General features: G+C 42.7%; 4 protein-coding genes across 7 annotated transcripts in view; 2 read left to right on the forward strand and 2 right to left on the reverse strand.

The window, feature by feature from the left end:
* Positions 1 to 3,122, reverse strand: part of LOC133568061 (segment polarity protein dishevelled homolog DVL-3-like) — a 73,184-nt gene extending 70,062 nt beyond the window's left edge. The window contains exon 1 of one of the 2 annotated variants that reach the window (XM_061919768.1): positions 2,567 to 3,122. In XM_061919768.1, the coding sequence (XP_061775752.1) occupies positions 2,567 to 2,727 (161 nt within the window). In that variant the 5' untranslated portion in view covers positions 2,728 to 3,122. The remainder of the gene's footprint in view (positions 1 to 2,566) is intronic. The other variant, XM_061919769.1, reaches the window with a different exon arrangement.
* Positions 3,123 to 13,516: 10,394 nt separating this feature from the next.
* On the reverse strand, positions 13,517 to 50,552 carry LOC133568062 (coatomer subunit beta'-like). 3 transcript variants are annotated; one of them, XM_061919770.1, is made up of 23 exons: positions 50,422 to 50,552; positions 45,770 to 45,907; positions 45,597 to 45,683; positions 43,426 to 43,552; positions 38,234 to 38,382; positions 32,812 to 32,958; positions 29,799 to 29,898; positions 29,062 to 29,204; positions 28,761 to 28,960; positions 28,572 to 28,682; positions 28,359 to 28,447; positions 28,179 to 28,285; positions 27,892 to 28,035; positions 27,682 to 27,812; positions 27,392 to 27,599; positions 27,193 to 27,303; positions 26,529 to 26,743; positions 26,306 to 26,444; positions 23,785 to 23,919; positions 23,647 to 23,715; positions 21,458 to 21,610; positions 15,449 to 15,595; positions 13,517 to 15,369 (listed from the first exon to the last, which is right to left on the reverse strand). In XM_061919770.1, exons 1-23 carry the CDS (start codon positions 50,422 to 50,424, stop codon positions 15,274 to 15,276), a joined length of 2,949 nt encoding a protein of 982 aa, XP_061775754.1. In that variant the 5' UTR covers positions 50,425 to 50,552; the 3' UTR covers positions 13,517 to 15,273. The 3 variants fall into 3 exon arrangements, with proteins under 3 accessions (XP_061775754.1, XP_061775756.1, XP_061775755.1); XM_061919772.1 differs by lacking the exon at positions 21,458 to 21,610; XM_061919771.1 differs by lacking the exon at positions 15,449 to 15,595.
* Positions 50,553 to 58,536: 7,984 nt separating this feature from the next.
* Positions 58,537 to 66,409, forward strand: LOC133568064 (retinol-binding protein 2-like). Its single transcript, XM_061919773.1, has 4 exons — positions 58,537 to 58,710; positions 58,776 to 58,954; positions 60,782 to 60,883; positions 66,190 to 66,409. The coding sequence occupies exons 1-4, from the start codon at positions 58,638 to 58,640 to the stop codon at positions 66,241 to 66,243; spliced, it is 408 nt and encodes a 135-aa protein (XP_061775757.1). The 5' UTR covers positions 58,537 to 58,637; the 3' UTR covers positions 66,244 to 66,409.
* A 4,198-nt stretch (positions 66,410 to 70,607) lies between these two features.
* LOC133568065 (coatomer subunit beta') overlaps positions 70,608 to 71,740 on the forward strand; it is a 24,815-nt gene continuing 23,682 nt past the window's right edge. The window contains exons 1-2 of the mRNA XM_061919774.1: positions 70,608 to 70,765; positions 71,437 to 71,574. Of these exons, the coding sequence (XP_061775758.1) occupies positions 70,763 to 70,765; positions 71,437 to 71,574 (141 nt within the window). The 5' untranslated portion in view covers positions 70,608 to 70,762. The remainder of the gene's footprint in view (positions 70,766 to 71,436; positions 71,575 to 71,740) is intronic.

The following is a 71,740-nucleotide window of genomic DNA, read 5'->3' on the forward strand; positions in this document are numbered from 1 at the left end:
CCCGGTGAATGCTAATGCTAGCAAGCTAGCCTGGTGAATGCTAATGATAATGCCTGGCGAATGCTAATGCTAGCCAGTTAGCCAGGTGAATGCTAATACTAGCCAGTTAGCCATGTGAATGCTAATACTAGCCAGTTAGCCAGGTGAATGCTAAGGCTAGCCAGCTAACCAGTTGAATGTTAATGCTAGCCAGCTAGGCAGGTGAATGCTAATACTAGCCAGCTAGCCAAATGAATGCTAATGCTAGCAAGCTAGCCAGGGGAATGCTAAGGCTAGCCAGCTAACCAGTTGAATGTTAATGCTAGCCAGCTAGCCAGGTGAATGCTAATACTAGCCAGCTAGCCAGGTGAATGCTAAGGCTAGCCAGCTAACCAGTTGAATGCAAATGCTAGCCAGTTAGCCAGGTGAATGCTAATACTAGCCAGTTAGCCAGGTGAATGCTAAGGCTAGCCAGCTAACTAGTTGAATGTTAATGCTAGCCAGCTAGGCAGGTGAATGCTAATACTAGCCAGCTAGCCAAATGAATGCTAATGCTAGCAAGCTAGCCAGGGGAATGCTAAGGCTAGCCAGCAAACCAGTTGAATGTTAATGCTAGCCAGCTAGCCAGGTGAATGCTAATACTAGTCAGCTAGCCAGGTGAATGCTAATACTAGCAAGCTAGCCAGGTGAATGCTAAGGCTAGCCAGCTAGCCAGGTGTGTGCTAATGCTAGCCAGCTGAATGCTAATGCTAATGCTAGCAAGCGGGCAGCCCGGTGTTTGCTCACGCTAATGCCCAGTGAATGCTAATACTAGCAAGCGGTCAGCCCGGTAAATGCTAATGCCCGGTGAATGCTAATGCTAGCAAGCTAGCCTGGTGAATGTTAATGATAATGCCTGGCGAATGCTAATGCTAGCCAGTTAGCCAGGTGAATGCTAATACTAGCCAGTTAGCCATGTGAATGCTAATACTAGCCAGTTAGCCAGGTGAATGCTAAGGCTAGCCAGCTAACCAGTTGAATGTTAATGCTAGCCAGCTAGGCAGGTGAATGCTAATACTAGCCAGCTAGCCAAATGAATGCTAATGCTAGCAAGCTAGCCAGGGGAATGCTAAGGCTAGCCAGCTAACCAGTTGAATGCTAATGCTAGCCAGCTAGCCAGGTGAATGCTAATACTAGCCAGCTAGCCAGGTGAATGCTAAGGCTAGCCAGCTAGCCGGGTGAATGCTAATGCTAGCCAGTTAGCCAGGTGAATGCTAATGCTAGCCAATTAGCCAGGTGAATGCTAATACTAGCCAGTTAGCCAGGTGAATGCTAAGGCTAGCCAGCTAACCAGTTGAATGTTAATGCTAGCCAGCTAGGCAGGTGAATGCTAATACTAGCCAGCTAGCCAAATGAATGCTAATGCTAGCAAGCTAGCCAGGGGAATGCTAAGGCTAGCCAGCAAACCAGTTGAATGTTAATGCTAGCCAGCTAGCCAGGTGAATGCTAACACTAGTCAGCTAGCCAGGTGAATGCTAATACTAGCAAGCTAGCCAGGTGAATGCTAAGGCTAGCTAGCTAGCCAGGTGTGTGCTAATGCTAGCCAGCTGAATGCTAATGCTAATGCTAGCAAGCGGGCAGCCCGGTGTTTGCTCACGCTAATGCCCAGTGAATGCTAATACTAGCAAGCGGTCAGCCCGGTAAATGCTAATGCCCGGTGAATGCTAATGCTAGCAAGCTAGCCTGGTGAATGTTAATGATAATGCCTGGCGAATGCTAATGCTAGCCAGTTAGCCAGGTGAATGCTAATACTAGCCAGTTAGCCATGTGAATGCTAATACTAGCCAGTTAGCCAGGTGAATGCTAAGGCTAGCCAGCTAACCAGTTGAATGTTAATGCTAGCCAGCTAGGCAGGTGAATGCTAATACTAGCCAGCTAGCCAAATGAATGCTAATGCTAGCAAGCTAGCCAGGGGAATGCTAAGGCTAGCCAGCTAACCAGTTGAATGCTAATGCTAGCCAGCTAGCCAGGTGAATGCTAATACTAGCCAGCTAGCCAGGTGAATGCTAAGGCTAGCCAGCTAGCCGGGTGAATGCTAATGCTAGCCAGTTAGCCAGGTGAATGCTAATGCTAGCCAATTAGCCAGGTGAATGCTAATACTAGCCAGTTAGCCAGGTGAATGCTAAGGCTAGCCAGCTAACCAGTTGAATGTTAATGCTAGCCAGCTAGGCAGGTGAATGCTAATACTAGCCAGCTAGCCAAATGAATGCTAATGCTAGCAAGCTAGCCAGGGGAATGCTAAGGCTAGCCAGCAAACCAGTTGAATGTTAATGCTAGCCAGCTAGCCAGGTGAATGCTAATACTAGTCAGCTAGCCAGGTGAATGCTAATACTAGCAAGCTAGCCAGGTGAATGCTAAGGCTAGCCAGCTAACCAGTTGAATGTTAATGCTAGCCAGCTAGCCAAGTGAATGCTAACAAGCTAACCAGGTGAAGTGATGACAAGCCCCCCCCCCATCCATCCCTCCCCCCGCACCAAGCAGCTTCCACGTTCAACAACAATGACAGACTGTTCTAGAAAAGAAACAAAAAAAACACGGCGCCAGTTACCCGAAGTCGTCGTCCATAGACTTGAAGAAGAACTTGTAGTTGGGCTTCTTGAGGACATGTTTGAAGTCGGCCAGAGTGACTTTGTCGGCCGGCACGGACACTTTCACCAGATAGGGAGTCTCCTGCTCGTCCAGGTGGTAAATGATCTTAGTCTCCCCCATGGCGGAGTCAGGCAGGGCGCATCAAGCCGAGGGGGCGCCGGCTGGCTCCCTCACGGCCCCAGCAGACTCCCTCACGGCCCCGGCAGACTCCTGCGGTGCTCCCGGCTCTGCTGGCCGTCTGAAAGCTGCCCTGCTCGGCTCTCCTGCACCAGCTAACCAGCTCAACCCTCCCCCCCACCCCCGAAAACCCGCTACTTCCCGCACGCAGATAGTCGGCGTCCTCGCCCAGAAACGGTCTTCACTCGCCGAGGTGAGTGAAAGAGGAAGAAAGAGGAGAAGAGCGACGTCAAAAAGAAACAAAGTGGATGATCTTCTCTCTCTCTCGCTAGCAAGATCGACACTTTGCTTGCACAGCAAACTGCGGCAAAGCACTTCAGGCCAGCTGGAAGTGACGCCGTCTAGCGGGGAGGAGGAGAACTGCAGCTGCCACCAAAATACCCGACGCAAAAATACAGCCAGTCCTATTACGTCACTTCCGCCACTCATTGTCTTCTGTCTATTATCCAGCCATCCATTTTATACCGCTTGTCCCTTTCAGGGGCACAGGGGGTGCTGGAGGCTATCTCAGCTGCATTCGGGCTATATTTATTTTAATTTGATTTATTCCATCCATCCATTTTCTACCGATTGTCCCTTTCGACGTGGCAGGGGGTGCTGGAGCCTATCTTAGCTGCATTCAGGCTATCCATCCATCCATTTTATACCGCTTGTCCCTTTCAGGTTTGCAGGGGGTGCTGGAGCCTATCTCAGCTGCATTCGGGCTATATATATATATTTTTTTGTATTCCATCCATCCATCCATCCATTTTCTACCGCTTGTCGCTTTCGGGGTCACAGGGGGTGCTGGAGCCTATCTCAGCTGCATTCAGGCTATCCATCCATCCATTTTCTACCGGTTGTCACTTTTAGGGTCGCGGGGGTGCTGGAGCCTATCTCAGCTGCATTCGGGCTATCCATCCATCCATCCATACATCCATTTTTCTACCGCTTCTCCCTTTCAGGGTCACGGTGGGTGCTGGAGCCTATCTTAGCTGCATGCAGGCTATCCGTCTATCCATCCATTTTCTACCAATTGTCACTTTCGGGATTGCAGGGGGTGCTGGAGCCTATCTCAGCTGCATTCAGGCTATCCATCCATCCATCAATCCATTTTCTACCGCTTGTCCCTTTCAGAGTCGCAGGGGTGTCTGGAGCCTATGAAAGCTGCATTTGGGCCATCCATCCATTTTCTACCGCTTGTCCAATTCAGGGTCGCGGGGGGTGCTGGAGCCTATCTCAGCTGCCTTCGGGCTATCCATCCATCCATTTTATACCGCTTGTCCCTTTCAGGGACGCGGGGGTTGCTGGAGTCTATGAAAGCTGCATTTGGGCCATCCATCCATTTTCTACCGCTTGTCCCTTTCAGGGTCACGGGGGTTGCTGGAGCCTATCTCAGCTGCATTCAGGCTATCCATCCATCCATTTTCTACCACTTGTCCCTTTCAGGGTTGCGGTGTGGGGCTGGAGCCTATCTCAGCTGCATTCAGGCTATCCATCCATCCATCCATCAATTTTTCTACCGCTTGTCCCTTTCAGGGTCACGGTGGGTGCTGGAGCCTATCTTAGCTGCATGCAGGCTATCCGTCTATCCATCCATTTTCTACCAATTGTCACTTTCGGGATTGCAGGGGGTGCTGGAGCCTATCTCAGCTGCATTCAGGCTATCCATCCATCCATCAATCCATTTTCTACCGCTTGTCCCTTTCAGAGTCGCAGGGGTGTCTGGAGCCTATGAAAGCTGCATTTGGGCCATCCATCCATTTTCTACCGCTTGTCCAATTCAGGGTCGCGGGGGGTGCTGGAGCCTATCTCAGCTGCCTTCGGGCTATCCATCCATCCATTTTATACCGCTTGTCCCTTTCAGGGATGCGGGGGTTGCTGGAGTCTATGAAAGCTGCATTTGGGCCATCCATCTATTTTCTACCGCTTGTCCCTTTCAGGGTCACGGGGGGTGCTGGAACCTATCTCAGCTGCATTCAGGCTATCCATCCATCCATCTATCCATCCATTTCCTACCGCTTGTCCCTTTCAGGTTCGCGGGGGTTGCTGGAGCCTATCTCAGCTGCATTTGGGCCATCCATCCATCCATTTCCTACTGCTTGTCCCTTTCGGGGTCGCAGGGGGTGCTGGAGCCTATCAAAGCTGCATTCGGGCTATCCATCCATCCATCCATCCATTTTCTACCGCCTGTCCCTTTCAGGTTCACGGGGGGTGCTGGAGCCTATCTCGGCTGCAGTCGGGCCATCCATCCATCCATCCACCCATTTTCTACCAATTTTCACTTTTGAGGTCGCGGGGGGGTGCTGGAGCCTATGAAAGCTGCATTTGGGCCATCCATCCATTTTCTACCGCTTGTCCCTTTCAAGTTTGCGGGAGGTGCTGGAGCCTATCTTAGCTGCATCCGGGCTATCCATCCATCCATCCATTTTTCTACCGCTTGTCCCTTTCAGGGTCGCGGGGGGTGCTGGAGCCTATCTCAGCTGCATTCGGGCTATTCATCCATCCATCCATTTCCTACCGCTTGTCCCTTTCGGGGTAGCAGGGGGTGCTGGAGCCTATCAAAGCTGCATTCGGGCCATCCATCCATTTTCTACCACTTGTCCCTTTCAGGGTCCCAGGGGGTGCTGGAGTCTATCTCAGCTGCATTCGGGCTATCCATCCATCCATTTTCTACCGCTTGTCCCTTTCAGGTTCGCAGGGGGTGCTGGAGTCTATGAAAGCTGCATTTGGGCCATCCATCCATTTTCTACCGCTTGTCCCTTTCAGGGTTGCAGGGGGTGCTGGAGCCTATCTCAGCTGCATTCGGGGCATCCATCCATCCATTTTATACCGCTTGTCCCTTTCAGGGACGCGGGTGTTGCTGGAGCCTATCTCAGCTGCATTCGGGCCATCCATCTATCCATCCATTTTCTACCAATTGTCACTTTCAGGGTTGCGGTGGGGTGCTGGAGGCTATCCCAGCTGCATTCGGGCTATATTTATTTTAATTTGATTTATTCCATCCATCCATTTTTCTACCGATTGTCCCTTTCAGGGTCACGGGGGTGCTGGAGCCTATCTCAGCTGCATTCAGGCTATCCATCCATCCATCCATCCATCCATTTCCTACCGCTTGTCCCGTTCAGCGTCGCGGGGGGTGCTGGAGCCTATCTCAGCTGCATGTGGGCTATGCAGCCATCCATTTTCTACCGCTTGTACCTTTTCATGGTCCCGACTCGCGGGGGGTGCTAGAGCCTATCTCAGCAGCATTCGGGCTATCCATCCATCCATTTTTTACCGCTTGTCCCTTTTGGGGTTGCTGGGGGTGCTGGAGCCTATCTCAGCTGCATTCAGGCTATATTTATTTTAATGTTATGTATTCATTTGTGTTCATCGGAAAGCCTTACATGTATTCTGCAGAATCGCTTTTCTTGTTGCTGCGATGAGGTGGTGCCTTCCGCCCGAATGCAGCTGAGATAGGCTCCAGCACCCCCGGGATCTTTACATTCACCAAAATGATATTTACTTTAATACCTACTGATCAACTTCAATTCAATTCTAGACATTGTTTTATTTTTTTAAATGTTTTATGCCATTGTTGTTAAAGAAAACCCTGCAATATTTTCCACCAAAAATAATCAAAGTGGAATATTTCATCTGCGATGAGGTGGCGACTTGTCCAGGGTGTACACCGCCTTCCGCCCGATTGTAGCTGGGATAGGCACCAGCGACCCCAAAGGGAATAAGCGGTTAAAAAAAAATGGATGGATGGATGAATATTTCATGTGAATTAGATCCTTAAATAGGTAAATAATTCATAAAATTGCTTTTGGTTTCTGTAGGTTTTATTTTTAGCAATGACTGTTTAAAGATATTAGATTTAGTAAAGATCTCAACGATAACAGCTTTAAATATAATTTAAATATAAATATATATAATTTTTACTTCCTACCCTTAAATATATAGATCAACTTCAATATATATCTGTCAATTATAAGTTGTTTTTTGGGGGGGTTTCCTTTTTTTTTAATGCCCTTTTTGTTTTATTTATATGGCAAACTGTCAGGTTCAAACACTATTAAACAAGACAAAAGGCAAAGAATCAAACAGAAACAGAATTCAATTCGGACTCAGATCTGAGGAGAGACATGGCCGCTGTACTCTCTGTACAGTCCTGCACCACGCTCTGCCCCAAAATCCTACTCCTCCTTCTTTATTTGACTTTATCCCACTCCCGGCCCACAGCTGCTTCCTGAGGGAAGGTGGTTGTAAACAGAGTTGCCTTCGCTTACCGAACAGTTCCAAGAGAGTCCGTCAAATAGTTCAAAAAGGGTCCCATAAAATAGTTCAAAGAGAGTTCCATAAATAGTTTACAAAGAGTTCATCCGCTTTGTAGTCCCAGTGGAGTTTTACGAGCCTTCTTCTTGGTTGGATTTCTAAGACTGCCTTTTGTCTTCTTGTCAAGAACACAATGTAATACAAAGTTTTTGTGATAATTTAGTAACAATTATTCTAACACAAACACACCAAAAATTCACAATTTCCTTCGATTGTCGGTCGAAACCTAATAAAGATTTTAGCAGAATGAGTTTTTTTTTGTGGTCGTCTTTATTTATTTGATGTTGATCGCGCTGTCCGGTCACTAAAGACTGCAGGAACGTAGCAGCATCCATCCATCCATCTTCTTTATCTGAGGTCGGGTCGCGGGGGCAACAGCCTAAGCAGGGCAACCCAGACTTCCCTCTCCCCAGCCACTTCGTCCAGCTCTTCCCGGGGGATCCCGAGGCGTTCCCAGGCCAGCCGGGAGACATAGTCTTCCCAACGTGTCCTGGGTCTTCCCCGGCTGGAGGTGCCCTAAACACCTCCCTAGGGAGGCGTTCGGGTAGCATCCTGACCAGATGCCCGAACCACCTCATCTGGCTCCTCTCGATGTCAAGGAGCAGAGCTTCTCACCCTATCTCTAAGGGAGAGACCCAAACTCATTTGGGCCGCTTGTACCCGTGATCTTGTCCTTTCGGTCATGACCCAAAGCTCATGACCATAGGTGAGGATGGGAACGTAGATCGACCGGTAAATTGAGAGCTTTGCCTTCCGGCTCAGCTCCTTCTTCACCACAACGGATCGGTACAACGTCAGCATTACTGAAGACGCCGCACCGATCCGCCTGTCGATCTCACGATCCACTCTTCCCTCACTCGTGAATAAGACTCCTAGGTACTTGAACTCCTCCACTTGGGGCAGGGTCTCCTCCCCAACCCGGAGATGGCATTCCACCCTTTTCCGGGCGAGAACCATGGACTCGGACTTGGAGGTGCTGATTCTCATTCCGGTCGCTTCACACTCGGCTGCGAACCGATCCAGTGAGAGCTGAAGATCCCGGTCAGATGAAGCCATCAGGACCACATCATCTGCAAAAAAGCAGAGACCTAATCCTGCGGTCACCAAACCGGAACCCCTCAACGCCTTGACTGCGCCTAGAAATTCTGTCCATAAAAGTTATGAACAGAATGGGTGACAAAGGACAGCCTTGGCGGAGTCCAACCCTCACTGGAAACGTGTCCGACTTACTGCCGGCAACGCGGTCCAAGGTCTGACACTGATCATACAGGGAGCGGACCGCCACAATAAGACAGTCCGATACCCCATACTCTCTGAGGACTTCCCGAGGGACACGGTCCAATGCCTTCTCCAAGTCCACAAAGCACATGTAGACTGGTTGGGCAAACTCCCATGCACCTTCAAGAACCCTGCCCAGAGTCTAGAGCTGGTCCACAGTTCCACGACCAGTAGCAGCAGATCGCGACAAATACTGCCGCAAAAAGACATTTTTTCAAAATAAAAGCACATTTTATTGAAAGTTAATGAGCTGGAGTATGCTTGAAGTAGTTATTATCATTTATTTTGTCAGGAGAACCAATGTCCTTTATACAGGACTTTGGGATAGTCAACACTCTTCTGCCCCCTGGCGGCTAAAATAGACAAGCGCGGACAAGGAAGGGGACTCGTATGGCCCCGGTTTACCTGACACGGAAAACGTGACGAATTGGTGGAGCGCGCTATTCACATTTGCAGCGGAGTATTGAGCATCTTAAAATGCGTTTTGTCGCTATTCAGACTTGGACCGCGGTGTGAGTTGCTGCGTGGAGAGAGTGGCGCTTTCCATCATTTTCAGCAGACTGCGTTGCGAAATCCTCTTCCACTATATGAATCCCAAATGTTATTCTACCTTCTAATTCTGGGGTAGGGAAAATATGGCTCGGGATCCTTTGATGACTGCATCTGGCTCTCAGGTAAATTTGAGCTGACTCTGCTTAACACGATACATAATGAATAATTAGGGTCCTTGGTCCATGGCAAAGGACTACACAGGAGTCCTTTGCCATGGTCCAAGGACCCTATTGAAACTGCTGTGTTTTATTATTATTCCGCACCTACGCGCTGTAATTTGACCCCCTTAACATGCTTCAAAACTCACCAAATTTGACACACACTTCGGTATAGCAAACTTTCCCAACATATTAAGCAACCAATCCCCCAAAATGAAAATTGCGCTCTAGCGCCCCCTAGGAAAAAAAATTACAGACAAAACTGCATGTAACTTCTGTTAGGAATGTCATAGAGACATGAAACAAAAACTCACATGTAGGTCTGACTTAGACCCAATTTTCATACACTCACTTCTTTCAGCAAAAATCTACAGGAAGTTGGCAAAAACCCCTTCAAAATAAAATTTTCGCAAAAATTGCAATTTTTGCCTCTTTGCGCTGTAATTTGACCCCTTTTAAATGCTTCAAAAGTCACCAAACTTGGCGCACACATAAGGACTGGCGAATATTGCGATCTAATGAAAAAAACAAACCCCAAAACTCAAAATTGCGCTCTAGCGCTATTTTTGAATAAAACACTGAAAAAACTGCTTTTAGGAAGAAAACACAAACAAAATTGCTTGTAACTTCCGGTAAGAATGTCGGAGAGACATGAAACAAAAACCTCTATGTAGGTCTCGCTTAGACCTACATTTCATAGATTGACAACCCCCAACAAAAATCAACAGGAAGTTTGCAATCCCCCCTTCAAAACAAAAGTTTTGTAAAAACCGGTCACCTTTCTTCAAACATTATCTCCTCTGAATGCGTTTGTTGTTTTGGCTTCAAAGTCGCACAGGAGCGAGATTGAAACCTTCTGATTAAAAGTATAGGACAGAGTTTTGATAAGTTCTCAGGTTTTGATTTTACGCGCCTTCAAAGAACCCCTGTGCAAAGTCTCCTAAAAAATGTCATCTTTGCCTCTTTGAGCTGTTATTTGACCCCCTTAAAATGCTTCAAAACTCACCAAACTTGACACACACATCAGGTCTGGCAAAAATTGCGATCTGATGAAAAAACCTAACCTCAAAACTCAAAATTGCGCTCTACGGCCCCCCTAGGAATACAACACGGACAAACTGCTCCTAGGAAGAAAACACAGACGAAACTGCTTGTAACTTCCGGTAGGAATGTCAGAGAGACATGAAACAAAAAAACACTATGTAGGTCTCACTTAGACCTAGATTTTAATAATTAACATACTTTAGCAAAAATCAACAGGAAGTTTGATATTTTCACTTCAATACAACAACTGCATTACTTTCACAATGCATTAGATTCTCAAAATAGTGGCTCCAAGGCGTCTTCTAACGCTTATCCGGCCGTGGGTCTCGGGGGCAGCAGCCAAAGGCGGACCCGACCAACGCTGCTTGCAGCTTTAATTCCATTTGTAATCAGTGTTAAAAATGACGTTCAAAATATAAAACATTGTCGTGCATTTTTAATCCATCCATCCGTTTTCTACCGCACCTGTTCAAGAAGTTGCGTTGATGGTAAGAAGTTATTTATTTATTATTGTTTAGTGTGGGGCTTGCCCTCCTGGGGGTTCTTCAGACCACCAAGCACCGACATGAGACCCTGTTTCAGGGTTACAGTATTGTTTCATTTTTCAATAAGTCTCTCAGTTGCTTTCCAAGCAATTGTCTTTTTCTCTTTCGATCTGGCTCTTGCTCTGGCTCCAGCCCCAACCCCGTCTCTCCTCCTGGCTGCTGCTTATAACAGAGCGACAGGTGATTAGGTAACAAAGCTCTGGTGGGCCGTCTACGCACCTGTCGCTGATTTCGAGGCCGGTCTTGGCAACACCCCGCTTCGCTGCAGGCCCGCAGGCCACGCCCCCTCCACAGTTAGCTTCAGAATAACAATGTTATTACAAAGAATAAGAGACCTATTATACTCTAAAAATGTTAGTCTTACTTATAAATGCACGCGTTTAGTTGTGTTCAGTGTTAAAAAAAATATTTTACTGCTCTTACGGAAATACATTTTAAAATATTTGGCTTCTTGGCTCTCTCAGCCAAAAAGGTTCCCGGCCTCTGCTTGAATTACTATATCAGGCAGCCACTTTTGGCCCGCAGAACATCGCCCAAATAGTCTTGATCAGGGGTGTCCAAAGTGCGGCCCGCAGTCTGCAAAAATTGCAAAATTGATAGTATTGCAAAAATAAAAAAAAACATTTTAAAAAAGTGGGATGAGGTGAAATTTAATAAGGAAAAAGTGACAATGTTGACACAAAGCTGTCATGCAGGCAGTTTTTTTGTTCCTTTTGTCTTTATTTTATTTTTTTTCCATTGCTCAAAAAAAAAGGACAATAAAATTATTAATGATTACTTGAAAATTATCACTTTAAAATGTTTTATGTGGAAAAAATATTGCATATGTTGTGTGGTTGCCATGCAAAAACCTCAAAGTTTTGACAGAAGAGCATAAAACAAACAAAATAATAGTTCAAACTTAAAATCGACAGTGTTCTTGAAATTTAAGTGTTAAAAGTAAAAAAATAATAATAAAAAGTATCACTTTATGAGTGGGAAACCTTTCGGATCTCAAATATATTTAGTCGGATTTTATTGAACTTTTCACTGTGATTACTCAAAAATATTAAGTAATTAAAATCAATGATGTCCTGCATTTTTTTATCTTTGAAGGCTTTAATTGCTAAATAAAGGAACTCTCCGGAAGGAATCAATAAAGTACTATCTATCTAAATAAGGCATATTTCAGTTTTACTATAAAAAACAAAGTTGTCTTTGACAGAAAAGGCATTTTTTTAAACTTTATATCAACCTCAAGTTGATATAGAGATTTACTGTAAGCATTAAATAAATAAAAAATAAATAATAATTCGACTTATTTTTAACATTTTAGTGACTGAGACCCTTTATGCTCCCCAGGATGTATTTTGTTATGGTTTGAAAATGAAAAATACCAAAATTGGCCCCCGCATGCTTACATTTTTCCATGTGCGGCCCTTTGTGGAAAAAGTTTGGACACCCCTGGTCTTGATGGAACCATTCAAAGTAGGGTTAATCATACGTGCAGTACTCCCGCCACCCCGCAGGGGGCAACAATGACACATATGCGTCACAATGACGCAGTAAAAAGGTGAGTAGAAGAAGACTACTCATTCTACCCTGGATTAAAAAAAAAAGTAAATAAACATCAAAAATGTGACTTTGAAGAAGGACTGGACAACAAAGTAAAAATGTTCTACCTCTAGCAAGTGTTAGTCATTGTTTCCTGTCGGACATTTTAAGTGACGGACACATTGATGCAGACAAGCAGCAACAATGGTAGAAATCCCAGCGTGTAAGTTTCATCACCAAACTTGGTCAAACATTTGTAAGCAGATATCATTTTTGCGTAAATATATTTACTTTGTTTTGTATCAAAATTGTTGACCTAATTATGTCTTTTGTGTTCGTGGCTGTGTTTTTTTGTCTAACGATCAAACCCCGTCTATTACATGTAGTACTAAATGTGACCAGTAGAGGGCGACAAGGCTAATAGTAATAAGTCATTTAGTGTGTCAATGTTAAATTTCTGTTTTGTGTGAAAATATCAACATTAAACCTATTTTACTTATGCAAAACACATAATGGACTGTATACTTTTGTTTATTTTATGTTTATATTTTCAGTTTTACAAACCTAAATGAAGGAGGAAGTGTGAAGACATAAAACAAAGGAAGTAAAATTATTAAAAAGAAGGAATATTATCCATTTTCTACTGCTTGTCCCTTTTGGAGTGGCGGGGGGGGGGGATTAAGCCTATCTCAGCTGCATTCGGGCAGAAGGCAGTGTACACCCTGGACAAGTCACCACCTCATCACAGGGCCAACACGTATAAACAACATTCACACACTAGGGACCACTTCCATCCATCCATTTTTCTACCGCTTATTCCCTTTTGGGGTCGCTGGCGCCTATCTCAGCTACAATCATCCTGGACAAGTCGCCACCTCATCGCAGGGGCCAACACAGATAGACAGACAACATTCACACACTAGGGCCAATTTAGTGTTGCCAATCAACCTATCCCCAGGTGCATGTCTTTGGAGGTGGGATTGGCCTATCCCCAGGTGCAAGTCTTTGGAGGTGGGAGGAAGCCGGGGTTCCAATCCAACAAAAACCGCAGCTTCTGTTCAACTATCTGCACACGCTGGAAACGAGTAGAGGGCAGAATAATGAATGTATTGACAGTGCAGTGTGAAAGTGTTTACTTTTTAATGAAGTAAACAAAGTCTTTAAATAATTATAACCTGCACCAACATTTTCTGACAAAACATCCACATTTTGAGCTCTTTAAACTGTGGCCCTCTTCATGGTGTTTTATGTCCTATTTGGCCCTGAGGTATTGTCCAATAAGTGCCAACGTATCATTAACCTGTGAAAGAATTGGATATGGGAAACATGAAAAAAAGCATCTTTAATTAACACAAAAACATGTGGGCAAAAGTACAGCAGAAATGTACTGTCTCCTGCACTTTTGTCAGAAAAGCAGTTTTTGTCCCGCGCATTTTTTAACATACAAAAATAAGGTTGCACTATTGAATGGAGACAAGTCAAACAATAGTGCCAGGTGGAAAGTGGCCACTCAGGTTGAAACTTGTCCCTTTGGACCGCCTACAAGCTCACTGATTGGCTTTCAGGGCCTGCTCTCTTGTCAACATGACAATGATTGACAGCAGCTGACCAATCAGCAGTCAGGTGTGATTAACTGTAAGAAAATAACGACTTTTCTAGAGTAACAACTTCCTAACGGGGGACAGGTGTGTGGACTCTTTACAAGGAACACCAGTTTCAGTTTCATACAATACAAAATGGCATTAAAGGCCTACTGAAATGAGATGTTCTTATTTAAACGGGGATAGCAGGTGCATTCTATGTGTCATACTTGATCATTTCGCGATATTGCCATATTTTTGTTGAAAGGATTTAGTGGAGAACATCGATGATAAAGTTCGCAACTTTTAGTCGCTAATAAAAAAAGCCTTGCCTGTACCGGAAGTAGCAGACGATGTGCGCGTGACGTCACCTCACATTTGAACATTGTTTACAATCATGGCCACCAGCAGCCAGAGCGATTCGGACCGAGAAAGCGATGATTTCCCCATTAATTTGAGCGAGGACGAAAGATTCCTGGATGAGGAAAGTGAGAGTGATTGACTAGGGAAAAAAAAAAAAGACGAGGGCAGTTGGAGCGATTCAGATGTTATTGGACACATTTACTAAGATAATTCTGGAAAGTCCCTTATCTGCTTGTTGCGTTACTAGTGTTTTAGTGAAATTATATGGTCGTACCTATACAACCTGAAGGTCGGCCCCGCACCTTTCTTCAGCAGCTCCATCTCTGCCCTTCGCAAGGGACCCTCTTCGAAACACGATCTTTCGAAATGATCGCTGCATAATACACTGTACTTTGTGTGTGTGGTCCAATCCAACCGTGTTCGCTTGACCGCTCTGTTCCATAGTAAAGCTTCACCGTCATCTTTCGGGAATGTAAACAATGAAACACCGGCTGTGTTTGTGTTGCTAAAGCTGGCCGCAATACACCGCTTCCCACCTACAGCTTTCTTCTTTGACGTCTCCATTATTCATTGAACAAATTGCAAAAGATTCAGCAACACAGATGTCCAGAATACTGCGGAATGATGCGATGTAAACAGACGACTTATACCGCGACGTTTTAGCATGATACTTCCACGCAAAATTTAAAATTGCAATTTAGTAAACTAAAAAGGCCGTATTGGCATGTGTTGCGGTGTTAATATTTCATCATTGATATATAAATTATCGGACTGTGTGGTCGCTAGTAGTGGCTTTCAGTAGGCCTTTAAGAAGTATTTATCAACATGTTGTGGTTCTAAGCTGCAGCCTGTATTGATGTAGCACAATAAGACTTGAATATGGATTGAAGTTAAAAGTTGAATATCAAATCAAATCAACTTTACTTATGTACAGAAAGTTTGTTGAACGGTGATTCTTCATGGCAGACGAGACAAAACAAATAAAAATAACACTCGCAATTAAGTGAAGATCTCCACCACCAATAAAAGGAGGGTTAGAAACACGGAGGTGAGGTTTAGGATTCCTCTGAGAATAAAACATGACTTTAGTCTGTAGTCGTGGACAAAACCATATTTAAGTACAATGAAATAAACTGTCTAGTCGTCTAGAAAGTCCTCGTCCAGGTTGAGGTCTGAGGTGTAGATGTCATCCAGCTCCATGTTGTCCAGGTCTACATCCAGCTCATCTAGAGTCTGTGCATCAATACATTGACTTCTTCTTTACATCAGTGAACAAAGCAGAAAGTCAATACCGACTAAAAAGGAGACTTACCAAATCCACCTTCTCCTGTTCCACCTGGGAAATGGATGGGGTTTCCTCCTGATCCAGTTGGGGGGCAGGTTCTGGCTCTGAAGGCTTGGCCAAGGACTCCTCTGCCACTTGAGGAACCACGGACACTAAGGGAGACTCTTCAGGCTCCTGAAATGACAATTGACATTTTTACTTATTATTAGTGGTCTCAAACAAAATAAATCAGATTAATCATTATTAAATGGAATACATTTTTAATGTTTAACAATTATTTTTAGCATGACAGAGACCAAGTACTAAGTGACAACATGAGTACTTCTCATGTTTATGAAACATCTTTGCCATGATGTTGATGTTCCCTCAAACATTTACCAACATTATTTTAACTACTTTGCTTTTACTATAGCAAGGGTGTCAAACTCAAATAGAGTGGACCAATATTTAAAAGTCAACAAAGCCGCTGGCCAAGGTTGAACAAATTAAAGGGGAACATTATCAGCAGACCTATGTAAGCGTCAATATATACCTTGATGTTGCAGAAAAAAGACCATATATTTTTTTAACCGATTTCCGAACTCTAAATGGGTGAATTTTGGCGAATTAAACGCCTTTCTGTTTATCGCTCTGGAGGCGATGACGTCAGAATGTGACGTCTCCGAGGTAATACAGCCACCATTTTCATTTTCACATTACAAACACCGGGCCTCAGCTCAGTTATTTTCCATTTTTTCGACTAATTTTTGGAACCTTAGAGACATCATGCCTCGTCGGTGTGTTGTCGGAGGGTGTAACAACACTAACAGGGAGGGATTCAAGTTGCACCACTGGCCCGAAGATGCCAAAGTGTCTGCCGCCAGACCCCCATTGAATGTGCCAGAGTGTCTCCACATTTTACCGGCGATGACAGACATGGCACAGAGATGTATGGATAACCTGCAGATGCATTTGCAACGATAAAGTCAACAAAATCACAAAGGTGAGTTTTGTTGATGTTGACTTATGTGCTAATCAGACATATTTGGTCGCGGCGTGACTGCCAGCTAATCGATGCTAACATGCTATGCTAATCAATGCTAACATGATATTTACCGGTGGTGCTAAAGCAGACATGGCACAGAGATGTATGGATAACCTGCAGATGCATTTGCAAAGATAAAGTCAACGAAATCACATAGGTGAGTTTTGTTGATGTTGACTGCCAGCTAATCGATGCTAACATGCTACGCTAATCGATGCTAACATGCTATTTACCGGCAGTGCTAAAGCAGACATGGCACAGAGATGTATGGATAACCTGCAGATGCATTTGCAACTATATTACGTTTCCTTCCACCCACATTTAATGCGAAAAAAACACTTACCAATCGACGGATTTAAGTTGCTCCAGTGTCACAAGATGCGAAGGTCCTGATCGTTTGGTCCGCACATTTTACCGGCGATGCTAACGCAGCTATTCGGCCATGCTATGGCTATGAATAGCGTCAATAGCTTCAGTTTCTTCTTCAATACTTTCATACTCCAACCATCCGTTTCAATACATGCGTAGTCTGTTGAATCGCTTAAGCCGCTGAAATCCGAGTCTGAATCCGAGCTAATGTCGCTATATCTTGCTGTGGTATTCGCCATTGTTTGTTTACATTGGCAGCACTGTATGACGTCACAGGGAAATGGACAGTCGCATCGCAAATAGCAAAAATCAAGCACTTTAAAGCTTTTTTGTAGGGATATTCAGACACCGGTAAAATTTTGAAAAAACTTCAGAAAATACAACAAGCCACTGGGAACTGATTTTTATTGTTTTTAACCCTTTTGAAATTGTGATAATGTTCCCCTTTAAATTTTCATTTTTTTTGCATCCTCCTCAGCATGTCTAGTTGTATAACGACGTTTGAAATTGTATTCATTGTGCACTGCGACTTTCTCCGTGCAAATACGACACGTCAGGGAGCCCCTGTACTCAACAAAGAAATATTGCATCGACCCTTTTTTCCTGGAATTGTCTTTGCTCATTACTAACCTTTCTCTTTACTGCAGGCTTTGTAAAAAGACATGTTTGGGGTTGTGGAATATATTGGTATTTAGCCGAAGCACTGACAATAATGTTATTTCAGCAATGTGTGTCGTTCCGCTTTTCCTCCCTACCGCAACACGGCGGTCGGCGGATAATAGCCGGGAAAGTACCGGAATAGCGAGCGCGAAAAAGTGAGGGCTCCTGGAGTGTTATCCGGCGTCATATATGTAAATTATATTTATATAGCGCTTTTCTCAAGTGACTCAAAGCGCTTTACATAGTGACACCCAATATCTAAGTTACATTTAAACCAGTGTGTGTGGCACTGGGAGCAGGTGGGTAAAGTGTCTTACCCAAGGACACAACGGCAGTAACTAGGATGGCACAAGCGGGAATCGAACCTGCAACTCTCAAGTTGCTGGCACGGCCACTCTACCAACCGAGCTATGCCGCCCCATATATAGAAATATATGTAGTGTTAATCATGTGAGGCAATGCAAATTAAACCATAAAAAAACAAATAACGGTTTGATTTTTTCCAGGTTATCGGGGACTTTATTACTGACGGACAGGTGTCGCGGCGTGACTGCAGCCAGGCACGTAAGAAAACACTCATGTCCATGGCAACATTTCTGACGCTTTCACTCATTTGCCGCTTTTCCACTAACGCAGGGGTATTTGGGAGCCAAACAACAAAAATCGTCCGTCTGGAGCCCACGGGAGGGGTTGGAGGGCTCGCCGTGGAGTTTACAGTTATGGTAGCACAATAACATAACGACTAACGTGTTACACGTCCGATTTGCCCAGCGACTCTCTGTCGGAGTATCAGCGCTGGGGTCCAGTGCACCACAGTTCTGTATTGTCGCTCGGTCCTTCGGCGGAGTGCTTCGGAAGCTATCGGGCCACTCGTCTCCCCGGCCCGGACTGTTTACAGCGGCGCCGGGGGAGGGAGCGAGAGAGAGTGACACACACAGTGACAGAGAGAGAGCGAGGGAAGAAGAGCGCGTGCGGTAGAGATGCGCGGTTTGCGGTCTCAACCGCGGTGTCCGCGGATAAACCGCGAGTCGGGCGGTTGCCATGACGAAAAAATAGATTTTAATTAGATCCGGGCGGGTGGCGGTTGAACTATCCGGAAATATTTGATATGCATGGTTCTGTGATTGGTATCCTTTACCATACAAAAGGGCCATTTAAGACCCGTTTCATAAAGTGAAGACGACAATAAGAGACGCTATTATTCTCTTGAAAGACTGCCGGTAGTCACCTAGATAATAAGTATTAGGGCGTGCTATGAAGCCATTGGCTTTGTCGCCTACTACAACATGTACGATCTGTTTGTCAGTGAAGTGAAGTGAATTATATTTATATAGCGCTTTTTCTCGAGTGACTCAAAGCGCTTTACATAGTGAAACCCAATATCTAAGTTACATTTAAACCAGTGTGGGTGGCACTGGGAGCAGGTGGGTAAAGTGTCTTGCCCAAGGACACAACGGCAGTGACCAGGATGGCGGAAGTCCAGTATCATGATGTGTGTGGCTTCAGCGTCAACACGCACACGACTGCAAGGCATACTGGGTGACACAGAGTACACTAATGGTTGTGATATAAACAATTTTAACACTCTTAGTAATATGCGCCACGCTGTGAAGCCACACCAATTGAGAACGACAAATTTTGTTCCTCACAGTAACACAACATAAACGCAACACAACAAATACCCATAATCCTTTGTATTCATGACACTTCCTGACTATTTTATACACCCCGCTAGCAGCAAACCCCGCCACCCCCCCCCCCCCCCCCTGTGCGTCGGTAAGGTGGGCGGGGTTGGGGGCGCGGGGGTGTAAAATATATTCAGGAATTGTCATGGATACAAAGGATTATGGGTATTTGTTGTGTTGCGTTTATGTTGTGTTACTGTGAGGATGTTCTCCCGAAATGTGTTTGTCAATCTTGTTGGGTGTGGCTTCACAGCGTGGCGCATATTAGTAAGTGTTAAAGTTGTTTATATCACAACCATCAGTGTACTCTGTGTCACCCAGTATGCCTTTCAATCTTGACCATGTGATTGCGAAAGCTGCACACAACATGTTGCCGGACTAACAATCGGTTCGTACATGATGTTGAAGGTGGCAAAGGCAATGGCTTCACTGCACGCCCATATTCTTGTCATCAAGATGAACGCTATTGAATTGTCGCGGGAACGTTAGCGGCTCCAATTGTCATCATTACTCTGTGAAACAGGTTCAAATAGCTCTGTGAGTGGTAAAGGCGGCCAACCTCTGAAGTAATTCAGCGGGCGGTTGGCGGGCGGGTACGGTCCTGATAAAATTGTTGGTTCGGGTGGACGGCGGGTGGATGATGACTTCGGTGATGTGGATGCGGATGTTATAATTGCCTAGCCGCGCATCTCTAGCGTGCGGGTCTAGTGGAAAAGCGGCAAAACGTATCTCTTCTTGCATCACGCGAGTGACGTCAATGTTCGGCCCTCCAGAGCCACATACCACACCGTGATTGGTAGATTCCTTCAGCTCCCCACACAACGCTGTCAAGCACCATTCCTATAAAACCTGCGGGCCGCACTATCATTAAACTTTCATATTAAGGTGGGGCCGCAGGATAACGTCTCCTGCAGGCCGCGTGTTCGAGACCCCTGCCCTAAAACATCTCTTTTACTCGCTGGTGTTAGCTTCAATTTAAAAAAATGTTTCTAACCATGGCGAGGAAGAAAGTGAGTGAAGGACCGTGGATGATACACCATCTTTACCTGCACTGCCAAGATGCATGTGGGGGCGTGGTTATGGGCGGGGTCATGACATCAGAGGAATTTGCATAATTTGCTCTTATATGAATTTCTTTAAAAAGGCTCAACAAATGTGTGCACACTAGGGGTGTAACGGTACACAAAAAATTTGGTTCGGTACGTACCTCGGTTTAGAGGTCACGGTTTGGTTCATTTTCGGTACAGTAGGAAAACAACAAAATATATATTTTTTGGTTATTTATTTACCAAATTTGTAAACAATGGCTTTTTCCTTTTAACATTGGGAACACTATAATAATTCTTCCCACGTTAATCCACATTAAACTGCCTCAAATTGTTGCTCGGATATAAATAAAATGAAAAAACCTTTCTTCTACATATAAAAAGTGCAACATTAAACAGTTTCAAGTCAACTCATCATGCTTAATTTATTACAGCATTTGGGAAGCCTGTAGTTGATTTTTATTATGTAAATTTTAATTTTTATCAACATGTGATAGCAGGGACCCTGCCATTCAAAGCTTTTCTGTCCGTAAAACACACGCACCGCAAAATGAGCTACCGTCACGCTAATAGCTAATTAGCCTTCACCTCAAGCCAGAACTGCAAGCGAGCTGAGCTTCAGTTGAAGTTTCCAGAAGGTCGACGGGCTCATAGAGATGTTAGTAGTAGTTGACTGGGAGGTGTTTATTATCATTTGGGGAGAGTACGCTGCCTTATGCTCACCTGTTTAACACCTATCTGCTCGACGCTGAAGCATTTACTACATGTGCTCTGAATACGCACTGCTGATTGGCTGTTATCGCTATATATGTAACCAATCAGATGGTTGTGTGGGTGGGACAATGCTGGGTGCTGAGACAGAGGCAGAAGAAGCAAAGCAGCTTGTTAAGACTTTAGCTTAGAAACTCGTTCGGTACACCCCCGTACCGAACCGAAACGGTTCAATACAAATACACGTACCGTTACACCCCTAATACATACATTTAAAACAAATCTGTTTTTAGTATTAACATATATACTTATCATTTTGCCATATTTTGTACAAAGTACTTTGTTGAGATTGTTTTTAAGTGTTTACAGACTTTTAATGAGTAACAACTAGCAACAAATGTAGCATCTTCTTCTGGTGTTATTATAGAATGTACTGGTGTTGAGAGACTACTTCTGACCAGTCTGTGCATCAATACATTGACTTCTTCTTTACATCAGTGAACAAAGCAGAAAGTCAATACCGACTAAAAAGGAGACTTACCATATCCACCTTCTCCTGTTCCACCTGGGAAATGGAAGGGGTTTCCTCCTGATCCTGTTGGGGGGCAGGTTCTGGTTCTGGCTCTGAAGGCTTGGCCAAGGACTCCTCTGCCACTTGACGAACCACGGAAATTAAGGGAGACTCTTCAGGCTCCTGAAATGACAATTGACATTTTTAATTATCATTATTAGTGGTCTCAAACAAAATAAATCAGATGAATCATTATTAAATGGAATACATTTTTAATGTGTAACAATTATTTTTAGCATGACAGAGAGACTAAGTAATAATTGACAACATGAGTGCTTCTCATGTTTATGTTTTTTTTTATTTTTTATAATGAAAAAGGGAGGTTTTTGTGGTTGGTGCACTAATTGTAAGTGTATTTTGTGTTTTTTATGTTGATTTAATAAAAATAAAAAAATTAAATAAAATAAATTTTTTATGTATTTTTATTTTTTTTTAAATAAAAATTACTAAAAAATTATTCTGCGGCCCGGTACCAATCGGCCCGGTGGTTGGGGACCACTGGCTTATATAACCTAATAGTGCAAAATCAACTTTCAAAATACATATGTAAAAACATCAATGGCATATTAAATAAAACTTTAAAAAAAAAATTGAATGCCTCTTTTCTATTTGCAGCCTTCTGAGGTAAATATAAACATTAACTTTTTCCACAGGCTAATACATTTGAAAAAAAAAAAAAGAATAAATCAACCATTCAGGTCTTTTTACTGCTCAGTTTGCCACACACACTGATCTAATCTGATGTGCCCAAGCCAGAAAGCTGCCATCTTTTCTTGGATGCTAGTTCATTAATGTCGGGGCTCAGGCTTTGAGCTGAGGCAACATTCATTATCCAACCAAGGTGTTCATCAGTCAGATGTATCCTGTGAGACGTTTTCGTCATCTTCATAGAGGAGAAAAGTTGCTCACATAGATAAGTGGTGCCGAACATGGAAAGCAATTGAGCAGCGTGGGTGCGGAGCTGAGGCATTGTGTCAGGGATGAATTGTGGAAACTGTGCGGCGCCAACAGCACCGTACTTAAGACTTCAGCGTGTCATCCCACTGGAGTTCGATCAGCTCCATTTGGAGGTTAGTTGGTGCTTTTTCCACGTCAACTGCGAAGGGATTACTAAGTAGTTCAAATCTACATTTCTGACCATCAAAGTCGCCAAATCGCCGGCTAAACTCAGCGCAGAGTACACTGAGTTTTTCAACGAACTGTAGAGCTATGCGTTTTTATGGTTTGGCAGCAGGGGAAATCTCCCGTGCAAAGGCAAAACTGGACAGTGAGTACATAAACATGGAAAGCGAGCTAAAGAAAACACTCCAAACTCTGCCTCTGCTCATCATTCAGCACTGAAGGTACACACACTCTGTCAATTCTCTTATATACTCTTTCATTCTACCAACCCCGTTTCCATATGAGTTGGGAAATTGTGTAATATGTAAATATAAACAGAATACAATGATTTGTAAAACCTTTTCAAGCCATATTCAGTTGAATATGCTACAAAGACAACATATTTGATGTTCAAACTGATAAACATTTTTTTTGTTGCAAATAATCAATAACTTTAGAATTTGATGCCAGCAACACTTGACAAAGAAGTTGGGAAAGGTGGCAATAAATACTGATAAAGTTGAGAAATGCTCATCAAACACTTATTTGGAACATCCCACAGGTGTGCAGGCTAATTGGGAACAGGTGGGTGCCATGATTGGGTATAAAAACAGCTTCCATGAAATGCTAAGTAATTCACAAACAAGGATGGGGTGAGGGTCACCACTTTGTAAGCAAATTGTCGAACAGTTTTAGAACAACATTTCTCAACGAGCTATTGCAAGGAATTTAGGGATTTTACCATTAACGGTCCGTAAAATCATCAAAAGGTTCAGAGAATCTGGAAAAATCACTGCACGTAAGCGATGATATCACGGACCTTTGACCCCACCAAAAACCGACATCAGTGTGTAAAGGATATCACCACGTGGGCTCAGGAACACTTCATAAAACCACTGTCAGTAACTACAGTTGGTCGCTACATCTGTAAGTGCAAGTTAAAACTCTACTATCCAAAGCCAACCCCATTTATCAACAATATCCTGAAACGCCTAAGTTGAGGTTCTAGTGTAGTGCTGAAGATCTGACACACTAGTGGATGGACAATGTCAACAAACCTCATGAGGAGAAGTTTCTTTGAGCTCGTATCCTTCAGCCTCCTCTAAAATATTCCGGTCTTCATTTAGCTGTAAAAAACACATAATAAAGTTGAAAATATGAAAGCTGAAGTCCTGTTGTGTGGTTTAACAACTCACTGTGACCAGGGGATAGTCTTTGGCAGGTCTGCTGCCTAAGCAAGTTTCTCTGAGGAAATGCTCCGCTGCAAAGGCTTCTTTCAGACCAGGGAACAGGTTTTCATACTCTGTGGGATCAGCTAAGGAGTCAGCAGCCTAGGATGCAGAGAAGTTAGGTTCAAACAACAAATAGATATGAAGTAATGTTAGGGCTGCACCATTATTCACATCAAGCTTTTAATTAGTGCCATCAAGTCATCACAAGAAGCAAAGGTTTTTTCTTTTTTCTTTCTCTAGCGTGGCCAACATTTCATTGTCAGACATGTTCGCCAACCAGATTTGTTGAGTCTCACGTTTCTTCTTCTCTCATTTCTAGTGTTCTGAAAATTACTTTTAAAAAGTAATTAATAATAGTTATTTGGTACTTTTCCCAAAAAGTAATTTAATAACTAACCAAATTACTCTTTAATCAAAGTAATTAATTACAAGGGAAAGTAATGAATACGTTACCTAAGAAAAAACTTAAAATATCTGGCGTATGGAACAGTGTGTGGAGTCTGTGCCTTTAAAAGGCGGGGCCTGTTGCCTAGTGACGTCCTCAAGGGTTGGAACGGAGCTGTGTTTGTTAGCTTTAGCAGTTAGCAGCCTACATTGATGCGAGCTCTAGTGAATCTTTTCTCTGGAATGTGTGACCTCTGCTAAATAAAGAGACTGAATGTGCTTCCATGGCTGTCATATCTTCTTGTCAACAAACGGGGTATTGTTTGGATGGCAAGTTTGTCACGTCAATCATGGATTTGTTGGCGAAAAATGCACTTTAAACTCTTCAATATTAATTTAGGTTACATTTTTGCTTACGGAAATGAATAAAAATGTTGGTTTATTTATTTAGGATAGCAAAGTTATTTACCTTATAATCACAGTTCGCGGTTTAGCTCGGTTGGTAGAATGGCCGTGCCGGCAACTTAAGGGTTGCAGGTTCGATTCCCGCTTCCGCCATCCTAGTCACTGCCGTTGTGTCCTTGGGCAAGACACTTTACCCACCTGCTTCCAGTGCCACCCACACTGGTTTGAATGTAACTTAGACATTGGGTTTCACTATGTAAAGCGCTTTGAGTCACTTGAGAAAAAGCGCTATATAAACATAATTCACCTCACTTCACACTTCACAGTAAAATGGTAAACACTTTTACAGAATTAGAAATACAAGTTTATATCTCCTTTTAAATGGTTACTTGCTTTATTAGTATATATTATGATTACATTACATTATAATGACTGCATAGTTTTCATGGGTTATTTCTTCAATTTAAGAGCATGATGAAGACCAGTCATTCTCAAACTGTGGTGCCTGTACCCCAGGAAGATTAGCGTAGCGTTTGTGCTTCGGCTAATGGGGAGCCTCAATAAACAATAAACTATCGGTACGTGGGTTCCATTTAGTTGTATGCCAAATAATCACTTGAAGGTGCTGTTTGCAACTTCCTCACAGAATATAACAAGACCACTAAGGCTTATGATACCATTAGTGGTTTAACTGAACACATTTGTTTGACGATTGTCTATAGTTCTCACAATTACTAAGTTTATTTAACAAATTTCTTATTGGGCTGAAACAAATAATTGGTGCTTAGCCGGTCACGCCAACAGGTACGCGCAGAAAGCGCGTGCACACATAAAAAAACTGTGAAAGAGAAGCAACAAACCATCAGAAGTCATGTTGTTGTTATGACAGAATATATTAACAATACATTCAATGACAGCTAACGCTAGCTAATCAAATCGCTGTTATTAGCTAACAACACCTAAAGCTAATGCGTGTGCATGTGTTACATACGTACGTAGTTACGTCATTACGTACAAGAAGCCGTGAGAGGGCGGGATATCCTGTGTAAAATACTTTGAAAGGATGGCATCTGTGTAAATGTTGTAAACACCTCCTTTTACTTCAATATTCAACACAGTGTTACTGTTCAGTGGCCAAAAATAATAAACATGCTTCTTTAATAAAACCTCTGCCCTGATTTTATTTAACACTTAGGCCTACTACGCTACTGTAATTTAATGTTGGTCAATATTGTGGTACTCTGAGAGCCAAGTGTTATCTGAGGTTGCACCTGGTAAAAAAAAAAAAAGTTTGAGAACCACCGATGTAAACAACAACTCTGAGTCTGTCCGGTTTAAGGCATATAGTTGAAGTAAGTTACTGCATATTGTTCTAATGTGTGGCAGCTTGAGACAAGAATGTGTTGACTGACAGTCTAAAAGTAACATGTCTTCCTTCTCGTTATTTTCACAGTTGTATGCATTTTTATGTATAAAATATAAAAATTGCAAATCGAATTGCATTGGCAATTTTGGAGATTAGCTGTTTTCTGCAAATCGTGCAGCCCGAGATAATGCCTTTTTATCCAGGAATTGAGCAAGAACATGTCCCCCAATAGAGAAAAGAGAATGCCAGATATGGCAACCTCAAGTCACACCATTTTATCTGTTACTTAATTCTGTTTTAATGGATTACTAAACCACATGTGGAATTCACCTTCTGGTTGACTTTGGCCAAGCTTTCCCGCCACAGTTTGACCACACGGGACACCTGGCTGGGCAGGTAAGTGCGAGCCAGAAAAGCAGCTTCAGGGAGACGATTAGTTCTGATCAGAAGCTCCAAGCATTGATCCAGTCTGTGTGTATTAATGGTAGAACAGTCGTGGTGATGAGGCCTGCACAACTCAGCTTCTACTCCGTCAGTCACGTGTGGTACTTACTTGCCCTGCAGGAAGTAGGTCATGAAGGCCACGTTGTTCTTGCCGTCCCTCTCTGCACCTTCAGCCAGCTTGCCCACCATGGTGGCGTTACCAGAGGCTGTGGCGAGGAGGAGCAGGCCGCCGTAGTCCTGCGCATGATGCAGACACTCCTGGGCCAGGCTGAACTGGCACTTGCTTATGGCGAGTTCTGCCAACTGCTTCCACTTTTGCTCCGACTGAAAGGGTCTAATAAATCATTAGAAATATATAGAATACGTACTTATATGTCAACCAATCAGATTGCGGGGAATTCAGTGCCCTCCCATTACAACCGAGCTTGTCCTACGCATTGAGCCAGACACTGAAAATCTATTTAATTCAGAAAAAGGGTTCTTAGATAAGCATGGGGTACTTGTGATGTGGATATACAATATTGGACGGAGAAAAACTCTTCATTTCCAAAACTGATGACAAACTATGAGAAATGGATCAGAGCTAGCTTATGGGAGTCTGCATTTTCAAATGAACAGGAAGAACATCAACAGCCATAGAAGGAAAAATGTGCTAATTTTGTCTGAAATCGAAGGGAGTGATTGCTGATTTTGCCATAAGCTTGTGGGACATGACATCATGAACTAAAGTTGGAAGTGTGCATTGAGGTGAGAATGCAGCTGAATGACTCTACCTCTGCCTCCACAGCCAGCTGGTAAGCAATCTTCAACTCTCCCAGCTGCAAGGCCAGCTCAAACCTGTGCTCAGGGTCTGTGGACACAGCTAACGCCTGCTGCTTGAAACCCTGTGGAGCCGGGAAAAAACGTAAATATGCTGTAGGCAAAAAAGAAAGCTAGGAATCAGTACAGACAAACCACACATCCAGTGCTGACCTGTTTCTCCAAGAAATGGGCCACTCTGGATCTTTGCTCTTTTGGAATTGTGGGAAGAACCTTGTCGGCCATGCTAAAGTCCCTCCTCATGACAGCAGTCTGGTACTCTAAAACGGAGACCAGCAGGGAGTAGCTGACGATGTTTAGCTCCTTGTCCCCCAGGTAGAGACGGTCATCTTTGGGTATGTAACCAAGTAAATACATGGTTCTGTACAGAGAATAGAAATATTAACAGCTAAGCATATTGTCTTGACTTTAAAGCTTTAAGGAATGGAATACTAATATCTGACCTGTCCAGGTGAGCAATAGTAACAATCTCTCCTCCGACAAAGTAGTTGAGTCTGTTCACAGAGCTCGTGTAAATGAAGCAGTCGCCAACCCAAAGTCCAGTTTTCACAATCTCCTGGATCTCTCCCTGGACCTGAACAGAGAGGAAATCCACTATAAACTTAGTCCATTTTGGCCAACAGTGAGAAATGCAGGCAAAACCAGACCCAAACCTCAAATGCGTCCTCGATGCCGTCCTCTGTCATCCCTTCCTTGTTTTCTTGCGAGGCAGCGACTTTTTCTGACAGGTATCTAAGAATGAAGAAAGACTCCTCTGTCGCGATGCACACCAACTCACCAGAGTCTGACCAGAAGATCTGCAGGCGTGAAAACAGAATGAGAGAAACAAAGGTGAGTTTCAACATTGGTAAAGCAGAAAGGAGTTCACATGCAATACTGCAAGAGTAAATGATCAGTAAACAAGTTTACACCAGGAAGAGAAAAGTCGGACAAGTCTTACGTGTTTGGGTTGGATCTCGATGCGGCGGATAAGTTCCGTGTTCTCCCAGTCATAAAATGCCAGACCATTCACCGACCTCACACCGAGCAAGAAACCTCCATAGATCCCTGCAGATTTGACAACCATACACATCATGTCCTACTTTAATAACGCCTTTAATAGCAACATTGTCTTACTTACCTTCAGCTCCAAAGTCAGGCTTAAAAGATTTCTTCTCTTTGAAATTCTTATAAAGTTTGACGACACTGTTGCTTTCTCGAATGGCATATCTGATAAGGAAAAACTTGGTTTATTATCGATGATATAAGTTTAAAAAATGAAACAAAAAATTCAGTATTTTCCTCGACATGCAACATAACTGACAGTGGAATCTCAGAAGGACTCCAAACTTACTCTGATGAGTCATGAGCCCAAACAAATTCCTGTGCGGAGCCAAAGCTCTTGTTCCTCAGCGCCATGGCAGTATAGATGATGTACTCACCGTCGCCACACACCACCACAAACCTACCAACGACAGCTCACAATGAGACACAGTTAATTGGACAGCTTTGCTGGTTTGTGCACTTGTCGCTACAAGCATACCTCCCATTGGGGTTATGCTGGATCGTTTGCGGGTATATTTCACAGCTGCCCATGTCTTTCACAGCCAATGGGAGCCTCTCTCCATCCTTGATTTCCGCATCTCCCATTGCCTTCAAGTTGGCCTGCTGGATTTCACTGTGCTTAGCCCAAATTATTTTCCCGCTGGTGTCCATTGACATGGCCGGCTCTTCACGGCCCACCTTAGAGTAAACAAGCAGAGAATTTTCATTTTGTATGTATAAAGATTGTGTAAATTGACTGCTAAGGCATTTAATTATTTGAAATGATGTATTGTACTCACTTTGATAATGATGCTGCCTTCATCATAACCCAGTGCTACATTGTTTGAGCCCCTGAGGGCGCACACGCACCACACTCGTTCCATGCCATAGTTTAAGGTGCTCTCCAGGCGGTAAGTGCTAGAGTGCCAAATACGTACCGTCCCTAAATGAGGAAAGGGTTAGGTTATACCAGTGGTTCTCAAACTTGTTTTTGTCATCCTCCACTTTGGACAAGGGGGAGTTTTCAAGCCCCACCTGCCCCCATCGCCACAACAGAACGCTAATGCCAAGCTTAACATTTTCAAATTTATTAAACATCAAGTAACATTCAAGTCAGGGTTTCCCACACATTCATTTATTTGTGGCAGCTCGCCACGAAAGAATTACGGCCGCCACAAATAAAAAAATTTAAAAAATTCGGCTTTTGACTCGCTTGACCACTCATAAAAGCAATGGGACTCTGTCTGTGAATGGAGCTTGTAGTTACATATTATATAAATATGATATAAATATGTATATAAATATGTACATAAAGTGTTGTAATTACATTCCAACCCCGCGTTCTTCTTGGTCATTGCCGCCGCAAGAATCTAATAATAAACATTTTTTTTTAAGTGAAATTCCCTCCCGTTCCTCACGCCCCACCTGTCATGTCTCTATTCCCCACAGGTGGGGCCCGCCCCACACTTTGAGAAACGCTGGGTTAAACTAATGCTGAGATCGAATTAAAAGGAACACAGGAGATATTCCAGCTCACCATCCTCTGACCCGGTGATGATGATTGGCAGCTCTGGGTGGAAACTTACACAGGAAACATTCTGGGCATGGCCTTCCAACGTCTGAACACAAGTTTTGTTCTAGAACACAGAGATCGTTAGTTTTAACAACTCAAGCAGTGTTTTTGACTGCTTATGTATTGGGTATGTATTGACAGATGTATAGTCTGTTACATATAATACTGCTGATGGGGGAAATACCAGGAGACGGCGTGGCGCAGTGGGAGAGTGGCCGTGCGCAACCCGAGGGTCCCTGGTTCAAATCCCACATAGTACCAACCTCGTCACGTCCGTTGTGTCCTGAGCAAGACACTTCACCCTTGCTCCTGATGGGTGCTGGTTGGCGCCTTGCATGGCAGCTCCCTCCATCAGTGTGTGAATGTGTGTGTGAATGGGTGAATGTGGAAGTAGTGTCAAAGCGCTTTGAGTACCTTGAAGGTAGAAAAGCGCTATACAAGTACAACCCATTTATTATCTATTTATTTATGATGTACTGGGTTTGTATTGATAGATGTATATTCTAGGGGTGTAACGGTACGTGTATTTGTATTGAACCATTTTGGTACGGGGTTTTCGGTTCGGTGCGGAGGTGAACTGAACGAGTTTCCAGACGGACATATCAAGTAGCTTAAACAATACTCAAAATGCCGGAAATTTGAGGCATTTAAGAAACTCTGCCCTGACAGCCCCGCAAAGAGGACATGTCCGGTGAAAAGAGGACGTATGGTCAGTCTATCCTAGCCCGATCTCTGCTAGCATGCTAGCAAAAGAGGACATGTCCGGTGCTAGCAGTGATCGGGCTAGGATAGACTGACCATACGTCCTCTTTTCACCGGATATATCCTCCTTTGCGGGGCTGTCAGGGTGGAGTTTCTTAAATACCTCAAATGATGATGCGTGTATTAATAATGTACTTTAAAGGTTAAGAAGGGGTTAAAAACAAAACACACTGTTTGCGCAACAGCAGAATTCGTGAAGAAGGGGCAGAGAGCGAGAGAGTTATGATAAACGCGCATGCGTCGCCAGGCTCTGCTTTTTATCCATTGTTTTATCAGATTTAATTTTTTATTATCTATAGCGGGCTTCACGGTGGAAGAGGGGTTAGTGCGTCTGCCTCACAATACAAAGTTCCTGCAGTCCTGGGTTCAAATCCAGGCTCGGGATCTTTCTGTGTGGAGTTTGCATGTTCTCCCCGTGAATGCGTGGGTTCCCTCCGGGTACTCCGGCTTCCTCCCACTTCCAAAGACATGCACCTGGGGATAGGTTGATTGGCAACACTAAATTGGCCCTAGTGTGTGAATGTGAGTGTGAATGTTGTCTGTCTATTTGTGTTGACCCTGTGATGAGGTGGCGATTTGTCCAGGGTGTACCCCGCCTTCCGCCCGATTGTAGCTGACATAGGCGCCAACGCCCCCCGCGACCCCGAAAGGGAATAAGCGGTAGAAAATGGTTGGATGGATGGATTATCTATAGCAGGGTTATCAAAAGTGTGCCCCGGAGGCCATTTGTGGCCCACAGCTAATGTTTTAAAGACCCACGTCACATTCTAAAAATACTATTAAAATATACAAAAACATAACAAAAGTGAAACCAAAAAGCTTGAAGGTTAAATGTAATTTAGAAAAAGTTGCAGTGTTGACTAATAAAACAATGCTGTTTTTTTTTCTTTCAAACAGTCTTTGCTCATAACATAATATTGAATCAAAATCAATGTTATTATTAATTATTGACCTATCCAAGGTTCCCTTTACTTCACATCAAATATTACACTAAGAAAAATATTTTTGGTGGAAGATCTAGCAAATTTGGTAAATAAATAACCCCAAAAATTATATTTTGTTGTTTTCTTACTGTACCGAAAATGAACCGAACCGTGACCTCTAAACCGAGGTACGTACCGAACCGAAATTTTTGTGTACCGTTACACCCCTGGTATATTCTGTTACATACAATACTGCTGGCTACTCCTGTTGCCGTTAATATCTGCATATATAGCATTTATTATTCATTTTTAGTTGGCAGATACATTGTTGTTGCTGCTCATTCTCACTGTATATGTACATTGATACTTTGAAAGTCTTATATTCTCATTTTCTGTCTGTAAGACGCTACTTTTTCCTTCTACTTTCAACCCTGCGGTTCATACAATGCTGTGGCTAATTTACGGATTTTTCCAAGGCTCACAAGTGAATTGTGAAATGAATTATATTTATATAGCGCTTTTCTCTAGTGACTCAAAGCGCTTTACATAGTGAAACCCAATATCTAAGTTACATTTCAACCAGTGTGGGTGGCACTGGGAGCAGGTGGGTAAAGTGTCTTGCCCAAGGACACAACGGAAGTGACTAGGATGGCTAAAGCGGGAATCGAACCTGCAACCCTCAAGTTGCTGGCATGGCCACTCTACCAACCGAGCTATACCGCCCCACAACAAGGTTAACATACCACCAATAAAGTTGGCTTCATCACATTAGACCGATAAAATTGTTGACATTTAATCAAACCATTTAGCATGGTAGGCACTCACCCTCATCTTGGGAGAAGACGCCACAAATTGCTTATGACGCAACAAAAAAAGGAACAGCTACCGCACGGAACAGAAAATCCGCCACCACCAAGGGGTCCTTAAATCTGTACCGCCTTGTGCTGAAGAAGGCGACACAAGCTCGAGCTGGGCGATCGATGATTGCAATTACTCTCACTTCGATCATGGTAATCAGCTGTTAGAATATTTCCTCAGAAAATGTCTGTGAGAAGTTACCGCAGTAGTAAACAGTAGCGCACCTAATTTTAAAATTAAGTGCGCTGTGTAGCCCGGAAATGACAGTATTTGTTTACTGCTGTAAAACCTGAACCTGAACCAGAGTCCACTCCAGGACTAATAAAGGCTTATTTTGTCTAATCATACATATAAAGTCAGTCATCACAAATACATTGCCATCATTAGAAATAAAGTATGAAGAGTGAAAGAATGGAAGAAACAAGGTACTTTACCTGGTAGTCCCAGATTTTGACTTGGCGGTCATCAGCCCCTGATATCAAATAGGGTTTGTCTCCTCCACTGTAATAATCAATACAATTGACTCCTTTCTCGTGGCCTTCCAAAGTGAAATTAGGAGATGAAGAACCCAGCTGCCAAACCTGAAACAACACAAGGACATGACTGAGAATGCAGAAGTCCCTATTGTGTTGTTACTTTCTTGCATTATTGACAACCAACAAAATATATAATTAAACCACAAATTAGAACTGGGCGTTTATATGATCGCGATTAATTTGAGTTAGCATATTTCTCCTATTAAACATGGCGGACCTGTCTGTTGGAAGTTATTGCAGTAGTAAACAGTAGGGGAGCAACGATGCTTGGTATAATCCTGCATGGAACAATCCACCTTTATTGACCCTGATCCTGGGTGTGTGTCTGTGAATGTGAGTGTGTTTGTGTGACCGTGTGTGCGCGACTTCTCGTTCCACCGCGCTAAAGTCAGGCTGTTCAGGACGTAATTACTGGGAAGGTTTGTGTTATGTTTGTCCTTAAAAAACATGCTAAAACAAAAACAAAAATTTTCCCCCCATTGTGGAAGGAAGTATGTCAGCGCGTCTGCAGGAGCAAAGGTCACCGCCTCTGGCAACGGTGTCGAGGGTGGAGCACCATCAGCTAGGGGCGGGGCATGTGTAGGACTGCGAGACACAGCTGGCAGGTGATTAAATTTCCCAGGTGGTACATGTTAATCTAATCATCTATTGTCTTTAAAAGCCTACTGAAATGAGTTTTTCTTATTTAAACGGGGATAGCAGGTCCATTCTATGTGTCATACTTGATCATTTCGCCATATTGCCATATTTTTGCTGAAAGGATTTAGTAGAGAACATCGACGATAAAGTTCGCAACTTTTGGTCGCTAATAAAAAAGCTGTACCGGAAGTAGCAGACGATGTGCGTGTGATGTCACGGGTTGTGGAGCTCCTCACATCTGAACATTGTTTACAATCATGGCCACCAGCAGCGAGAGCGAATTCGGATCAAGAAAGCGACAATTTCCTCATTAATTTGAGCGAGGATGAAAGATTCAGGGATGAGGAAAGTGAGAGTGAAGGACTAGAGAAAAAAGAAAAATAAATAAATAAAAAAACTAGATGGCAGAGCGATTCAGATGGTATTAAACAAATTTACGAGGATACTTCTGGAAAATCCCTTAAATGCTTATTTTCTTACTAGTGTTTTAGTGAGATTATATGGTCGTACCTATACAGCCTGAAAGTCGGAGGGGTAAGGCCACAGGTGTGGTGACCGCCAGTGTCTGTGAGGGAAGCCACGTTTTTCGACGAGGCGAAGCGAAGGCAGCCGTTGGGGCCTAGCTGAGATTTTTTTTTTTTCCCCTCCTCCACGGTGGAAGCATCCCATGTTCGGGGGCGGCCGTTTGGAGGAGGCAAGAGAATCCGCAGCTGCTTCTTTGACAGGTTTTTGAGGAACGACGCAAGCTCTCCGCTCATGTCTACTGTAAGAGCCGACTTATTACCACCATTTTCTTACCGAAACATGCCGGTTGACATGTGGTAGGGAACCATGTTCGCTTGACCGCTCTGTTCCATAGTAATCTTTTGGGAATGTAAACAAGGAAACACCGGCTGTGTTTTTGTTCCTAAAGACGCGCAATACACCGCTTCCCACCTACATCTTTCTTCTTTGACGTCTATATTATTAATTGAACAAATTGCAAAAGATTCAGCAACACAGATGTCCAGAATACTGTCTAATTATACGATTAAAGCAGACGACTTATAGCTGGGATCGGGGCTGGAACAATATTTCCCGTGAGGTATCGTGTTGAAAACGTCGCGGAATGATGACGCTTATGTTGATGCGTGCTTGTGACGTTGTAGTTGTGGTTGTAGCTGACATATTAGCCCAGCACCACACACGGCTAAAAGTCGTCTCTTTTCATCGCATAATTACACAGTATTCTGGACATCTGTGTTGCTGAATCTTTTGCAATTTGTTCAATTAATAATGGAGACGTCAAATAAGAATGCTGTTGGTAGAAATCGGTGGATTGCAGCCGCCTTTAGCAACCGAAGCACAGCCGGTGTTTCTTTATTTGTTGTGAAGCTTTAACACAGAGCGGTCAAGCGAACATGTTTCTCTACGTCAACCATCAAGTTTTTGGATGGGAAAATTGTGATATTAAGTCGGCTCTTACCAGAGACTTGAGTGGATTATGCAACCTCATCAAGCAGCTCAAAAAGGCAGCTGTGATCTTGGCTCCTCGGCTTCTCTCAGAGACACTGGCGTTCACCGCAGCCATCCGACCTTCAGGTATGACTTTTTTTTTTTTTTTTTTTTTTTTCCAAGATGGCGCTGCTGTAGTGGCTGCTGTAGGCAGGAGCTCTGTGCTCTTGTGTCATCCTTTTGTGTTTCCCTCTTGTTTTCATGTCTTATTATATTTTTTTGCCTTTTGGTCCGGGACCCTTTGGGACTGTGTGACAAGGGGTGTCACTTTCGTGACCTCTGTGGTGCTTTTTTTGTGGACTTCTGGATCTGCCTCCCGGGAGCCTTTTGGCCATGGAGACCAGCTGCTGGGTCTCTGCCACACCGGAGTCGCTTTGGAGGGACTGGAGGAGATGCGGATGAGGGGACAGGGCTGCGGAGCTGGCACTGAGCGCTGGGACGGAGAGGCTTCGCGGTGTCTTGACTGGGTGAACGGGTGTCGGACACCTCAGTCACCTTGGACGTATCCTCGCTCATCCATGCAGACTGGACACAGGCCGAAAATGGAGTCGGCTGTCTTGGTTGCTTTGTTGGGTCTGCTTCTGTCTCTGGCCATGCTCCCTCCACCCCAGCGGACGATGGCGTGGAACACCGCAGAGGCCACCACAGTGGATATGTTTCTTTTAGTTTTTATTCATAGCTGTATGTAGAAGTGTCTGGTTGTATCTGTTGCTTTAATGTCTTTAATGTCCTCTGTGTTCTTTGATGTTTGATGTTTCCCTCTTACACACATGGAAGAGGGATGTGTACTATGGCTATGAGTTGTTGTTTTTTTCCCTTGGCCTCAGTCTGTACCACCTCTCCAGGGCTCAGGCAAAGACCGATTTTTTTATTTTATTTTAATGTTCTATTTTTTTCTCCCCCCCTTGTTTACCTGTATCTCATCTTTTTTTGTAAGGGGCGCTGGAAGCCGGCAGACCCGTCAGCGATCCTGTTCTGTCTCCCTTTAATGTTTGTCTGATCTTGAATGGGATTGTGCTGAAAATTGTAATTTTCCTGAAGGAACTCTCCTGACGGAATAAATAAAGTACTATCTAATCTAATCTAATAATCTCACTAAAACACTAGTAACACAACAAGCAGATAAAGGATTTTCCAGAATTATCCTAGTAAATGTGTCTAATTACATCTGAAACGCTCCCACTTGTCAGGCTTGGACTGTGGATGTTTGTGCTTCCTCGATGCAAGGATTATGTGGGACTAGTCAGGCATGAATGTAAGTACATGATATTTATTAAATAAACAAACAAACTACAAAAAGGCAAACCAAGGACGCGCTCTGTGGCGGATAATAATCTATACTATACTTAAAACAAAACAGCACAATGGCATGACTATATACAAACAAAACAAAACTAGCACTGGGGCATAAATACATAAACTTACACGGCATGGAACTGTGGACGAGGGCGTGAAGGTTGGAACAGCATGGGTAGGGTGCGTGCGAGTGTGAAGATCCCAGGACGAAGACAAGAAAAAGAGTGACTTAAATAGCTATGATCATTAGTGAAAACAGGTGTGAGGCTGAAAACAGGGACGTGACAGGTGAAAACTAATGAGTTGGCATGGAAACAAACAAAACCAGGAAGTGCAAAACGTGACTGAATGTCCAAAAACTAAACATAGCATGACCAAAACCGAAACATAACTTACAGGCGTGACACCACTGCCGCCGCCTGGAGCCGTCGCCTTTTTTTATTTTTTTATTTAAGTGCTTCACTCTAACTTTCCTCATCCACGAATATTTCATCCTCGCTCAAATTAATGGGGAAATCGTCGCTTTCTCGGTCCGAATAGCTCTTGCTGCTGGTGGCTATGATTATAAACAATGTGAGGATTTGAGGAGCCCTACAACAGCGACGTCACGCGCACGTTGTCTGCTACTTCCGATAAAGGCAAGGCTTTTTTACTAGCGACCAAAAGTTGCGAACTTTATCATCAATGTTCTCTACTAAATCCTTTCTGCAAAAATATGGCAATATCGCGAAATGATCAAGTGTGACACATAGAATGGACCTGCTATCCCTGTTTAAATAAGAAAATCTCATTTCAGTAGGCCTTTAATGTTCAATAGTGTTGTGCCTCTTTCCCTCACACAGCTGGAAGTGCAGCCCAGGAAAAGAAAATAAAGAAATATGACTAACACTAGCATAGAAGTTGAAACACAACATTTAGAAGAAGCAGCAATTTCAGTGACAGGTTTTACTTTCACTATCTGCTGCAGCTCACAAGTAATCCTGCCCTGAATGCGGACTTGCAGGCATTCACAGGAGTCTTTATAAGTCCCAACTTGGAGAATAAACACACCAGATAATTTAATCAGAAAAAGGCATTTTTATATCCAAATATTAAAACTCCTCTGATATAACATGTATTAAAAACTATGGATACAGACACTTTGTGTTCAAATCATTTTTGAGTTTGTGGATAAAAAAAAACATTTTGTTCCTGAAATAATCACTAAACTTGTTTTGTGTGTGTTGATTGTTGACATTTTACAGTACAGATTCAAACTGTACTCAAAATGTAATTAGATTCAATACATGCTACAGAATTTGAGTTTTAAAAACTCTACAATCTGAGCCACCGCTTTTTGTTTACCAAAGTACTGATGAGGAATACTGATGTATACAAGTACTTAAGGAATACAAATAATGATTTACCATTTGAAAGTGTTGTTCTGTAAATGTTAACTTGAAGTGAAAGTATTGTAGTATTCACTACACCATTGATACTTTGTTTACTGCACAATGCACTTTTTGATGACGAGCAAAATAAAAGAACTACACAAAATGTACTGAAAAAGAAGCACAACCGTGGCCCTAAAACCAGGTAAGGTTACCTGTACTGTCGCACCTCTAGTAAACACAAGTATAAATATGAACAAAATGAAAGTTGTCAGCTGTGAGCATATATTACCTTGATGTTTGTTACAAGATAGTGCAATGTTAAACAGTCGGGATGCAACGATACTCGATATAATCCTGCACGGGACAACCTGACTTGAACTAAAAAATAATAATCGGATGATATGAAACATTTAATCGTGATCATTTTTTTGCCCTATCACAACTTTAAAGGCAAATTTTTTAGACAACTGTTTTGGACCTGACGTTGTAGTTTGTGAGCAGTAACAATTCCAACCTACCTTGATGGTCCTGTCCAAGGAGGCACTGGCAAACTGATTGTTGTCTTTTGGATTGACGACAATTTGCATGACATAGTGCGTGTGGCCCTCAAACACCTGGCTGCAAGACCACTTCTTCTCCCAGTCCCACAGCTTGATCAACTTATCATCTGAACACAGACAAGACAGAGTACATGACTATGCTGCGGGACAAATAGAACGGTGTTATTAAATGATTGATATTCGTGCTTTTATTTTAACTTAGTTCCATCGATCCACAAAACTGACAAAAAGAAGTTCTGAAACATTCAGAAGTTTTCTTTCCATTCTATGTCCAAAAATTCCTACAAAACAACTGCATCCCACAACTCCAAAGCGTCTTGGTAGTTGCTTACTTGCTTATGGTTGTCCATCGAGTCCGATGACGACATTTAGCAAAATTGTATGCCTTTTTTTCTATTTGCAATCTTCTTAGGTAAATATAATTTTTTTTCCACAGGCTAATAATAAATTTGAAAATAAAATAACAATAATGAATGAATGAACCAAACATTCTAGCCTTGAAGTAACAAGAGAAAATGCATGAATAAAACGTTAATTAATGGTCAGTTTGCAGGAAGTTTCCCGGAAGAGTTAGTGCTGCAAGGGTTCCTGGGTATTTGTTCTGTTGTGTTACGGTGCGGATGTTCACCCGAAATGTGTTTTTCATTCTTGTTAGGTGTGGGTTCACAGTGTGGCGCATATTTGTAACAGTGCTAAAGTTGTTTATACGGCCACCCTCAGTGTGACCTGTATGGCTGTTGACCAAGTATGCCTTGCATTCACTTGCGCGTGTGTGTGTGTGTAAAAGCCACAAATATTATGTGACACGCTGTTAGTATGGAGGAAAAGCGGACATGAAAACAGGTTGCAGAGAACGCTAAATGCCCGACCCCAATATAGTTGTACAGGTGGAAATCGGTAGAAATTCGGGAGAATGGTTGCCCCGGGAGATTTTCGGGAGGGGCACTGAACTTCGGGAGTCTACCAGGAAAATTAGGAGTGTTGGCAAGTATGAGTATTAGCGGTGAATGCGATGTTACAGCGGCACCGACGCTGTATAACACCGGCGGGCCAGCTCTAATGCTAAATTGATATTGCCTCAAGGGCCAAATTAAATTACATGGCGGGCCAGATTTGGCCCGCGGGCCAGAGTTTGACACCCACGATCTAAAGGATGCATTACGTAACCCCAGCATCTATTTTATGCGCCTTATAATCCGGTACGCCTTGAAGTGCAAAAAATACGGTAATTTATTGCATGGAAACATAAGCCATTGTTTCATATGGAGAAATGTATTTAAATATACAAACGTTTTTATTTTACAAAATCTGTTCAAGAACCAATCATATTTGTAAATCATGGTTCCAGTTAGAGGTGGGGGAAATAATCGATTTTTAAACGCATCGCAATTCTGACACGGATGATTATAAAATTGATTAGTAAACGTCAATAACTGATACGAGATGTATTTATTGCAAATAAATAATGCAGACAATTCTAAAATTTGGCTGACTGTAGTGAGCCACCTCACCGGGTAGCTGCTTTACTATCGGGCACTTTTGGTCCAGTTTTACACACATTCCCATAAATGCAATAAATATGGGAATTAATCCAACTGTTTCTTGTTATAAATGTGTAATAAAGTTGCACATAATACATTGTTACCTAAGCTCCCAAATACATACACAAATACATTACATACCTACATACTCCAAGTCCGTCCATCCACACGCACATTCACGGTACAAACATACAAATATTGTACATATACATTCACTGTACAAACAAACATACATATACATTTACTGTTCAAACATTCATATACACATTCTGTTCATATACAAGTACATATACATATACTTGTATATGTATATATACATACTCATGCACATAATCACGTTTCATCAAACATATATCAAAGTTGTTGCCCTAGGGTAAACTGGGTTACACATGGCATATTGACAAAGCTTAACCCATTGTTACTATAACAATCTACAAGATTAATATAAGTTGCCAATCTCTCTTTCCTTTCACCTTTCGGTATTCCTTTTTTATTTCATTTATTTCAATTTTTATTATCTTTCTAGCGATCATTATGTATACGTATTGTTGCATTTGAACAACTGTATTGTTGATAATAGAGGTAAACTATTAGTTTTGTTCATGATCAATAGCGCTTTTTCTATTGGTATTTGTATTGCTCCAGTTTTAGTGTAAAAATGCTCATTGTCATTATTATATTATTATTTATTTCACTAACTGCTTATTTGCTATCACTTTTACGATCATATTTGTACTAGGGATATCCCGATCCGATATTGATATCGGAAATCGGTCCGATATTAGCCAAAAAAGTGAATATCGGATTTTATCAGACTGAATCTAAAAACTCCGATATAAGCGCTCCGATATAAGCTGTCCATTTGCCGCTGCAGCACTTCTATAATAGGTGACTGGTTTGATCACATGATCACACTCCAACACAGTAGGTGGCGGCAATGCCCCTTAATTAACGTTGGTGGTGGCCGCGGAAGAAGAGCGTCTCTGATCCAGCACGCACAGCCGACGTGATCACAACAACGACAACGCGTGTGCTCAGTAAAGTGTAGTGATGTCGGCTGTGTGGAAGTATTTTAACTCACAGCATGCCGAAATGTTTATCTTCTTAAAAATAAATCTCCACATTATGCTCGGACTGCAGAAAGTGGAGAAGGAGGAGGAGGAGTAGTAAGGGTAGTCAGCACTGACTGATTATTATTTGTTTTATGCTCTTGTTATTAGAGGGATATGTTTATTGTGTTTACACTATTCTTCTACATTGTTTTGGGCATAGTCAGTCAGTGAAACTGGAGCTGTGAACTCTTAATTTAGAGCAGTTGGACAGTGGACAATATTGTGTTGTTTTTGTGGTTTTTGTCCCTGCCCACAGTTGTTTCCAACATATGCTGACAGTAAAAAAATAACTGAAGTGAACTTGAATTGTTTGCACTTTAAAACGTTTTTTGTTTTTTTTATTGGATTTATTTAGGTTACTTTTCAGGGTCTTCTAATTTATTTTTAATTTATTCTATTCAACTGTATAATTATGTTGGTATTAGTGGTTATTTTGCACTTTAAATATAACATTTTGTTTTTATTGGATTTGTTGAGGTAATACTCTTATGTTGAAGGTAAAAATTTATGTGACCATCCATCCCATCCATTTTCTACCGCTTATTCCCTTTTGGGGTCGCGGGGGGCGCTGGCGCCTATCTCAGCTACAATCGGGCGGAAGGCGAAACCAATTGGTTAATAATAAATGGTTCAGTTTTTCCTATACCTACTCTTGCTGACTATTGTTTTCTGTTTGAACTACAACATCAGTAACAGTAACATCACTTTATCAAGCCTTTTCTAACATTCTACAAAACAAAATAAGGAATAAATATATGTATGATTCGTGCCAATATCGTATCGTATTGATATCGGTATCGGCAAATACTCAAGGCTACAATATCGGTATCGTATCGGAAGTGAAAAAGTTGTATCGGGACATCCCTAATTTGTACATATTGTATGTGCTGGTGTTGTTCTATTGTTGTTGTTGTTGTTATAGTTGTATTTGCTGTTGTTGTTTTTGTCTCTCTGTCTAATCCCCCTCTTATCCCCACAATTTCCCCCTCTGTCTTCCTTTTTTTCTCTTTCTATCCCCTCCTGCTCCGGCCCGGCTGCACAAAATGATAATATAAATACATTTAATAAAGTCAAATTCAAATAAGGCAACAAGAGAAGAATCCTACACTTCTCTTTATTAAAGTAAATCTGAACAGCCGATTTGGGCACGAAATAGTTGCACGAAATAAACACTTACTTAGTGAAACGAAAGGAAATGTAAAACTGCATCAATATATCTAAATTCAAGATGCATCAATGATTTAATTTTTTAGATCGTAGTTCCTGAATTGTCCGCCCTGAGATGGGTAGGTTGTGAGTTGAAACCGAGTCATACCGAAGACGATAAAAATGGGACCCATTACCTCCCTGCTTGGCACTCAGCATCAAAGGTTAGAATTGGGGGTTAAATCACCAAAAATGATTCCTGGGCGTGGCCACCGCTGCTGCCCACTGCTCCCCTCACCTCCCAGGGGGTGAACACGGGGATAGGTCAAATGCAGAGGACAAATTTCCCACACCTCGTGTGTGTGTGACAATCATTGGTACTTTAACTTAATTGTAATCGTGAAGTGCCCAAAAATTCCCACCTATAGTCCCACTGTATAATGACTTTTAAATAGCATTTTAAATGATATTTTCATTCATTGGCTTTTAATCCACAGGGTCCAATCTCCATTTTATTTGTACAACACATTAAAAAAAAGTTTCACAAAGTGCTGAATAGGAATTAAAACACACATTTAGAAGAAAGACAGTGAATTGTAAAAAAATATATATTCAATTAAAAAGAGAATAAATACATAAAATCCATAAAAGAAAATACAATACACTAAAACTGGACTAAAACGCTCATGCTGGTTTGAAAGCCGAGGAGTAAAAATATGTTCTAAGTCATGGTTTAGAAATCATTAAAAAGGGAGCCTTGCAAATAGCAAGACAGATATCGGTCCAAAGTTTTGGAGCCACGGCAGAAAACAATTGATTTTGAGACGACAAGAAAAAAACTGATCAGCTGACCTCACAGACCTTGTGGGAGTGTACATTTTTAGAAAGTCTGACATATATTTTGGCACTAATCCGTTAAGATATTTAAAAACAAACAAAAACCCTTTAAAACTAATTGTAAAATGAACTGGAAGCCAGAGAAGGGATGCAAAAATAGAGGTAATGTGCTCATGTATTTTAACTAGGTAAAAAGACGAGCAGGAGCATTCTGGACTAGTTGCAATTAAGCAGAGAGGGATTTGCAGTAGTCCAAACGTGATGTGATAAAAGCATGGATTAACCGCTCAAAGTCTGATAAATCTTTGCTAAAATCTTAAATGATAAAAAAAAGTGTATTGTACAATAGAATGAATAGTAGTCTTCTTTTTATGTATTTATTTGTTTCTGTTCTTGACTCTGTCTGGAATGTATCCTGTGCACTTGAACTACGGTGCAGCACTTTGTGAATCTTAAACTGCTTTTCAAATGTGCTACACATAAATAAAGTGGACTAGATTGGGTATTGACGTACCGCTGCTGGTGAGGATGTAAGGCTGGGTGGGGTGGACAGCAATGCAGCGGATGTAGTCCGAGTGGGCCTCGAACATGTGGACACGCTCCAAAGTGTTGTAGTTGAACACACGGATCTGGACGTCATCCTGTCCAGAGGGGAGGGGGGGAAAGGTCAAATATCTTTTACACAATTCTTTATACGTTCAAGAGGTGGGTAGAGTGGCCAACTATTGTGCTCAAGTAAAAGTACCCTTCCTTCTGTGAAATGTGTCTCATGTAAAATGAATAAGTAGTAATAATTACTTAAGTAAGAGTCAAGCATAGTGCATAGGTGTGTCACACTTGAGTACTTACACTTAGTCTTTGGGGTGCATAAGTGTGTTACACTTGTGTACTTACGCAGTCTCTTAGGTGCACAGGTGTGTCACCCTTTTGTGCTTACACTTAGTCTTTGGAGTGCATAAGTGTGTTACACTTGTGTACTTACACTTAGTCTTTTAGGTGCGTAGGTGTGTTACACTTGTGCACTTACACTTAGTCTTTGGGGTGCATACGTGTGTTACACTTGTGCACTTAGCAGTCTTTTAGGTGCATTGGTGTGTCACCCTTTTGTGCTTACACTTAGTCTTTTAGGTGCATAGGTGTGTTACACTTGTGTACTTACACTTAGTCTTTTAGGTGCATAGGTGTGTTTCACTTGTGTACTTACGCAGTCATTTAGGTGCATAGGTGTGTCACCCTTTTGTGCTTACACTTAGTCTTTGGAGTGCATAAGTGTGTTACACTTGTGTACTTACACTTAGTCTTTGGGGTGCATAAGTATGTTACACTTGTGCACTTACGCAGTCTTTTAGGTGTATATGTGTGTCACCCTTTTGTGCTTACACTTAGTCTTTGGAGTGCATAAGTGTGTTACACTTAAATCTTTGGAGTGCATAAGTGTGTCACACTTGTGTGCTTACGCTTAGTCTTTGGAGTGCATAAGTGTGTTACACTTGTGTACTTACACCTAGTCTTTGAAGTGCATAAGTGTGTTACGCTTAAATCTTTGGAGTACATAAGTGTGTCACACTTGTGTGCTTACACTTAGTCTTTTGAGTGCAAAAGTGTGTTACACTTGTGTACTTACACTTAGTCTTTTGAGTGCATATGTGTGTCACACTTGTGCACTTACGCTTAGTCTTTGGAGTGCATAGGTGTGTTACACTTGTGTACTTACACTTAAATCTTTGGAGTGCATAAGTGTGTTACACCTGTGTACTTACACCTAGTCCTTTGAGTGCATATGTGTGTCACACTTGTGCACTTACGCTTAGTCTTTGGAGTGGATAAGTGTGTTACACTTAAATCTTTGGAATGCATAAGTGTGTTAAACTTAAATCTTTGGAATGCATAAGTGTGTTCCACTTAAATCTTTGGAGTGCATAAGTGTGTTACACTTAAATCTTTGGAGTGCATAGGCGTGTCACACTTGTGTGCTTACACTTAGTCTTTGGAGTGCATAAGTGTGTTACACTTAAATCTTTGGAATGCATAAGTGTGTTACACTTAAATCTTTGGAGTGCATAAGTGTGTTACACTTAAATCTTTGGAGTGCATAGGCGTGTCACACTTGTGTGCTTACACTTAGTCTTTGGAGTGCATAAGTGTGTTACACTTAAATCTTTGGAATGCATAAGTGTGTTACACTTAAATCTTTGGAGTGCATAAGTGTGTTACACTTAAATCTTTGGAGTGCATAAGTGTGTTGCACTTAAATCTTTGGAGTGCATAAGTGTGTTGCACTTAAATCTTTGGAGTGCATAAGTGTGTTACACTTAATTCTTTGGAGTGCATAGGCGTGTAACACTTGTGTGCTTACACTTAGTTTTTGGAATACATAAGTGTGCCAAACTTGTGTATTTACACTTAAGTGCATGGGTGTGTCACACTTGTGTACTTACACTTAAGTGCATGGGTATGTCACACTTGTGTACTTACACTTAAGTGATTGGGTGTGTCACACTTGTGTACTTACACTTAAGTGATTGGGTGTGTCACACTTGTGTATTTCCTGTGTGAATGTGAGTGTGAATCTTGTCTTTGTATCTGTCTTTGCCCTGCAATGAGGTGGCGACTTGGCCAGGGTGTAGCCAAAACACTTGGAAATCTGCACGGTGCGGTGGAGAAAAACAAAGAACAAATACTTACCGCTCCTGTGACAACCCAATTCTTCCTGGCCACAAATTTGGATGCTCTGACAGGGGAGTTGCACACCTCAAAAGTCTTCACCAGAGTCTGTCAAAAACAACAGTGGATTGAATGTATTATTTGACTATGTGCATAATCAATAGTAGTCTACAGTTGAGAGGTGCGTGTTTCACCTGTGTTTCGTGGTTCCACACACAGACGCTGCCATTGTACAGACTGGCCAGCATCCATGGTTCCGTTGGATGAAGATCCACACTCTTCACTCGGTCAGACCTGGAGGTCAGCCTCCGCTTGATGTCAAGCCTCAGCGGCTGGAACACAATAAACATACGTCTTGTTACACGGGGCGGCATAGCTCGGTCGGTAGGGCGGCCGTGCCAGCAACTTGAGGGTTCTGGGTTCGATCCCCGCTTCTGCTATCCTAGTCACTTGGTTTCACTATGTAAAGCGCTTTGAGTCACTAGAGAAAAGCGCTTTATATAATTCACTTCACTATTTAGAAAGCATTTTCTGGCGTACAATTAATGACACTAACAGCAAAGTCAAATAACATTTTACCATGGTTATAGCGCTATACAGCTCATTATGTTGCTTTCATCTAAAGCATGGGTGTCAAACTCTGGCCCGTCGTGTAGTTACATTTGGCCCTTGAGGCAATAATAAATCAACATTAGAGCTGGCCCGCCGGTACTATAAAGTGGCGGTGCCGCTGTATCACCGCATTCAACGCTAATTCTCATACTTGCCAACCCTCCTGATTTTTCCAGGAGAATCCCGAATTTCAGTGCACCCCCCGAAAATCTCCCGGGGCAACCATTCTCCCGAATTTCCACCCGGACAACAATATTGGGGGCGTGCCTTAAAGGTACTCCTTTTAGGATCCTCTACAACCTGTCGTCACGTCCGCTTTTCCTCCGTACAAACAGCGTGCCGGTCCAGTCACATAATATATGCGGCTTCTACAAACACAAGTGAATGCAAGGCATACTTGGTCAACAGCCATACAGGTCACACTGAGGGTGGCCGTATAAACAACTTTAACACCGTTACAAATATGCGCCACACTGTGAACTCACACCAAACAAGAACGACAAACACATTTCGGGAGAACATACGCACCGTAACACAACATAGCAAATACCCAGAACCCCTTGCAGCACTAACTCTTCCAAGACGCTACAATATACACCCCCCACTACCAACAAAACTCGATTTTGCATTTCGCTTGTTCAATATTCAATGCGAAACTTGTTTGGGTCCCTATTAAAAGGTTAAGTTGTTCAACTTTGGCCCGCGGCTTTGTTCAGTTTAGAATTTTGGCCCACTCTGTATTTGAGTTTGACACCCCTGATGTAAAGGGTTATATACAAACCCCGTTTCCATATGAGTTGGGAAATTGTGTTTGATGTAAATATAAACGGAACACAATGATTTGCAAATCCTTTTCAACCCACATTCAGTTGAATGCACTACAAAGTCAACAGATTTGATGTTCAAACTCATAAACCTTTTTTTTTGCAAATAATCATTAATTTAGAATTTGATGCTGGCAACATGTGACAAAGAAGTTGGGAAAGGTGGCAATAAATACTGATAAAGTTGAGGAATGCTCATTAAACACTTATAAGGAACAGCCCACAGGTGTGCAGGCTAATTGAGAACAGGTGGGTGCCATGATTGGGTATAAAAGCAGCTTCCATGAAATGCTAAGTAATTCACAAACAAGGATGGGGCGAAGGTCACCAATTTGTAAGCAAATTGTCGAGCAGTTTTAGAACAACATTTCTCAACGAGCTATTGTAAGGAATTTAGGGATTTTACTATCTACGGTCCGTAAAATCATCAAAAGTTTCAGAGAATCTGGAGAAATCACTGCACGTAAGCGATGATATTACGGACCTTTGATACCTCAGGTGGTACTGCATCAAAAACCAACATCAGTGTGTAAAGGATATCACCACATGGGCTCAGGAACACTTCATAAAACCACTGTCAGTAACTACAGTTGGTCGCTACATATGTAAGTGCAAGTTAAAACTCTACTATGCAAAGGCAAACCCATTCACCAACACCAAGGAATGCCGCCGGCTTCTCGGGGCCCGAGCTTATCTAAGATGGACTGATGCAAAGTGGAAAAGTGTTCTGTGGTCTGACAAGTCCACATTTCAAATTATATTTGGAAACTGTGGACGTGGTGTCCTCCGGAACAAAGAGGAAAATAACCATCCGGATTGTTATAGGTGCAAAGTTCAAAAGCCAGCATCTGTGATGGTATGGGGGTGTATTAGTGCCCAAGGCATGGGTAACTTACACATCTATCCATAATATCATCAAAAGGTTCAGAGAATCTGGAGAAATCACTCCACGTAAGCGGCATGGCCGGGAACCAACATTGAATGACCGTGACCTTCGATCCCTCAGACGGCACTGTATCAAAAACCGACATCAATCTCTAAAGGATATCACCACATGGGCTCTGGAACACTTCAGAAAACCACTGTCACTACAGTTCGTCGCTACATCTGTAAGTGCAAGTTAAAGCTCTACTATGCAAAGCGAAAGCCATTTATCAACAACATCCAGAATTGCCCCTGGCTTCTCTGGGCCCGAGATCATCTAAGATGGACTAATGCAAAGTGGAAAAGTGGTCTGAAGAGTCCACATCTAAAAATGTTTTGGGAAATATTCGACATTTTGTCATCTGGACCAAAGGGGAAGCCAACCATCCAGACTGTTATCGACGGAAAGTTCAAAAGCCAGCATCTGTGATGGTATGGGGGTGCATTAGTGCCCAAGGCATGGGTAACTTACACATCTGTGAAGGCACCATTAATGCTGAAAGGTCGATACAGGTTTTGGAGCAACATATGTTGTCATCCAAGCAAAGTTATCATGGACGCCCCTGCTTATTTCAGCAAGACAATGCCAAGCTACGTGTTGCAACAGCTGGGCTTCGTAGTAAAAGAGTGCGGGTACTTTCCTGGCCCGCCTGCAGTCCAGACCTGTCTCCCATCGGAAATGTGTAGCGCATTATGAAGCGTAAAATACGACAGCAGAGACCCCGGACTGTTGAACGACTAAAGCTCTACATCAGGGGTAGGGAACCTGTGGCTCTTTTGATGACTGCATCTGGCTCTCAGATAAACCTTAGCTGACATTGCTTAACACGATAAGTAATGAATAATTCACGATGTTGAAAATAACGTTCAAAATATAAAACATTCTCATCCGTTTTCTACCGCACTTGTTCAAGCAATAACAATGTTATTAAAAAAGAATGAGACTTATTATTCTGTAAAAATGTTGGTCTTACTTAAAAGATGCACGCATTTAGTTGTATTATTACTTTGGTACTCTTGTCTTTTTCTGTACATTGTACAGTATTTTGTATTTCTATAGTGTTTTTTATATTGTAGAGGATTGCTTGTTATTTTTAATAGATAGTAGTCTGTTTATTTCAATTGTTAGTTTTTCCTTTATTACTACCTCGTGTTATTTATTTTACCCCATATTTGTTCCCACAACCGCACCTTAAGTCGGAGTCTTTAATCTCGTTATATGCAAATATAATGACAATAAAGTATATTCTATTCTATTGTATTCTATTATATTCTATTCTATTCAGTGTTAAAAAATATGGTATGGCTCTCACAGAAATGCATTTTCAAATATTTGGCTTTCAGGGCTCTCTCAGCCAAAAAGGTTCCCGACCCCTGCTCTACATAAAACAAGAATGGGAAAGAATTCCACTTTCAAAGCTTCGACAATTAGTTTCCTTAGTTCCCAAACGTTTATTGAGTGTAGTTAAAGGAAAAGGTGATGTAACACAGTGGTGAACATGCCCTTTCCCAACTACTTTGGCACGTGTTGCAGCCATGAAATTCTAAGTTAATTATTATTTGCAAAAAAATATAAAGTTTATGAGTTTGAACATCAAATATCTTGTCTTTGTAGCATATTCAACTGAATATGGGTTGAAAAGGTTTTGCAAATCATTGTATTCCGTTTATATTTACATCTAACGCAATTTCCCGGTGCGGCGTCTTCAGTAATGCGGACGTTGTACCGATCCGTTGTGGTGAAGAAGGAGCTGAGCCGGAAGGCAAAGCTCTCAATTTACCGGTCGATCTACGTTCCCATCCTCACCTATGGTCATGAGCTTTGGGTCATGACCGAAAGGATAAGATCACGGGTACAAGCAGCCGAAATGAGTTTCCTCCGCCGTGTGGCGGGGCTCTCCCTTAGAGATAGGGTGAGAAGCTCTGCCATCCATGAAGCCGCTGCTCCTTCACATCGAGAGGAGCCAGATGAGGTGGTTCGGGCATCTGGTCAGGATGCCACCCGAATGCCTCCCTAGGGAGGTGTTTAGGGCACGTCCAACCGGTAGGAGGCCACGGGGAAGACCCAGGACACGTTGGGAAGACTATGTCTCCTGGCTGGCCTGGGAACGCCTCGGGATCCCCCGGGAAGAGCTAGACCAAGTGGCTGGGGAGAGGGAAGTCTGGGTTTCCCTGCTTAGGCTGCTGCCCCCGCGACCCGACCTCGGATAAGCGGAAGAAGATGGATGGATGGATGGACAATTTCCCAACTCATATGGAAACGGGGTTTGTACTTCACATCAGTTCATTAAACAATAACAACATTTAAAACAGCCAACATTACAATAATTATTAGCCTTAATAAACTCGTCTGCAGGCTAGCTTAGCCGCTAAAATACAGGTGTGAGTTATTAGACATTTTAACGAATTGCTGACTAACAAACTGTCACAGACAGGGCATGACAGGCTGGATAAAACACGTTGACATTTCAGTTAAGCTTGCTCACCATTTTTGTCACTGTTTCGTCGACACAAGATGGAAATAATTGTGTTGCAAACGGGATCCAAATGCTTCCAAAATTGACGTGGAACTTCCTGGAAGTCAAATCTCGCGAGAGTTAAGGAGTCACAGTTGGTGATGTGACGTGGCGGACACGCTCAACTATTGTTGTTTATGTTGACTGTTGATTGTTGTCAAAGTACAGCTAATCTTAAACTGTTATAAGGTTCAACATGTTATTGTAAATTTATTTGGCTTTGCAGCAGAAAAAAATATACAGTGGACTTTGATATAAAATGTTAACACTCATTATCTTTATTTATTTATTTATACATATATATTTTGCGTGAAAAAAATCCTCCCTCTTTTGAGGTAAAACAAACCACGATTTATAATTTTATAAACATCTTTTTAACTTTATTGGGAGATTTCCTGCCTCCTTCTTCATCAACCATTTTGAAACCAAGAGCTACTTCTTGGGTACTGATTAATGCGAAGGGCCACCAGTTTGATACACACTTAAATACATTGCCAGAAATGGCCAATTTGCTCAATTTACCTTTAACTCTATGTTAAACTCTTTAACTCATCGCCACCTGCGATGAGATGGAGACTTGTCCAGGGTGTACCCCGCCTTCCGCCCGATTGTAGCTGAGATAGGCGCCAGGGCCCCCCGCGACCCCAAAGGGAATAAGCAGTAGAAAATGGATGGACGGATGGATCTATGTTATTATTAATAATTAATAATAACTATCTTTGTGGAAACACTGATCATCTTAATGATTTCTCACAATAAATTTATATTTTTGATGACATGTTTTAAATAGGTTAAAATCCAATCTGCACTTTGTTGAATACTGTATGTAACAAGTTGGACCAAGTTATATTTCTAACAAAGACAAATCATTATTTCTTCTACATTTTCCAGAACAAAAATTTAAAAAGAAATTCAAAATACTTTGAAATAAGATTTAAATTTGATTCTACAGATTTTCAAGATTTGCCAGACATCCTCGGAAGAACCCACAAAAGGGCAAGGAAAACTCACACCCAGTGGGCAGGGAGAATTCACATCCAGTGGGACGCCAGTGACAATGCTGACTATGAGAAACCTTGGAGAGGACCTCAGATGTGGGCAACCCCCCCAACCCTCTAGGGGACCGAAAGCAATGGATGTCGAGCGGGTCTAACATGATACTGTGAAAGTTCAATCCATAGTGGCTCCAACACAGCCGCGAGAGTTCAGTTCAAGCGGATCCAAGACAGCAGCGAGAGTCCCGTCCACAGGAAACCATCTCAAGCGGAGGCGGATCAGCAGCGTAGAGATTTCCCCAACCCATACACAGGCGAGCGGTCCATCCTGGGTCCCGACGAGCGGTCCATCCTGGGTCTCGACTCCGGACAGCCAGTACTTCATCCATGGTCATCGGACCGGACCCCCTCCACAAGGGAGGGGGGGACATAGGAGAAAGAAAATAAGCGGCAGATCAACTGGTCTAAAAAGGAGGTCTAGTTAAAGGCTAGAGTATACAAATGAGTTTTAAGGTGAGACTTAAATGCTTCTACTGAGGTAGCATCTCGAACTGTTACCGGGAGGGCATTCCAGAGTACTGGAGCCCGAACGGAAAACGCTCTATAGCCCGCAGACTTTTTTTGGGCTCTAGGAATCACTAATAAGCCGGAGTCTTTTGAACGCAGATTTCTTGCCGGGACATATGGTACAATACAATCGGCAAGATAGGATGGAGCTATTCCGTGTAGTATTTTATACGTAAGTAGTAAAACCTTAAAGTCACATCTTAAGTGCACAGGAAGCCAGTGCAGGTGAGCCAGTACAGGCGTAATATGATCAAACTTTCTTGTTCTTGTCAAAAGTCTAGCAGCCGCATTTTGTACCAACTGTAATCTTTTAATGCTAGACATGGGGAGACCCGAAAATAATACATTGGCTGTCCTCTGGTGTCGCTGAGCACGTGTCTCAGACTTTCTTTGCTGGTTGCTGTGGTTTATTTGAGATGTTACTCTGGCACAAGTGGCCCGCCAAGCTAAGCGGTCACATGCCAGTGTCACATGGGGGGGAGTCGCAGCTTGCTGCAAGGGTCGCTCCCCCAGGATGCAAACGGACCACTCCGTACAGGACTTGCAGGTAGGAACATGATTTCAGATTCTTTAAAGGCCTACTGGGATGAGATGTTCTTATTTGGACGGGGATAGCGGGTCCGTTCTATGTGTAACACTTGATCGTTTCGCGATGTTGCCATGTTTTTGCGGAGAGGATTTAGTGGAGAGCATCGACGATGGAGTTCGCGACTTTTGTTCGCTAGTCGAAGAGCCTTGCCTGTACCGGAAGTATGTGGGCGTGACGTCACGAGTTGCAGGGCTCCACACATCCTCATATTGCTGTGAACGGAACTCTCGCTACTGTGTTGGATCCGCTTTGGACTGGACCCTCGCGACTGTGTTGGATCCAATATGGATTGAACTTTCACAGTATCATGTTAGACCCGCTCGACATCCATTGCTTTCGTCCTCTCCAAGGTTCTCATAGTCATCATTGTCACAGACGTCCCACTGGGTGTGAGTTTTCCTTGCCCTTATGTGGGCCTACCGAGGATGTCGTAGTGGTTTGTGCAGCCCTTTGAGACACTAGTGATTTAGGGCTATATAAGTAAACATTGATTGATTGATTTATTTTTGAAAATCAAAGAAGTACAAAAACAGAAAACAAGCCGAAGGGACAACGTGCCGATCGCACTCGAAGCTAAGGCTACTGTGACGGACTCAAGCCGTCGCGTGGGTTTCCCAGGACCACCAAGCACAGACATTCGCGAGCAGGTGTAGACTTATTTATTTTTCAATAATAAAAATCTTGTGACGTCTCGGTGGCATTGTGGTGACAAGTTGTTCTCTCGTGGGTGCTGCGGAAGATGGAACACAGCTTGAGGGTAGGTATAAGAATGTATTTATATAATAAAACAAACTAAGAACAAAAACACTTGCACAAAGGCACTAACCAAAAAAACCAACCGAACTAGCCTGGGAGCTAGAAAGAACAAAGGGCGCTAGCGTGGAAGCTAGGGACATAAACAAACAAAATAACATATAAGCTAACAAGTATACACAAATAGATTTACCACAATGTTGGAAGAGCGGCGTCAGCTGTTGCGTGTAGCAAGCAAGAGTCCAAGACTGAATGTCAAACAGAGGCGGGCATATATAGGGAGATAAATAATCAAGGGCAGGTGCGCGTGATCAAAGCAGAGACAGGTGACACTAAATGGGTAACTATGACAGCGGAAACAAAACCAGGAAGTGCCACAAAGAACTGAGGAAGACAAATACTAGACAGAATGTGATAAACAGAACCAAAACCAGAATATACCATGATCCAAGACGTGGATCATGACAAATCTATGGCGTGTTGCTTTTCAGCTTCCGTCGCTCTCACTGTTCGCTCCTCGGTGTAGCTTTTCAGCCGTCCACGTCGTCTGCGTCTGTCTCTCACTCCCGCTCTCGTCCGCGTTGCATGCGTTGCTGGTTGTCGTTTTGTCTCTCCCTCTCGTTCCTTCCCACTCCTCTATGCTGCTGCACTTTGATACAGCGAGAGGAGATTCGTTAATTGTGTACTTGTGCGCAATCCACGCACCTGATCTCGACTGCGGTGTTGCTCCCGGCACGCCCCGCCTCGCCGATCGCCATCCACGCCTCCATCTTGGGCCGGGCTCCGGCGTACTCTGCCTCGCAGTCCGACTGCCAGCCCCGCCTCTCCACAGCTACCACTTAGCATAGACTGCGCTAACTAAATACAGAGTCTCGGAAAACTGGCGTGCACAAGCGATCCCTCAGAAAGCTGGCGTGCACATCACTTGTGCACGCCAGCTTTCCAAGACTCTTATTTTGTTAGCGCAGGCAGCATGAAGCAGGGCTTTTATTGTGAAGATAGGAAATGTGCAGTCGGCCTTTAGAGTTTTGACGGAAGGGACGGCGCGAAAGTCTGTTGAAATAAAAAGTGTTTCTCGCCTTCCTCTCTGTAATTTTTTCATAATAATGAACTGGCAGCAGCCAGCGTCATCTCACAAGACCCTCGGGTGCCGTGAATGTCAATCAAGCAAGCTACGGAATTTGCCGCCAATGTTTTTCTTGTAAAGTGTATGGAAGCTGGATGAATTAGATGCCAAAAACCAACCACTTTCATGTGGTATTGTACAGAAAGGACAACTTTTTTTCTCCTCCATTTGAAAATGTGGGCGTTATCATCATTACTGTCTGATTCCAATCAATGCAAGTCATCAGAATCAGGTAATACACCAACTTATATTCTTGTCTTTGTGAAAGAAAGACATCTATATGTGTTACACATGCTTGTATTATCATTAAACACATGTAACTTGTTTACAAAAATGTCTCTTTCATAAATAAATAAATATAAATGATATATATAAATGAGGTAGATCCCCTCGAGTTGGTCAATTGAAAAGTAGCTCGCCTGCAGAAAAAGTGTGGACACCCCTGATGTACATCTATGTCGAGGGAGCAGTGGGAGGACTGTGTAGCGCGGAGGTAAGTGAAGTGATCAACTGTTTTGAGTGGGACACCATTTATATGGAAGCTGTGGGGTGAAGAAGGTTGGGTAACGAGTTGGGACATGACTTCAGTTTTTTGAATATTGACCTGGAGACCAAACGACTGGTACAGAGTGGGAATTGTGTTGAGGTTGAGGGCATGATGCGTGGACTGAGGGTTGTGCGCTAACACTGCACAATCATCCGCGTATTGTAGCTTGCAGATTTGGCAGACCTTTGTCTTGGTGTGGACTTGGAGACGGCGAATGTTAAAAAGACTCCCTTCATGGCGGTATTCGAGGTGAACCTTTTAAGGCGGTATTCGAGGTGAACACCGTCTTTGTTATCCAGGCCACGATGGAAGAGGTAGGTGATGGCAGAAAGGAAGAGATTGAAAAGTGGCAGGACACGGCCTTGCTTCACCCCAACATTTACCTCGAGAACTCTGACTGCAGTTCTCCAGTGAGGACTCTGGCTTGCATCCCATCATGCAGTTGCTGCAGGATGGAGAGAAACTTGGGTGGTACCCCAAGTCTGGACAGTTGTATCCAGAGCATCTCACGGTTTATGGTGTCAAACGCTTTGCTGAGGTCAATGAAGGCTATATATAGGTCTTTGCACTGATCTTTGCTCTTCTCCAGTAACTGCCTTAAGACAAAGACCATGTCGGTGGTGGATCTCGTCTTCCGGAAGCCCCATTGTGTCTCCGGAAGAGCAGCTTCTGAGATGTGTTCCTCAAGTCTCTTGTGCATGATCTTTGCCAGCACTCTCCCTGCGATGGAAAGAAGGGAAATTCCACAGCTGTTCCCACAGGCTGCTTTGTCACCTTTGTTCTTGTAGATGACCACAATGTTGGCATCCTTCCAGCTCCTTGGGAGGGTCTCATGTTCCCACATGTGTGAAATGAAGAGGTGTATTTATTATTTTTTCGCCACATCTACAACAGTTTGAACAGTAACACTGTTTTTGAATAAAACTAATTAAAACATTGTACTTTAATCAGGTGATTTTTTTGGGCGTAACACTAGATGTAGCCCGCGTTGGGGCCCTGGAGGTCGATTGCTGCTATGAAGCGCTGCCAGCCGTCCATCACCCCGAAGGGGAATCAAGCAGTGGTGAACTCGTGGGGTGGTGGAGGGTGTGTGTGTGTATATATGCCCATTGTCCTGGGTGTGTTGATGTAGTGTCCATAGGCCTGGGGTCGTTCTGTGTGCCAGCAAAAGTTCGCCAGCCGTTCATCATCCCTAAGAGGAATCATGCGGTGGTGAACGCGTAGGGCGGGGGAGGGTGTGTGTGTGTATATATGCCCATTGTCTTGGGTGTGTTGATGTAGTGTCCATAGGCATGGGGTCGTTCTGTGTGCCAGCAAAAGTGTACTTTAATCAGGTGATTTTTTTGGCGTAACACTAGATGTAGCCCGCGTTGGGGCCCTGGAGGTCGACTGCTGCTATGAAGCGCTGCCAGCCGTCCATCACCCCGAAGGGGAATCAAGCGGTGGTGAACGCATAGTGCGGGGGAGGGTGTGTGTGTGTATATATGCCCATTGTCTTGGGTGTGTTGATGTGGTGTCCATAGGCCTGGGGTCGTTCTGTGTGCCAGCAAAAGTTCGCCAGCCGTCCATCATCCCTAAGGGGAATCAAGTGGTGGTGAACGCGTAGGGCGGGGGAGGGTGTGTGTGTGTATATATGCCCATTGTCTTGGGTGTGTTGATGTAGTGTCCATAGGCATGGGGTCGTTCTGTGTGCCAGCGAAAGTGTACTTTGATCAGGTGATTTTTTTTGGCGTAACACTAGGTGTAGCCCGCGTTGGGGCCCTGTAGGTCGACTGCTGCTATGAAGCGCTGCCAGCCGTCCATCATCCCTAAGGGGAATCAAGCGGTGGTGAACGCGTAGTGCGGGGGAGGGTGTGTGTGTGTGTGTATATATGCCCATTGTCTTGGGTGTGTTGATGTAGTGTCCATAGGCATGGGGTCGTTCTGTGTGCCAGCAAAAGTTCGACTCCAGGTGTCGTTGAGGAGGGAGGGAGGTCAAAAGCGTCCATCATTGAGGTGTCCTCGGGGAAGTTTTCAGAACAACCTGCTCCTGCGTCAAGCTACCATAAGCGCTTTATTGCAGTAAAACTTGCCAAGGGACATGTAAGCAAATATTAACATTGCTGTATGTATACTTTTGACCCAGAACATTTGCTCACATGTTCAGTAGAGCCATAATCAATCAATCAATCAATCAATGTTTGTTTATATAGCCCCAAATCACAAATGTCTCAAAGGACTGCACAAATCATTACGACTACAACATCCTCGGAAGAACCCACAAAAGGGCAAGGAAAACTCACACCCAGTGGGCAGGGAGAATTCACATCCAGTGGGACGCCAGTGACAATGCTGACTATGAGAAACCTTGGAGAGGACCTCAGATGTGGGCAACCCCCCCCCCCCTCTAGGGGACCGAAAGCAATGGATGTCGAGCGGGTCTAACATGATACTGTGAAAGTTCAATCCATAGTGGCTCCAACACAGCCGCGAGAGTTCAGTTCAAGCGGATCCAAGACAGCAGCGAGAGTCCCGTCCACAGGAAACCATCCCAAGCGGAGGCAGATCAGCAGCGTAGAGATGTCCCCAACCGATACAGGCGAGCGGTCCATCCTGGGTCTCGACTCTGGACAGCCAGTACTTCATCCATGGTCATCGGACCGGACCCCCTCCACAAGGGAGGGGGGGACATAGGAGAAAGAAAAGAAGCGGCAGATCAACTGGTCTAAAAACGAGGTCTATTTAAAGCCTAGAGTATACAGATGAGACTTAAATGCTTCTACTGAGGTAGCATCTCGAACTGTTACCGGGAGGGCATTCCAGAGTACTGGAGCCCGAACGGAAAACGCTCTATAGCCCGCAGACTTTTTTGGGCTCTAGGAATCACTAATAAGCCGGAGTCTTTTGAAGGCAGATTTCTTGCCGGGACATATGGTACAATACAATCGGCAAGATAGGCTGGAGCTAGACCGTGTAGTATTTTATACGTAAGTAGTAAAACCTTAAAGTCACATCTTAAGTGCACAGGAAGCCAGTGCAGGTGAGCCAGTACAGGCGTAATATGATCAAACTTTCTTGTTCTTGTCAAAAGTCTAGCAGCCGCATTTTGTACCAACTGTAATCTTTTATAATAAATTCAAAAAAGAAGCAAACTTCATAAATGTTTATTGTGACCAAAAAGTATGTGCTCCAATCAATCTATCACAAAAAAAATAAGTGTCGTAGAAATGATCGGGAACTCAAGACAGCCATGACATTATGTTCTTTACAAGTGTATGTCCACTTTTGACCGCGACTGTATATTCATTTTGAGGGTTTCCACGAGTTCATCCAAACTTCATCGATCTGGGTGCTCAGAGTTCAAATCCGAGGTTGCCGTCCGACATGTGTGTTACAAAACAGTGCTTGCAGAGTTTGCACTGTGTGTGTGTCGCCAGGAACCTTCCCCTAGTAAGAGTGCATCCGTTCACCTCCAATCCCATGCAAGTTTTGCGGTGACCAAACAATAGTTGTCTGCCCTCATGCCCTCTCCCCTTCACACACGCTTCTTATAAAACCACCCCTGCATGTCCACACCCGCCTCTTATTTCCTAACGTCTACTGTACCGACCGTACATCGCAGCCGCCGCCATGCCTGGGGACTTCAGCGGGAAATGGACACTGGAGAGCAGTGACAAATTTGACGATTACATGAAAGCACTTGGTAGGCTCCAATTCAACACATGTTCAATGTCTCTTGTTTTCACGCGCGTGTACGATTTCCCGCAGATATTGACTTCGCGACGAGGAAAATCGCGGCGTGTCTGTCGCAAACCAAAGTGGTGGTCCAAGAGGGCGACGTGTTTGACTTCAAAACAACGAGCACCTTCAGGAACTACGACCTGGCCTTCACCGTGGGTGTGGAGTTTGAGGAGTACACCAAGGGACTAGACAACAGAACTGTCAAGGTGAGTGCCCTAAAATGGTACTCGGGTAAGAGTACCGTTACTACTCAAGTATTAAGTAACTTGTAGTTTATTTTGTAGTTCTTGGAATATAATTTTAGTTGGTGTGTGTTGTATTTCTGCCCTTCTTGAGACATCAACAAGGAAAAGCAGCTTTGTCGGGTTCAAACACTGATGACGTCTATTAAACAAGACAAGAAGCAAGGAATTAAACCTAGACAGTATTCAATTTGGCTCAATGAGGAGAGTGCCTGCACCTGTACCCTTGTACAGTGTTCCACCACGCTTTGTTGAAAGATTGTACGCCTCCTCTTTTATTTGGGCTTTCCCTGATTGCATGGCAACAGCCGTTTCCAAGGGACAGGGGTCGTAAACAGCCGCAGCTTTTGTTACAAAACAGTTCAAAGAAAAGGTGCCTGGAGCTTGCGTCAGGTCCAGCTTCCACTCTGCTTTGTAGATCTCGGGTCAAGATACATTTTTCCTGAGGATTACAATAGAAAAGAGAAACCGACGCCTTCATGTCGCTTCCCATCGTATACAGTGGAGTTTTACAAGCCTTCTGTTTGGTAGGATCAAAGACAGCTTTTGTCCTCTCGCAAAGCCAGCTGAACTCAATGTAACACAAAGGTTTGTGATAACTTAGATACAATTATTCTGACAAGCTTCCATATGAGGAGGTGTGAACAAGTGATGACATAAATCATGGTCCCAATACGGGAAACCATTGCATCTAATAGAGAATGTCTCATTTGCATACCTGGTGGGGAAATCTATCAAAACTGAGGGTGGTCCCAAAAAGGAGTTTTTTTTTTTTTTTCAAATTGACTGTGTGTCGTTTTAAAAGTGCTCCCTCTCTGGTCAACATATGAAATAACAAGTGTGTGTAAATTTTTTTTGAAGTGCTTCGCCTCCGGCCAACATATGTAATAACAAGTGTGTGTAAGAAATTGAAATGCGCCCCCCTTTGGCCAAAATTAATTGAAAAATGAAGATAAATATGTAGATAGAGACATATTGTAATAACTGAAGTAAATAAAAAAAATAATAACTAACAAAAAACTTACCTTTTTTATATTTGTGTAGTATGAAATTGAAATGCGCCCCCCTTTGGCCAAAATTAATTGAAAAATGAAGATAAATATGTAGATAGAGACATATTGTAATAACTGAAGTAAATAAAAAAAATAATAACTAACAAAAAACTTACCTTTTTTATATTTGTGTAGTATGTATATATGATTAATGTTGGAAATACAAATATTTATATATCTAGAAAGGGTGGTCCTAAAGAGTTAGGCGTTTTTCAGAGGTCTCAAGAAGGTAACAAATACAAGTGTGTGCGTGCGTGTGTGTGTGTGTGTGTAAAACAATTCATTGACAATTTACTTCAACATGTTTTCTTTAGTTGCAAGTACAATTCCTGTAAGCTGAAATGTCAGCATTTCCACTGACACAGATGACAGCACATCATATAAATGTTCTTTTTACTAGTTTAAAAGTAATCAAACTAGTAATCAAACTAGTAAAAAGAATATTTAAATGATGTGCTGGCATCTGTCTCAGTGAAAATGTTCACAATTCAGCTCTACCTAGAGAAAACATGTCAAAGTAAATTGTAAATGAATTGTTTTACACAATCAGGTTGGACGAGAAGCGTTTGCTTTTCACCCAGGATGTTGCTGTACATTGCCGCATTCATCTTTCCCTCTATCCTGACTAGCCTCCCAGTTTCATTCTCATCCATTTGCACATAACACGTTAAATAAATTGTTATTTTTATCGGAGCTTTCTGTTTACAATATGATGAAATGATCTAATGTGGATTTTCAGTGTCTGGTGTCCTGGGAGGGGAACAAGCTTGTTTGCATCCAGAAGGGAGAGAAAGCAAATCGAGGCTGGAAGCACTGGATTGAAGGGGACAAAATGTACCTGGTGGGTCAGCAGAACTGCTCTCTCAGACTTAGGAACGTGCGCCAAATTTGGTACTTTTATAGGTACCAACTTTATTCCGTCGGTATCAGCAGATATCGATTTCCATTAAATCAATCAGAGCTGTATTTCATTACAGACTTAATTGCAGACTCGGCACCGGCTTAACCTTCCTCTTGTGTTAGCTTTCTGTTACCATCTCTTATGTTAACGGGTCGGTTTTGACCCATGTCTTAAATCAGCTGTAAAATACACTAAAAACAATTATCTATCATCCAATTTGTTTCTCATCTCTTGGTCACCTCGTTAGGCTTCCTTATCCTTGAAAATATTGGTTTTAATATTTTTGGTTTGGGCCATTGGGCCTTTTTTTGTCAGTATACCCCTCGATTTCAATTTTTAAAAATGGTAAAACGAACCTCAAGGGAATCATATAAATAAAAAAAAAGGTTGTTGTGTTACCTAACTATTACTAAGGGGTATTAGAACACATCTCTTAAATAAATGTGTTGTATTTATTTTTTCATTTTAAGAATTTTAACTATAGTAACATATATGGTGTTACGGGTCAATTTGACCCATATATATTTACTTCAAGAAAAAGGCTAAAACGTATTTTTTTCAGCAACAGAAATCCAACATCAAACAAACAACAACCAATCAAGCAAATGAAACCAAGAGAAATAGATTACTAGTTCCAAAACTAATAAAAAAACTAAATCAGAGTGGCAAAAAGTGACACTTTTAATGTCCGTCTTTTGTTTGTTTTTGTACAGGATAACAATGTAAAATGAGAATCCACTAAAGCTCACATGATTGGGAGAGGAGCTGGCTGTCAGCGTGTTCAGTTTTGGCTCTTATCATTGCTTTATCATCTTATTTTTATAACTGGGTCAAAACCAACCCTAACAACACCAAGGGCATAAATTTCTACCAGATTATTTTATAATTTGGTGAAAAAAATTAAAATGTTTTATTTTGTTGACAAAGAGGTTCCTGACAAAGTCAAAAAGCTTTGATGCAAAAAAATAAATGTATGTGGTGTTTTTATGCATTTAAAAACTAAAACGGGTCGGTGCCGACCCTAACGCAAGACGAAGGTTAAACGCTGGGCGGGTAAACAAGCACTCAAGCTGCACTTAGAGTGGACGTAACTGCTTTTCGAATGCTGCAATTTCCCATGCCAATAAAAGTAAGTATGCCTGATGAAAAAAAAACTTCCGTACATTCAAAATGTGCTACTGGATGCTAACTTACATTGGCTGTGTCATATACAAGCTACTGATTAGCATTAGCGATTAGCATTAGCGATTTTACATGGCGATTTTAACACCTCCAAATTTGTTCATTAAAACTACAACTAAGACGCACGTTACAATTAGCTGGTGTGTAAAAGGAAAATACTTACAGATGTCCGACATGCTTTAAAATGTAATATCGGAAAATATCGGAAATTATCGCTATCGGTTTCAAAAAGTAAGATTAAGTACTTTTTAAAACGCCGCTGTACGGAGAGGTACATATCCCAGTCAGCAGCCCCTCCCCCCTCTTCCACACACAACCCAGGAGTTCACGACTGCAGCATGAGAACTTTACCGGCAACTTTTGATGACCTCATCAAACCGCCGTGAGCTCAGCATAACAACAACAAGAGTGTGTTGTTGCCGGTGCTGTAGCCGTGGCTAACAAGCTCGCTCGCTCGGTGACTGACTAACGACACCATGTCTATGGTTCGGGATTATTAGGGTCCGCCAGGCCCATTCCAAAGGAGTCCTTTGCAATGGGCCAAGGACCCTATTGAAACTGGTGCGTTTTATTATTATTCCGCACCTACGCGCTGTAATTTGACCACCTTAACATGCTTCAAAACTCACCAAATTTGACACACACATCGGTCTGGCATGCCTTCAAAACTTATTAGGCAGCCAAACCAGAAAAATCTAAATTGCGCGCTAGCGCCCCCTAGGAAGGAAAGAAAAACAGACTGCATGTAACTTCCGTTAGGAATGTCGTTCAGACATGAAACAAAAACCGTCACGTAGGTCAAACCTAGACTTAGATTTCATAATTGTACCTTCTAGGGCAAAAATCAACAAAAATTTTGAAAAAACCCCTTCAAAGCTAAATTTTTGCAAAAAATGCTATATTTGCCTCTTTTGCCCCCTTAAAATGCTTCAAAGTGCAAGTTAAAGCTCTACTATGCAAAGCGAAAGCCATTTTCAACAACATCCAGAAACGCTGATCTGTAATTGGACCCCCTTAACATGCTTCAAAACTCACCAAACTTGGCACACACATCAGGACTGGCAAAAATTGCGATCTAATGAAAAAACCAAATCCCAATACTCAAAATTTCGCTCTAGCGCAATTTTTGAATAAAACAGCAAAAAATGCTCCTAGGAAGAAAACACAAACAAAATTGCTTGTAACTTCCAGTAGGAATGCCGGAAAGACATGAAACAAAAACTTCTATGTAGGTCTCACTTAGACCTACATTTAGATGATCGACATCCTTTGGCAAAAATCAACAGGAAGTTAAAAATTACCCCTTCAAAATAAAAGTTTTGTAAAAACCCGTCACCTTTTTCAAACGTAAACTCCTCCCAGTGCATTTGTCATTTCGGCTTCAAACTCGTACAGGAGAGAGATTGAACCCTTTTGATTAAAACTATCCAACAAACTTTTGATTACTGCTCCGGTTTGGATTTTACGCGCCTTCAAAGAACCCCTGCGCAAAGTTTCCTAAAAAATGTCATTATTGCCTCTTTTAACTGTAATTTGACCCCCTTAAAATGCTTCAAAGTGCAAGTTAAAGCTCTACTATGCAAAGCGAAAGCCATTTTCAACAACATCCAGAAACGCTGATCTGTAATTGGACCCCCTTAACATGCTTCAAAACTCACCAAACTTGGCACACACATCAGGACTGGCAAAAATTGTGATCTAATGAAAAAAACAAATCCCAATACTCAAAATTTCGCTCTAGCGCAATTTTTGAATAAAACAGCAAAAACTGCTCCTAGGAAGAAAACACAAACAAAATTGCTTGTAACTTCCAATAGGAATGCCGGAAAGACATGAAACAAAAACTTCAATGTAGGTCTCACTTAGACCTACATTTAGATAATTGACATCCTTCGGCAAAAATCAACAGGAAATTAAAAATTACCCCTTCAAAATAAAAGTTTTGTAAAAACCCGTCACCTTTTTCAAACGTAAACTCCTCCCAGTGCATTTGTCGTTTCGGCTTCAAACTCGCACAGGAGAGAGATTGAACCCTTTTGATTAAAACTATCCAACAAAGTTTTGATTACTGCTCCGGTTTTGATTTTACGCGCCTTCAAAGAACCCCTGCGCAAAGTTTCCTAAAAAATGTCATTTTTGCCTCTTTAAACTGTAATTTGACCCCCTTAAAATGCTTCAAAGTGCAAGTTAAACCTCTACTATGCAAAGCGAAAGCCATTTATCAACAACATCCAGAAACGCTGATCTGTAATTTGACCCCCTTAACATGCTTCAAAACTCACCAAATTTTACACACACATCAGGACTGGCGAAAATTGCCATCTAATAAAAAACCAAACCACGAAAGTCAAAATTGCGCTACAGCGCCCCCTAGGAAATAACCCAGACAAAACTGCTTGTAACTTCTGTTAGGAATGTCGTAGAGACATGAAACAAAGACCTCTATGTAGGTCTGACTTAGACCAGGGCTTGGCAGCAGCCAAAGGCGGACCCGACCAACGCTGCTTGCAGCTTTAATTTTAAAGTGTGTCTGACGGATAAAAAACTGGCAATTTGCAATGACTGCAAAAAGTTGGTTATGCGAGGAGGAACCAAGACGTCTTCCTAAAATGCGAGCAATTTGATCTCCCACCTCTTCAAGAATCATAAGGAGATACACGATGAATACAAGCGGAAGATGGATGAAAAGCAAACAGCGGAAAAAAGTAGTACCACAAAAGGAGGACAATGTTATTGTTTACTTTATTACTCTAGTATACTCTCGACTGTAGCTGTGTGCCTTCATTGTTTTTGTAGCTGTTGTTTTGAGGCATTTTTACAAAAAAATTAAAATAATGCACTTTGTGAAAGTCAAAGTATAGTACTTCTCATAGTTGTAGTGGGTCTCAGGATTATCTCAGGGAGAGCATGTCCCAAATTCCAAGCTGCTGTTTTGAGGCATGTTAAAAAAATAAATAATGCACTTTGTGACTTCATTATTAAATATGGCAGTGCCATGTTGGCACTTTTTTCCCATAACTTGAATTGAAGTTGTTCTCTTATTTTAGAAAACCTTGTTACATTGTTTAATGCATCACAACAAAATTAGGCAAAATAATGTGTTAATTCCACAACTGTATATATCGGTATCGGTTGACATCGGAATCGGTAATTAAGAGTTGGACAATATCGGAATATCGGCAAAAAAGCCATTATCGGACATCTCTAGTACAAACACTTTTTAGGGCGCTACAAAAGACTGGACTTTCAGCTTAAAAGCAAAGACTACTTCCTCGCCGGGAAAGACACTGTAGTCTATACACTACTGCCATCTAATGTTTTGGAATTGCAACCGCATGTAAAGTCTACTGTACAATATGTAACGCCGGTTCGGCATCGTGGTACCGGGTTCGATTCCCTCGTGGATGCGTCAAACGAAGAACACAACAAAGGTAGGATCTAACAAATTTATTAACAAAAAGTGAGCTCTGAACAAAAACACTGGAGCTAATAAAAAGGGAAACAAAAGACGCTAGCGTGAAAGCTAGGAAATATAAAGAACTAAGACTTGGCACGAAGGCATAAAAAGTCAAAACAAAGATGATTAGCATGTGAGCTAATGAGCTAGCGAGAAAAGCATACCTGACGTTGCATGAAAACAAACTAGATAAACATAAGAGGCTGGCTTATAAAGGGAAGGTGATTAGCAGAGAACAGGTGTGCAGGAACCGGGAGTAACAGCTGAAACTAATAAGTAACCATGGTGATGGACCAAACGGGAAATAAACTGATTAGACGGAGAATGAGAACAAAGATGGAAAAATAAACAATAATATGTGAAGATCCGAGTCACGGATCGCAACAAAATACTTTCAAATGAGACTCAAAAGTGTGAGAAATCAATATAAACAACTGAACAGCACAGTTGTCGTAATCAGCTGACTGTTAAATGCAGAGTAAAAAATTTACATTTATTACGACATGGACAGACGCAAAAAGTCCTCTCAATGCACCTTTTTGTACAAAATAAATAAATAATAAAAACGATCTGATGACGTAATTCTAATGTGTCTTTCTCCCGACAGGAATTGACATGCCAAGATGCAGTTTGTCTGCAGGTGTTCAAGAGAAAAGAATAAAAGCCACAATGTTAATTTTCTTATCTTTTTATCCCCCAACAATTCCTATGTTTGACATAAACCTGATGTCTGTTCTTTACCCTATAAGGTGTGTCTGGTTTTGAATAAGTAGAATTGTCCTTTTGCATTAAAGACACAATGTAAAACAAAAAAAGTTGCAATGACATCATTATTGTTATTATTTATTATTTATTTTAGGGGGTAAACAGCTAAATGTCCGTCCATTATTAGCTCCAGCTCACCCATGACCCTCATGACGACACGCAGTATAGACTTGGTGCAGCTGAAAAGGCAACAATAAAATAAATAAATAATAAATAAATAAATAAATTAATTAATTAATTAATCAATTGGTTAATCAATCTTGGTTTAACGCTTATCTTACTGATAGGATGCAGTGTGTCTCCCATAACAATGTGACCTCGGACTACGTCAAGGTAACGTGTGGAGTTCCCCAGGGTTCGGTCCTTGGCCCTGCACTCTTCAGCATCTACATGCTGCCGCTAGGTGACGTCATACGCAAATATGGTGTTAGCTTTCACTATGCTGATGACACCCAACTCTACATGCCCCTAAAGCTGACCCACACGCCGGATTGTAGTCAGCTGGAGGCGTGTCTTAATGAAATTAAACAATGGATGTCCGCTAACTTTTTGCAACTCAACGCCAAAAAAACGGAAATGCTGATTATCGGTCCTACTAGACACCGACCTCTACTTAATAATACAACTTTAAAATTTGACAACCAAATAATAAAACAAGGTGACTCGGTAAAAAATCTGGGTATTATCTTCGACCCAACTCTCTCCTTTGAGTCACACATTAAAAGCGTTACTAAAACGGCCTTCTTTCATCTCCGTAATATCGCTAAAATTCGCTCCATTTTGTCCACTAAAGACGCCGTGATCATTATCCATGCGTTTGTTACGCCTCGTCTCGATTACTGTAATGTATTATTTTCGGGTCTCCCCATGTCTAGCATTAAAAGATTACAGTTGGTACAAAATGCGGCTGCTAGACTTTTGACAAGAACAAGAAAGTTTGATCATATTACGCCTGTACTGGCTCACCTGCACTGGCTTCCTGTGCACTTAAGATGTGACTAAAGGTTTTACTACTTACGTATAAAATACTACACGGCCTAGCTCCCGCCTATCTTGCCGATTGTATTGTACCATATGTCCCGGCAAGAAAACTGCGTTCAAAAGACTCCGGCTTATTAGTGATTCCTAAAGCCCAAAAAAAGTCTGCGGGCTATAGAGCGTTTTCCGTTCGGGGTCCAGTACTCTGGAATGCCCTCCCGGTAACAGTTCGAGATGCTACCTCAGTAGAAGAATTTAAGTCTCACCTTAAAACTCATCTGTATACTCTAGCCTTTAAATAGACTCCCTTTTTAGATCAGTTGATCTGCCGTTTCTTTTCTTTTTCTCCTATGTCCCACTCTCCCTTGTGGAGGGGGTCCGGTCCGATCCGGTGGCCATGTACTGCTCGCCTGTGTATCGGCTGGGGACATCTCTGCGGTGCTGATCCGCCTCCGCTTGGGATGGTTTCCTGCTGGCTCCGCTGTGAACGGGACTCTCGCTGCTGTGTTGGATCCGCTTTGGACTGGACTCTCGCGACTGTGTTGGATCCATTATGGATTGAACTTTCACAGTATCATGTTAGACCCGCTCGACATCCATTGCTTTCGTCCTCTCCAAGGTTCTCATAGTCATCATTGTCACCGACGTCCCACTGGGTGTGAGTTTTCCTTGCCCTTACGTGGGCCTACCGAGGATGTCGTAGTGGTTTGTGTTGTGGTTTGTGCAGCCCTTTGAGACACTAGTGATTCAGGGCTATATAAGTAAACATTGATTGATTGATTGAATTAATAAATGAATAAATAAAAATAATAAATAAATAAATCAATAAAATGACTAAATTTGCTTCACGCGAGTCGGACGACGCTTGTGGTCATGTTCCGAAATGCTAACATGCTAAAGTCACCATGTTAACAGTTAAAGTGTGTCAAATACCAGGTCATCTGACCCTGAGGTCCACGGCTGCAAAATTGGCAAAAAAAACATTTGCATGCCAACAGCTGGCATATGTCAAGTACCAAATTATGTCACCCTGAATTGAACCGCTGTAAAAGTAGCAAAACAAGTTAGCATGCTAATGTTAGCACGATAGCACGTTAAAGTTAGCATGTTACTTTACTTTTTGTGTCTTGTCTTTGTCTAGTCTAGTCTACGCAAGGAATAGCGAGAAACGCAATTTTGATTCCTGGTATGTGTTGTACACGTGAAAAATGGACGTCGTGTTGAGTTTATACCAAAATGGATACATGGATGATACAACAGAGGATTGGGAGAATTTCATGTGGTCAGATGAAACCAAAATAGAACTTTTTGGTATAAACTCAACTCGTGGTGTTTGGAGGAAGAAGAATACTGAGTTGCATCCCAAGAACACCATACCTACTGTGAAGCATGGGGGTGGAAACATCATGCTTTGGGGCTGTTTTTCTGCTAAGGGGACAGGACGATTGATCCGTGTTAAGGAAAGAATGAATGGGGCCATGTATTGTGAGGTTTTGAGCCAAAACCTCCTTCCATCAGTGAGAGCTTTGAATGGTTGACCAAATACTTATTTTCCACCATAATTTGCAAATAAATTATTTAAAATTCCTACAATATGAATTCCGTTGTTTTTTTCCCCCACATTCTGTCTCTCACAGTTGAAGTGTACCTATGATGAAAATTACAGACCTCACCAATCCCAGCTATAAGTCGTCTGCTTTAATCGCATAATTACACAGTATTCTGGACATCTGTGTTGCTGAAACTTTTGCAATTTGTTCAATTAATAATGGAGGCATCAAAGAAGAAAGATGTAGGTGGGAAGCGGTGTATTGCGGCCGCCTTTAGCAACACAAACAAAGCCGGTGTTTCCTTGTTTATGTAAGGCAGTAGCCTGTTAATGTATAAGACAGTACCTCTTTATGTCACTTGATGTCGCTATTCTGTTGATTTCTACCTGTGGGTTCAGCACACCTCACCTTTTTGTCCCTCAGTGGACACCATAGTCAGAGAGAACTAGGCAGCGGCAGGCGCCATCTTTCACAATGTTTTTCTTTTCCACTGAAAAGCTTAATGACCAGAGCCAGAGAGGACCACTACTGTGAGCAAATAAATGCAACAAGGTCTCATCCACAATCCAGAACCACTGTGTCCAGTGTCCAATTTCTCCGCACAACAACCCACTTTATAAACACTAAAAACACAACGCAGAGTCCAAGGGTGTGTCGAGAGGCAGTGACATTGTGGGTTACATTTACATTCCCGAAAAATGACGGTGAAGCTTTACTATGGAACAGAGCGGTCAAGCGAACATGGTTCCCTACCACATGTCAACCGGCAGGTTTCGGTGAGAAAATGGTGGTAATAAGTTGGCTCTTACCGTAGACATGAGCGGAGAGCCTGCGTCATTCCTCCTGCAGCTGCGGACTCTCTTGCCTCCTCCCACTGGCCGCCCCCGATTGTCGGATGCTTACACCGTGGAGGAGGGGAAAAGAAAAAAAATCTCAGCCCGGCTGCCTTCGCCTTATAGAGGAAACGTGGCTTTCCTCGGAGACACTAGCGTTCGCCACACCCCTCCGACTTTCAGGTTGTACAGGTACAACCATATAATCTCACTAAAATACTAGTAACACAATAAGCAGATAAGGGGTTTTCCAGAATAATCCTAGTAAATGTGTCTAATAACATCTGAATCGCTCCCACTGCCCTCGTCTTTTTTTTTTTTTCTTGTCCTCGATCACTCTCACTTTCCTCATCCACGAATCTTTCATTCTCGCTCAAATTAATGGGGAAATCGTCTCTTTCTCGGTCCGAATCGCTCTGGCTGCTGGTGGCCATGATTGTAAACAATGTTCAGATGTGAGGAGCTCCACAACCCGTGACGTCAAGCGCACATCGTCTGCTACTTCCGGTACAGGCAAGGCTTTTTTATTAGCGACCAAAAGTTGCAAACTTTATCGTCGATGTTCTCTACTAAGTCCTTTCAGCAAAAATACGGCAATATCGCGAAATGATCAAGTATGACACATAGAATAGACCTGCTATCCCTGTTTGAATAAGAACATCTCATTTTAGTAGGCCTTAAGTTAACAAAAGAGAAGATTAGGTTAGCAGTGGAAGATATGTTAGGATTTTATTCAGAACACATAGGTCATAAAGCATTTTACATATATTAAAAAAATTACTGGGCTAAATAAAATAATATAGAGTAGATCCACCTCGGTCCACACTCCAGTTCAATAAGTGGCGGTAATGCGCCCTAGAAGGCTGCTTGCCAACCGCCATTAAACAAAAGAAGAAGAAGAAGAAGCGTCCGCCACGTCACATCACCAGATGATACTCCTCAACTCTCGCGAGATTTGGCTTCCAGGAAGTTCCACGTTCACTGCAATCGCAGGATTTGGATCCCGTTTGCTACACAATTATTTCCATCTTGTGTCGACGAAACAGTGACAAAAATGGTGAGCAACCTCAACTGAAATGTCAACGTGTTTTATCCAGCCTTTCATGCCTGGCTGTGGCAGTTTGTTAGTCAGCAATTCGTTAAAATGTCTAATAACCCACACCTGATGGTAGCTTAGCGGCTAAGCTAGCTAGCCTCCAGACGAGTTTATTATGGCTACGAATTATTGTAATGTTGGCTGTTTTAAATGTTGGCTGTTTTAAAGATTGTTAATGGTGAATGAACTGATGTGAAGTATACAACCCTTTAGATGAAAGCCACATAATGAGCAGTATGGCGCTATTCCCATAGTAAAAGGTTATTTGGCCTTGCTGTTCCATCCATCCATTTACTACCGCTTATTCCCTTTGGGGTCGCTGGTGCCTATCTCAGCTACAATCGGGCGGTAGGCAGCGTACACCCTTGACAAGTCGCCACCTCATCGCAGGACCCTGCTGTTAGTGTCATTAATTGTACGTCAGACATTTCTAAGTAGTGAACATAGCGCTTTACATAGTGAAACCCACCATCTCAGCTACATTTAAACCAGTGTGGGTGGCACTGGGAGCAGGTGGGTGAAGTGTCTAGCCCAAGGACACAACAGCAGTGACTAGGATGGCAGAAGCGGGGATCGAACCCAGAACCCTCAAGTTGCCCCGAGTAACAAAACTTACGTTTAATGTGTTCCAGCCGCTGAGGCTTGACATCAAGCGGAGGCTGACCTCCAGGTCTGACCGAGTGAAGAGTGTGGATCTTCATCCAACGGAACCATGGATGCTGGCTAGTCTGTACAATGGCAGCGTCTGTGTGTGGAACCACGAAACACAGGTGAAACACACATCTAGAATACCACCTCTCAACTGTACACTACTATTGATTATGCACATAGTCAAATAATGCATTGTATTATATATATATTTTATTATATAATACATGCTGTATGTGGCTGATTGCATCAGCTCCGCTCTTTTTAATGTCTCTAATGTCCTTGGTT

The sequence above is a fragment of the Nerophis ophidion genome, linkage group LG14 (genome assembly GCF_033978795.1).
Source record: "Nerophis ophidion isolate RoL-2023_Sa linkage group LG14, RoL_Noph_v1.0, whole genome shotgun sequence".
Classification (NCBI taxonomy): Eukaryota; Metazoa; Chordata; class Actinopteri; order Syngnathiformes; family Syngnathidae; genus Nerophis; species Nerophis ophidion.

What these genes read in the sequence shown, in the direction of transcription:
- LOC133568062 (XM_061919770.1), bottom strand. An exon ending in CATCACCGGGTCAGAGGATG is followed by an intron (nt 29,205 to 29,798) that starts GTGAGCTGGAAT and finishes TTCCTCATTTAG; the next exon opens with GGACGGTACGTATTTGGCAC. An exon ending in TGGCCAAAGTCAACCAGAAG is followed by an intron (nt 23,920 to 26,305) that starts GTGAATTCCACA and finishes TCTGCATCCTAG; the next exon opens with GCTGCTGACTCCTTAGCTGA.
- LOC133568064 (XM_061919773.1), top strand. Translation starts at nt 58,638, where the DNA reads ATGCCTGGGGACTTCAGCGGGAAATGGACACTGGAGAGCAGTGACAAA. An exon ending in CGATTACATGAAAGCACTTG is followed by an intron (nt 58,711 to 58,775) that starts GTAGGCTCCAAT and finishes GATTTCCCGCAG; the next exon opens with ATATTGACTTCGCGACGAGG. An exon ending in AAGGGGACAAAATGTACCTG is followed by an intron (nt 60,884 to 66,189) that starts GTGGGTCAGCAG and finishes TTCTCCCGACAG; the next exon opens with GAATTGACATGCCAAGATGC.